The sequence below is a fragment of the Patagioenas fasciata genome, chromosome 2, assembly GCF_037038585.1.
Source record: "Patagioenas fasciata isolate bPatFas1 chromosome 2, bPatFas1.hap1, whole genome shotgun sequence".
NCBI classification, from domain to species: Eukaryota; Metazoa; Chordata; class Aves; order Columbiformes; family Columbidae; genus Patagioenas; species Patagioenas fasciata.
The window spans coordinates 38515731-38587819 of record NC_092521.1 but is presented as its reverse complement, the minus strand read 5'-3'; the positions used below and the strand labels follow the sequence as shown (position 1 = coordinate 38587819).

At 38.6% G+C, this 72089-nt stretch overlaps 1 long non-coding RNA gene across 1 annotated transcript; it reads right to left on the bottom strand.

The window, feature by feature from the left end:
- Positions 1-21465: 21465 nt before the first annotated feature.
- On the bottom strand, positions 21466-63480 carry LOC139827362 (uncharacterized). The gene is made up of 4 exons (XR_011737890.1): positions 63422-63480; positions 61488-61700; positions 24276-24421; positions 21466-21662 (listed from the first exon to the last, which is right to left on the bottom strand). It is a non-coding gene; the product is annotated as an uncharacterized lncRNA (long non-coding RNA).
- Positions 63481-72089: the final 8609 nt, after the last annotated feature.

Here is a 72089-nt window from a genome sequence, read left to right as displayed (position 1 = left end):
CTACAGTTTTGTGAGATATCCAAAATGCTATATTTTGTTTTTCCTTGACTTTTTTTCCTTGTGTCAGTAGGGACAATTTCTCTCACATGCTTAATCTCAGTCTTCTAAACAGAAGGCAGATAATTTATCTAAAAGGCTAAAAAGTCTTTGATTAATAACCATGGGAATTGCAGGTATTAAAATCACCCCCAAGTGACCCCATATTGTTCCATGAATCCATTAGAAACTTATTCTGAATTACAAAGAAAAATTAATTAAAAAGTATAAGGACTACAGAGCTCAAATAAAGTATGTTCCCCTGAGTTCATATGAAGTTCTATATGCATACAAAATGTCATAAAATCAGATTTAATTTACAGTATAATTTTCTTCTTCAACAACAAGAGGAATACAAGAACAGCATATTATTATTATTACTATTAAATTCTCCATAACAAACCTACCTATTACAATGATTCTTGCATTGATGTCAGAGAAAGAGGGATTAGAGTGAAGAGCCAAATGTTGTTTCAGTAGTTGGAACTGTAGTAATGGGTGAATTCCATCTGGTTTGATTCAATATGACCGTAGACTGTAATGTTCTTGCCTTGACCTGAATGGATGAGCAAACCATTGAATGTGTTTTCAGGAGGTTTACAAAGATTTTTTGCAAATTTTGCTAATATACGTCTTGTCCTAATTTTATCAATATTTTCCTTATATTTGTTCTTCTCTGTTCACTTTTCTTAGTAGGTCATCACCACATTTTCATATGTTTTCGGATGCTCAGCAGATTAGCTAGGTGCCAGAACTGGGCTTGTAATCCCCAGCTCCCTTGTCTCATGCTTCAGTGTTAGCCAGATAGGGTTCTCAGCCCTTCTTGTTTTCGAGAGTGTGTGATCAAGACAACTGTGATGTCTACTTTGGGCTTTATAAACTTGTTTACTTAGGGTCTTGTAAAAAAATTGCAGACTAAGGGTAATGTCTGTCTTGTGAACACCTTTGAAAATCCTGGACAGACACTCATCAGCCAAATCACTTTAGATTGTGAGTTGCTGTGATGATCTTACTGAGTAAAGATCTTATTTAAACCCACCCTGCTGAGGCATTTCCAAATGTGAGTCTTTCAGTGCTGTCCTGTGCAAAAGGTGACATCTTGATTCTGGGTCATTAAAACCGAAGAGTTTTAATGTCTAAATGTGGTTAAAGTTACCCATGTCTTCGAGAGTGCTAGCTAATTATGAACTTGAATAATACAAGCAATAAATGTGCCTGCTATTTGCAGGTGTCAGAAATGCAAATAGAAACCAGCTGAAAGAATACTGATGTAATATTGCTGAGGTAGTGTAAAAATATCACACATCACAAAAGAGCTGAGGTTGAAAGGGACCTCTGGAAACTGTCCAGTGCAACTGCTCTTTGCAAGCAGGGTCAGCTGTAGCAGGTTGCTCAGGACTGTGTCTGTTGGAGAATGGCTTGGAAATGGGGGATGTGGGTCTGCGGAGCAGTTGTGTGAGCAGAGCCTATTCTGAAGGCCTTAGCATAAGTAGCAAGACTAGGCCACAGTGGGAACCGCTGACTGTTTCAGTAAAATCTGCAAGGTCACTGAGACCTTGGCAAAGTTTCACAAACAGCCTTCAAGAGCACAAGAATGTAGAATAAGCATAGCTAGCAGCTGCAAGTAGGAGGACCATGCAAATGTACTGTTAGAGCTTAAGCCAATTAGTAGGTGACAGGTATGCATAATTATCGTGAACTGTATAAGTATATGCTATTCGGGCTAATAAATCGAACTATGCTTTATCACTCATATTGAGTCGACCTGCGTGTTCCTCCACCGTTCAAACGTGTCCAGTTAGGTTTTGGATAGCCCCAAGGATGAAGACTCCACAGCCTCTCTGTGCCAGTGTTCAACCATCCCCGCAGTAAAAAAGAGTTTTTTTCATATGTTTACATGAAATTTCCTGTATTTCAGTTTGTGTTCATTGCTTCTTGTCCTGTCACTGAGCACTCATGAGAAGAGTCTTTCTCACTGTTATTCATTCCCTCCCACTGGGTATTTATGCATGTTGATAAGATCTCCCTGAGCCTTCTCTTCTTCAGGCTGAACAGTCCCAACTCTTTCAGCCTGGCCTTACATGACAGATACTGCAGCCCCTTTAATCATTTTTGGGTCCTTTACTGGAGTCTTTCCAGTATGTCCATGTGTCCCAGGATACCACTCACCTTCTTTGCAGCAAGGGCATACTGATACTCCATACTCATGTTCAACTTCATGTTCACCAGGACCTCCAGGGCCTTGTCTGTCAATCTGCTTTCCAGCTGGGTGGCACCCAGCCTGTACTGGTACGTGGGGTTGTTCCTCCCCAGGGGCAGGACTTTGCACTTCCCCTTGTTGAATTTCATGAGGTTGCTATCAGCCCAGTTCTCTGGACTGTCGAGGTCCCTCTGGATGACAGTATGATTTTCTGGCATACCAACCACTCCTCTCTGTTTTGTATTGTCTACAAACGTGCTGAAGGTGCACTCTGTGCTGATGACCAGGTCATTAATTAAGATCTTACAGTACTGGACTCAGTATCAACCTCTGGAATACATCACTAGTGCTGTTAATCATGTCCATTTGAGCCTCAATAAGCAGATATTTCTGTCTTGTACTATTGCTGAAGGAGTTAATTATTGGAGCTAAGACCAAGAAAGTTTGCTTATGTTAAGAAATACTGGATGAATTCAACCATTCTGTGCTTGCAAAGCTTAAAGATTATAAACGTATATAGTAACAGCCTGTATTATTTTTTTGTCAATGCTGTCATTTATGTTCTGTGAAAAGTGGTACTTTGGAAGCATGCTAATTCAGAAAATATAGGCATACAAAATTTGTCAAAACAGGTGCTATTTATATAAGCAAGAACTGTGATTTCATTCTCTTTTTTTTCATTTTTGTTTGCCAGCCCAGTATGAACCCAGATCAAGTTTATTTTCGTTCTTCTGCTGTTTATTATAATTCTTATCTGGATCTATCTGAACCATGGCTAGAGTTAGGAATGGTTACCCTCATTTTCATCCTTATACTGAAGTTTGCAGATGCAGCCACACTAAAATTAAAACAAAAACAAAAACAAAAACAAAACCTGTTTGCAGAGTAAGATGTTAATCAGGAGAAGCCAGGATGGCAGAATCTGGTTCATAGTAATTTAGGATTAGACTGTGCCACAGGGATGCAGCCCACAGGAGTCAGCAGCATGTTGTACCATCCCAGAACAGGAAGGCATGTGCACCTTAATGAATTTGCTACTTACCGCTGTGGTCAGCAGTTGTTTGTGGATGTGTCATTCCAGCAACATAGTGCTGGTTGGCTTCAGTAGACAGAAAAATGGAGGACACATTGTAAATTTTACCCAGGCCACAACTTCATTTTTTTTTTTTTTCTCCAGGGGTTGAAGCAGTAGTTCCAAAACCCTTTGATTTGGAGCCATGTGCTAGATGCCCTCAGGATATGCCACCTCAAGATGCAACAAGGCTTCTAACTCACTAGTGTGAGAAACATCAGAAATATCCTATGTCCTGAAGTCCACCACATCATGCAAATAAATGGATGAAAAAGCTAACTGTACATGAGTTATCTAGCTAGGGACATGATGCTAGATTGTCATCTGTCCTAGAATTTATCAGGTTACACAGTCCACATATCTGACATCCAGGGGGACATAGGATTTTTCACCTACATTCTCCTTGCAGGTTTTTTCTAACAAGTTCGCATCTGTTCCAGTGAAGGAAATGCTTCCTTTGTTTTCCTCAGCATCAACTCATGGCAGTGTTTGATTGTGGTAAGAATCCAAAATGTACCTCGAATGACACTGTGTCCCAGACAGCTGTGTGTGTGACACTATCCTCAACAGCTTTTGTCATCTATGGCCTGCTCCAAAATCAGCTGACTCATTTTATATTATTTAGAATAGGCGAAAGAAGCAGAGAATGAATGTGAACAACATACAAATCAGCCATGTTTCCTTTTCTTCCACTGTTACATTAAGGGGCAAATAAACTACTGAATCCTCAAAAGGCTGTAGCTGTTAGCACTGAGCAGGTCTCAGTGTGGTAAGAAGGATGCAAACAAAATTAAAATTCAATGCGTGATCTACTGTCTTCTCTCCCTGTCTTTTTTCCTCCTGTGAGGAATACTTGGATCCAGCAGGAAAATCCAACTCAGCTTTCAGAGAATCAGTTGCATCAAACTTTGGGCCATCTCAAAGAGGAACCTTTGAATTGGGAAATGGTTCATGGACAACTTTAGGCTCCAAGAAGCTGAGAAAGTACAAGGACAGGGAACAGGAAGAGGAAATGAGGAAAAAGTTCTACAATTTGAGGATCCGACATCAAACTGACAAAAACAAATGTTTACTCAAGACAGAAGAGAGATCAGCTACCTGGAGCATTTTTCTTGGGTTTTCTAAGTGCTAAAAGTAGTACTGTGTGTTTGAATTTATCATGAAGTTTCAGGTCCTTCCTTTCACTGTCACAAAATTGCTCTTCATATTCATTTTTAGTTACCTGCAGACTCTGCTCTGGAGTAGACTCTGCTTCTCCTCCTCCCAGTTGTGTTTCTTATGAAACTCTGGAGTTGTTCTGTGTCTTTGCAGCACCACAGCCCTTTGCCTGCCCCCAGAAGAGGCTGTGAGGACAGGCAGCATTTCGAGCCATCTGGAAAAGTAAATTCCAATAGAGTAAAGCCTGAGGCTTTGCTGCACAGTATAAAAAGCTTTACCTAACTCAAAATACAGTTTCAGCTTCCATAGAAAGTTCTTTCCTCTGCAGTCAATTATTATTATATAACAATCGGTCGAGTGTTTCTTCTGTATATCAAACTCAGTTTTTAGAGATCCTGGTTAGATGACTCTGAACAATAGTAATTTACTGGATGTGCCTTGGCTGCCTCCCTCTAAATCAGCACAAAGAAACAGTCTCTCTCTTTTCTCAGTATGAACACCACTGTGCTTTGGTACCACATAGTCATTTTCCCTATTTACTTTATATTGCTTTTGAATGAGTCCATGAATCCAGAACCTTCTACCCTTATTTCTTTCTGCAGCATCAGCATTTTAATACATTGCACTGACAGTAATATTTTGGCTTTCATTCCAGGACCCTGATTGTGAAAACCCTGGCTGTACGTATGAGGGCAGTCACCTTGAGAAGTTCCTCTGAAGTCTGGCAAGGAGAGGCTGCACAATCTGTGCTGTACCACAGTGGCTGAAGATTTTGGCTGCCATCCTCTGTGGGAAAACAGAGGCGCAGAAATGCTAAATGACACACCTTGGTTTTATTATTTGCTGCATGCTGAAAGTAGGACAGGCAAGGACTCATTTTAAAATGGGTTCAATTTTGGCACTTATCTGTTTGAATCCTCAATAGTTTTAATCCTCAGCATCTCATAAATCCTTTGTGTAGGATTCCACCCTAGGAGACATTTTATCTGAAGCCAAATGAATCCAGGCTGGTGACTAGCACCTTTTTAGAAGCAGTAATAGCTTTCTATTCTGTGTCAGCTAGAAACAACTTGCAAACTTTTAGCAGCAAAGTAATTGAGATATTGAATACCTGGGTATTGAATGGGATGGATTCATCCTACAGTAGGAGCTGCAGACTTTGAATCACCTCTTCCTTAAAAAATGTCCTAGCCCTGGCCTACATGCCAAGAGACAGGCGTCATGATGCCCCAAAAAACTTGTGTTTTAAAAAGATCTGTTCTGCCTAGTTTGATGTTTGGCATCAGAAGACAAGCGAAAAGTCTGTGTCCCAACTGGATGGAAGTGATTTAACTTTGAGTAGTAGGCAGGAGTTTCAGATGTACCCCCGTGTCTACTGTTGTCTATTCACTGGTGAACAGGTGTCTGCCTGGTGGAATGTGGTGAAGGGTTGTGGATGACAGTGAAGATGCATCTGACTGTACCATGACAACCCACAGGGAGACCATCACCCAAGCTTCGTCTTTTTTGGAATTCCTTGTTGGGGCCAGGAGTTTATTCTTTGAGTGCTTCATGTGGAAGGCATCTGAATAATCTCTCTGGGTTTGCTAAACTGTATTAAACATAGAAAAGCACGCAAATGCACTTATAAACAAACTAGGCAGCCAGACTTATTGCATGCTTTAAAAAAAACCATACAACTGTAGCCTGATGCTGCTATGGAAATGGAAAGGACTTATATTTTTTCTCTGTTTTCTCTTGTCCATATGCTTCACTGATTTTAGTAATACAGTGGAAAGAAAATTGGCTTTACATCTGTCTGGTACATCCTGTTGGCTGTCTGTGATTTATGCATATATAGGCAGCATTAAAAATGAGCATGAGCAGGGCAAAATTCAGTATTGCCCTGAGCTTTGTTATGACGCAGGTTTTACAACTATTCAATTCTCTTAGACAATTATCAAATGTTTTGGTAAACTGTGTATCATGTTCATACACAGGAAATGACCAGGCATAAAAGAAAGGGGGAGGGGGGAACTAATTACATATAAAATAGACTATGAATTGCTGCTGTGGAATTTTCCAATGCAGCATGAAAATCCTATTTGGATATTTATAGGAGCTGAAATAAAAAAAACTTTGAATTTTTTTCCACTGGGCAGAACAATCATTAGTCTTGTTTCCTCTTTTTCATGTACTTTCAGCAATCCCATTTCTGTTCTTCAAAGTAGGTGTTTAACTAGAAGGGTGTGAACAAGAACACTCGCACAACAAGGATGTAGTTTTTTTAAGATTTGGTGTTGTCTTTCTGTTTGTTTTTGAAATGTTCTTATTGCTTTGCTGACTTAGAAAATCATTCAAGGGACTAACAAAACTTAATAGCTTTGTGCAATGAGCCAGACTTGCATAAACTCATTTCGTACAGGAAAAACTTGAAGACTGTACAGTACAGTATGTAGATATCCTAGATCTTTGTTTAAATATACTCTATGTAAACTATAGACTTTGATTTCCTAGATTTGAACCCATGCTAGATGATTGGACAAAGCAAATTGCTTTGTTTTGTGTTAGTCCAAAGACAATTTTCAAAGCTATCAGAGGTTAATAGCAAACAAGTTTTACTCAGGCAAGGGGTTCTGAAAGGTAAGAAACAACCAGGGGGAAAAAAAAGGGTGATTAGTAATTGAGCTTGTAATGTTTCATGTCATGTTGGTATTGTAATACATTGCAACAAAGTAAACAGTTACTTTTTTTTTTTTAAATTTCTGGACAAAATTATATGTAATAAAGGGTGGCAGAAAGAGTTTTTAGGAGAAAGAAATATTTGACCATAAGTTTTAGGCTGCTGTTGACTAACTTTTCCTACCTGGTGCTTTTTTATAATACTTACTTACATCTGAATTCTACTGATATTACATTTTCTATTACTGCTCGTGGGAAGCAGTTATACAAACTAATAAGCAATTCAAGATAATTCTTCTTATTTTCCTCCCATAAATCTGAATGTTCTCAGATACAGGCCAGAACTGCAGCATCCCCAGGCATCAGAAGTCAAACTACACCTCAGCAATGCCAACCACAAAGCAGAGTGCAAGAGGTGTTTTTACCAGGCTTTCATTTTTTATTTATTTTTTTTTTTTTTTAAAAGGACAAATACTATGAAATGCCCAACATCACTTTTCTTTGAAACAAAAGTGGAATTCAGGAAGGTGTATCAGAACGGTGCTTTCCTGCCTTGGATCTATGTATTGTGGCATCTATATAACTGGGGGAGAATGCGATATCTGCATTATAACAGTGACAGACAGAGTGTAAAAGCCAAGATTCTTCTGCAATTCCTTCTCATGGGATTTTAGTGGACACTGAGTCTGGCCTCAGTTTCAAGCCCAAACTGATGTGGACTCCTCTGAGTGAAGTACTGTTTAATTAGTCAGATGATATATTGCAATAGATGTTTTCAATGTAGAGAGGGACAGGAGCACTCATCCCCTCATCAGTCTCTCTCCACATTAGTGGAGCATGTGCCTATCCATCCTTTCTGCTCCCACCCCTGCCTTTGGACTTCTGCCATTAATACTTGTCCTCAGTTCCAGCTGAGCTTCCTTGAAACCTATTGCTTAGAGTAAATGTTGCACCTGGAGATAGAAATCAAAAATCAGGATCAGCTCTTTGCTCTCTCAAATCATCTATGCATTGGTATATTTCTAAAACTAGATTTACGAGAGTGAATTCTACAAATTACACTGTGATATTTTTGAAGGCTGCTAAAGGATTTTACAAAAATATTTGGGGATTTATGCCTCATGAACTATGTAATCTCAAATTAAATAGATACTGTATTAAGGCATCAAAGCAACAGCTTTAATCTGTTTTCCCTGTTTCAATAGTTTAAGAGCTGAGCCTTATCAGAAACAGCTGCTGCTAATGACAGCCTAACATTCACTATATATTTTCCATTATTTTTTTCTCCTGTATTTATCTCCAATAACCTATTTAACCTACTTGTAAAGTGTGACAGTTTGACTGATGTCTGATGGGGAGGGAGTGCAAATTCACTTGTTTTGTACAGCCATCTTACATATTTAAATATCTATATTGTGGAACTGGTACCTGGTGATACTGCAGAAAAAAAAAATGATATTTACCTGCAATATGAATTAGATGAGACTTTAAAATTTGCTCTTGTAAGTGCATTCCAGTGATTAAATGGTTATGTAGTTAATTTGTAGGTCTTTTTATCTAGGTTTCAGACAGGCAGTATTGAAATTCATATGGTTGCAGCTATCTGTAAAAGTGATCTTTATAACAGTATGATTTGCCACTGCCCAAAGACCTGGCGAGTATGGAACTTTACTCCACAGCCCTCATTTGCAAGGGTGGGAAAAGCACAGTTACTTGCTTTGTAACTTCTCCCAGTACATATTGGGTCTCAGTTGAAACATTTACTGCACAGCTCCTGAAACATCTGGGTTTATGCCTACGTATTTGGGGAAGGCTGTGTGGGACACCGTGCAGAGCCTTAGCAGGGCAGAATATCTTACAGGTTTGGTGGTTTATGCTCAATGTCTGAAATAGGTGAGCTAGAAAAACGTATGAAGAAATAAGATATTAAAACAAGTTTATGAAAGAACAAAGGAACTTCACCCTTATTTGTACATGATTTGAGGCTTATGCTGATGTATTTCAACCCCCAGTATCATTTTAAAAATATACACGTCAAGACTGCATGATTAGAGAAGCAGATCTTGTTATCTTGTCTGCAATTTTTCTTGTGTTTGGCTCGACTCTAATGAGGGTGAACTTTTGTTCATTTTGCTTTGATGATATTGTATAGTACCCCAAGCACCTCAGTCATGCCGATGGGGCTTTATAAATAAGTTATTAATTATTATTTATGTACATTAAAAAGCAGAACAACTTCAGAAGCAAAAAATATCTTCCCACTTAGAATTGCTTTCCTAGAAGAAGTCTGATTAGTAAAATGTTTCATTAATTTTTAACTGCTTTTAAGATGATTTAACAGTAGGAATCAAGCAGAGAAGCCATCATCATGGGATATGTCTCCTCCTGAAAGACTCTAGTAGCAAACCCTCTGCAGGACACAGATGGGCTGTGGGCCAAAGTTGCAGAACCAAAGCTCTAATCAATCAAGAGAAGTAAGACAGCACCATCAGTCATTTTGGAGAGCTCATTCTTTCATTCACAGAACTCTGACATACGTTTCTCTTTAGAAAGAACAGACCCTTTAAGAAACAATTTAAAAAGTAATTGTCATTTCTCAGTGGAACAAACTTTTATATATCTTAAATTTTCTCTGTAGCAAAATTACTTTTTTTTTGTCAAATACAGACCAGAAATAAATGAGTGGAAATTCTGTTTTATAACATGCAACCTTGACATTGTATGACAGCAGAATAAGGTGTTAATCAGCTCAAGCCACCTATTTTGGTATGTTCCTGTGCAAGTCACTGTCTGACGCTTGAATAAATAAAAGCAAAATTTAAGAAAAAAAATAGCTTATTCATTTTGAACTATCCCACCACAAGCTGGCCTATCACAATTATAAGGCACGTAGAAAATAAAAGATTAGAAAAGAAAGGAGTAAGTGTCAGAAAAAAAAAAAAAAGGATAGAGAAATAATAAACAATTATTCAAAAAAATAGCAGTAAAAGTATTCATAGAAGAAAAGCTGCAAGTAATTGTTTTCAACACTTTACTTTCAATGATTTATTTCTGTTTGGCCTTCAGTTTGGTCCTGTATGTGTCCCAAGATAACTGGCAAACACTTACTCCTCCATCTGCAAAGGAAGAGGAATAAACTGATCTGACCTGATAACATGGTAAGTCCCGGCATAGGTTAATATCCATGCTACTGTTGCTTCTACTTCTTGTATGTGTACTTGGTTTCCTGCTGATGGTGCTTTTACCCAAATGAGAGTGGAATTGAATCCAACAGAATATTTTGAAGGTTGGGACACTTGCCATATTATTTTAATTTTAAATGACTCTTGCCATCAGAGTGTATAACGGGCACAGATCTTTTAACACTGTGTTTTGTCATGGCATAGCCTAACCTGAGAGACTGGATTCAGAGCAGAGCATTTATTTCCAAGACTGTCTTAAAACAAGAATGCCTGCCTCAGGCTGGCCATGGAAATCTCTGAGGCAGGAGAGTGACTGCCTGTAGTTTCTTGTTGCACATGGACACACGTGGTCCCTGGGAGGGAAATTTCACTAGTTGTCCTGCCAGGGTCTCCTTTCTGCATTGTACTGTGAACTCTGACAGTCAACAGGAGTAGGAAATACACAGGCCATGAGCAGTTTTATACAGGAAGGGCAGAGTTTCTCAATCATCTTTTTTTCCTTTCTTTCCTTGGAGGAGCAGCACTCATCTTCCTTCAACCAAATAAGAGAAAGTAGTTAAGTCTGAGTGTCCATACTAGGATACAGTATTCAGGCTATCTGATTAGGTGATCTGTAAAAATTAACTCAAAAATTAACTAAATATTCCCTGAAAAAGCAGTATCACCTGATTTCCCTCCTCCTCTCTCCCTTTCTCTCACAATTCATAACGTTAAAGTTTTAGAGAGCCTAACAGGCCAGACCCATTTCTGAAATGAATATTTATGTTGCTTTAACAAAAAAAACCCTACACCAATGGTGTGTACATCTGTTTTGACAATCAATTATGCTTTACAGCTTGCTTTTGTAATGAACTTATTTTTCTTGGGATACTGAAGACGTTCCTCAATTTAATTTTTAAATTTACTTCTATCTTTTTCACTGGCAAGATCTCAGGGACTAGGATGACCTCTCTAGAAGAAATAGTGGTGATTGCCTTTAAAGTTTCATTGGGATTATGGTCCCAATCCCACATCAGCTCTGAATCAACCACCAAAGGTCAGGAACAGGGAGTACGCAATAAAATTATGGATATAAAAAATTTTCATTGGCTTTGGTTTCAGAAAGATTTTGTGTTCTGAAAACTAAATGCTGAGTCACTTTGACCTGACGGGATTCTGCTACGCCAAGAAAACTTTCCCCGAATTTGTTCTCCTGAAAGCTTATTTTCCAGGAGGAATTAGTAATCCAAATATTTTGCTTTTAGTTTTTTCACCTGCCTAACCTTAATTACCCATAGCAGATATCCAGACTGTAGAAGAAAACCTTTGGTAACGTTCCTAGGAGAGCCTCAAGAAGAGAGAGCTGAGCTTTGCCCTGCAGCCATTGCCCACTTCTGTTCATTTCCAGATCAATAACCAAAAGGGTGCAAAGCCAGATGACCGCCAGGGCAGTAGCAAATCTCCCCACTAATGAGAGTGACCTTTCCACCCAACACTTCACCAGGCTGAAATCAGGGGAAATTAGTTTACTCAACTCAGAGCTTATGCAACTGGTGATGCTATGGCTGAAATTCTTACTCATGGTGTGGTGTGGATCTATTTGAAAAAATTGTAGAAATCAGACTGAAGATAAAAGGACTTTAACTGAACCAGCTAGATCCTCTGTAGTTTCTGACCGACAGGTGAAGAATAATGATGTCTCCAAGGTGTCTGTCCTTCCGTTTGGTGAATTACACATTTAACTGGAAAAATCACTGCTGCTGAACCAAAGGTCCTGCTGCTTACACCGTTTACAAAGGCCCTTAAAATTATGGACAAGAACATAGTTTTGTGAAGAAAGGGAGACTGCTGTGTGGGTTGAAGGGTAATCTTTAAAAGCTTTGCTCATCCCAAAGCAGCCTCATCACTTCTCATTGGCTGTTACATTCAAGCTTAAAAAGAGACCTTGAGATGTTAATTATATATCTAGCTAGCTTGCTAGCTAATCAATTCATTCAACACTAAACACTTAGAAAGTAGTTGACATATTTATGGAGTATTGTAAATATTTTAAATATAAGCCAAAGGGAAATTTTATGCAACTTATATATTGTCTCATGTAATAAAATTTTGTTTCCAAAGAAAGAAAATCAGCTAAAAGAGATAAAATTAAATTCTGAGGTAAAATTAAATTCCAAGCTAAAATATACTCTTTTCTTACATTAGGTTAATGCAGGTCTCACTTGAAACATAAACAAGCAGATTATTTATTATAAAGTTATAATACAACAAATTAAATTAACTAAAATCTTCCTTTGTTCTGTATGATCCATGCAATCAACATTGTTTAAGGCTAAGTTTTAACAAGAATTTTTCCACAGCTTGCTTTCCAGGAGTTGTATTCTTCAATTTGCCAGAGGTAGAAAATAGACTTAGTGTGTGTGTGGTAAAACACATCTTGATGATTTTCACCTGGCTAGTTTTTTCTTTTTTTCCCCCCTCAAACGCTTATTATACAATGTAAAGTACCTAAACTTCTGTAAACTCGTGTAGTAAGCTTCCAAATCCTTTAGTTATTTCTGGGGTTATACAATCAATAAACGGCTTGTTGGTAACAGCAAGGAAATTTCACATTGCTTGTCATACAGTACTAAATTCCCAAAAATAATAATTCAGAAAAAAAAAAAAAAGAAATTTAAAGAGGTGCTATACTTGTTTAGCAGCTGTGCCCTTATTTGGTACCCTTGGGATCTATCAAATCCCAATGGCCTTATATTCTTGAGGTTTTCTAAACTCTACAAATGGTAAAACTGTGTCTGACCTTATTGGTTCATGAATAATCAGGATACATAGCATTTTTCCCTTTTAAAATTTAAATCTGCTATGAGTTCAACTTAACTATCTGTTCAGGGCACTAGAATACATTGAGGGTTATCTTTAGATGAATGTGTAAAAATACATCCTTATTGTAGTTAAGTACAAAATCTATTGTTCAGTGAAAGTATCTCTCAAAGCTCACTTTTAAAAAGCAGCCCTAAATGAACAATTCAGAGCAGAAAATTTTCTTGGGTCAAGAAGGAATAGGAATAGGATTTTAAATTAGATGTTGGCATTTGGTGTGTGTTTCTCAGAGTGACAATCTGGAGGAGCCCCAAGCTGGTTCTACTTTAACCCACTATTGCACAGCCAGAAGTTCCTTTCGAATCTTCATGCTGAGAAAGAAACCACCACTCTCTACATCTGATTTAGAGTCCTGTCTCCTCTTAGAAAGGAAAAAAGTAAAAATTGGACAGCCTATTTATGGATTTTTTTTTTTAATTAATCTCCTGTCCATTTTGCTAAACATCATTGACATTTTCAGAACTAAATCTTAAAAACTACAATAGATATCCACACACCTATATTTATGGGTGCTAGACTGCCACATCCAAGTTTATCTCGTGTCCTCTGTGATCTTTTGGGAGGGCAGGATAAATTTATATTCGTACCTAATCTCTAAATGAGTGTCTGATCTGTGTATGTGCAGAAAATATTTGGCCTTTGGTGCTTCAACATGAATCACTTTTCTCATTGACTTGGTCACCAATTTATCTGTCCTTCACTGTGAATGAATGGGCATATTTTCAGCTGGAATTAAATGAGCATAGGTACTATGAACCAAGAGAAAGATGTTTTAAAATGTGTTACTAATTATTTATACTCTTCATCAAAGGCTCAGTGCTCTTGCTGTGCAACTCATAATCCTTGTCTAGCCATGGTCCTATCCATTTTTAACTTTTCCTTATTTTCTGTAATAGTCTTTTAGATAAAAATAATTGGGTACTTAAATATTTCTAAAGCTAGCAATTAAAAAATACTTTATTGCATAACCGATATATCTTGCAATGAATATATCATGGGTAAAGGAGACTGTCAAGCAGTCCACAAATTAGAATGCAAATACAAGTGCCATGTCTTCTGCATACTCCTTATAAGCAGCAGGAAACAATATTATTAAAGCCACTGATGACACAGGAGCAACATGGTTATTTACTGTGAATTCTGTGTTCTGAATCCTGAGCAGAGGGAAAAATGGGTTTAAATTGGATGAGTCTCTGCCATTAAAATCTACAATTAAGTACTTACCAAGAAAACAAATTTTGTGTCACAACTGAGAAGTAAGGAACTATTGTACTCTATATGAAGTGCATTTATTTCTTAGTTTTTGAGTCCACCAGTTGTATCATTATATATGCACAGTTATATTCAGCATAAGCTCCTGACCTGTAATGACTGGGTTATTTCAAACTGTTAAGGAAGAAAACTTATCCATCAGTGGTCTAAATTGCTATTATAATGAAAGAGTAATTTGTGATGGAAAAGGATTTTGAAACAAGGTGAACTCACTCTCTCACCTTCTGTAAATTGCTGTGGAACAATTACAGTAGACCCAGGTATCTGAGGACATGGTAAGGATTTGTTGGAGATAATTAGTAATATGAAATATTCACACTACATAATTCCCACTTAAAACACCTCAGGTGGTCTACAAAACTTTTTGGAAAGGCTAACAGCTGAGGACAGTTTTCATTTAGCTAAGGTTGCACTGCTCAGAGGTCTGTAAAGAGGCCTTGCTATGTAAAAGAATAGTGATATTTAGGCTTATGATAAAAACATTCAAATGCACTGCAAAGATGGGAGATGACTCTGTATCATAGTTGCAAGAGCACCTAGCAGGTCAAAACTTGAGTGTGACAACTGCTTTCAGGATTACTAATGCATTTTACCATCTGTTGCACATAATATATAGGAACTGTCTTTGAAGCATGGGCTAGACTTCTGTTCCCAGGCCTTGTACTTTCTGGCCCTATGACTCTTATTTTCTATGGAGTAGGTTAGGTTGAATAGAAAGGAAAGAGTGCATTCCCCTCCAGTATCTCTTCTCCCTTCACCATTGCCCCAGCAGCAGCTCTATTTAGCCTGATAATAGAGAAGCCCTGTTGGCTGATCCTTCTTCAGGCAAAGAAGGGAATCAAGCCTGATGTCTTTCCATTCACTTGGGTATGAACCATAAGGCTGGACTCTGGAAGAATAGCTAAAAACAACCCTACCTCCTCCTTTTGCAATTGCAAAAGTCAGTTTTTGGATGAAAACAGGTATATCTCCCTACCTTCAAGAGGATAGACAGAGGCACCTCTCCACAGTCCTGAATAACTGGAAAATTTGAAGACATATCCTTATGCTCAGAATTTTGAACTGTCAGACTTCAAGCATCACATATTACTTCACCTTCACATGTATCTGTTACTCTGAATTTTCTGCCTACCTTCCTGAGATTGTTTGTGTTCTGTCCTAATAGTCTATGTCCTCCAATGCATTGTCTAGAGACCTTGAATGCCTAACTGTTGAGTCCTGCCTACCTCATAAAAAGCTAGATATCTGAAAGATAGATACTACGCCATCCTAGTTAGCAGCTGGATGGAGCCATTTTTATGCCATGTACCCAAGACACAGCAAAATCCGAAACCCTCTAAATTCACTAGGATCAACTTCAAGCATCAGGCATGGTGATGTCCTGCACACCCAAACTGTTCGACTAAGCTGACACAGTTGGTACTTTAAGAAAAACTGAGAATTTGGGGATAATATCTAGGTTTTACTTAAAACTGAAAAATATCTGCCTACCATCTAAAAAGGCTAACTTCAGGAAAACTTGCTTTTTCTTACATAAACCATTGAAAGGCTATTAGATTATTCTTTCTTTTTCTTTTTTTTTTTTTTTCTTTTACTGTCTTCCACATGAAAGGAGAGGATTCCTTGGGTAGCCAAACAACCTGGAATGGCTAGATTTGGCCTGTGGAGGTGGCAACCAATTTTAAGAGCTAGACTTATGAGGGCACAAATTTATGCAAAAAGGGAGCACGTATTAATACAAATATATCAGGACTTAACTATTTCACCAGATAAAATTTTTCTGGGTTCATTAGAGGTTTTCATGATGGTTTCAGCTTATCTTCCAAAGGATAAGCACAGAATCAAGTGCTGTTTTGGAGGAAAGGCAGAGCAATGCTATCAGAAGGACTTCCAGTGTGATGAACAAGCAGATTTTGTCAGTGTATACAATGACGCCAAGGACTGCCTCACCAAACATCCTGATACAAAAACAGTATCTTTCTCATTTAGATGTTTGGTTTCCTCAGGTATTACTCATCACTGTTTAATGTATGTAGTGATCTTATTTGAAATGATAACATTTACTATAATACATTATTTCATCTCATGAAAAGATATGTCGATAAACTCTTCACATTCAACCATATGAAGGATTATGATTATAAATTCAAACACATATTTTCATGATTAGAAGCTACTTATCTCTTGAGTGGCTCACTGGCTCTGTGACATTTTTTTATAAAACTGGGGAAAATAGCTTGCCACTGAAAAACAGAAAAGGGCTCTAAGGAATCTTCTGGGTGTCTTTTTTTTTTTTTCACAGTTTTATAGTCAAATTATTTAGTGTCTTTGATACATTTAATTAAGTTAGTACTCCTGACCATCCACTTACATTTTTAAAGATTAAAAGATCTGGTAGAAGTTAATATAAGTAGAAGACTTTGCATGAATTGTTTTGACTCGAGTCAGTAATTGGTATGAATTCATGGACTGAATTTGGTATAATGGTGTCTACTCATCAATACCCTCTGGACCTGCTTGGCATGTTCCAATATAATTTCCTGATGAGTGTTAGAAAATAAGAACTACTGCTACAGTTAGGTGTACACTCAGATTTGGGAAAAAATTATTGTGCAAATTGTGTACTTCACTGAATTGTTTAACCAAAACCCTCTAGAGAAACTAAAAAAATTTCCATGGCAACAAAAATCTGATGATGTGAATGAAATCGTACAGATTTAAGAACATGGAGATCTATCTGGACTACTATTAACACAGCATACTCCTGGAACAGAATGTGTAATTGCATAGTTTCTATGTGCAGATGTGTGTTCTGGTTTGGAATTTCTTGTTTGTTTTTTTATATAACAGAACTGTTCACATTTTATGACTAAAATTTCTTGGATTTCCTTGATCTTTAGATAACTTTGTGGGTTTGAGATTGGAAACAATTTCCAACTAACTGTAAGAGGTGAGTTACAAATTAGTAAAGATCCAGTAATTTATTGCATTAAACACTCACATATTGGTAGGTCCAGTGGAAAAATGCAAGCTTGAAATGAAATATTTAGCTATAAACTATTTTTTATGCTTCTAATACTTTGTATACAATAGCGGATTAAGATTCTTGTCTGTATTCTAATGCTCTAATATTGAATGCCTGCGTATTACCTTGCTTCCAGATGACTAAAAGTGAATTTTCAAAGTGGTGCATGAGACATAGGGGTTCAAATCCTGTTAGTAGCTAATGGGATTTTTTTTGCACCTCCTGTGCACCACAGTGAGAGACTCGGCCTTGAAATTTTCATTATCTATATTTGTTCAAAGATGATGCTTGTAAATACAGGCCCTTCTGAATTCACCAAATGACCTGTGTTTGACAAGTTAAACCCATAATTACTAAACTGATTTTACAGATATCTAGTGCTGTTTCCTATTCTTTTTCCTGTTTCCTACTCTTATTCCTCTCCCACAAGTAGAACACAAGATACCTCCACCCATCACCATCAGCATGTTCAAAGAGAGTGTGACACATGACATGTCAACTTGATTACTTTCTCTAGGAAAAGAAATTCTGGCTTTTCATAGAAGCGCTTGGATACATGGTTCCTTTCAGGAATACGAGTAGTCCTATTTGACTAGGGGTGACAGGGGGATGAGACTAAATGTGTAGAAAGGAATAGACAGAATTTCAAACCCTTGAAATATTTACTGCCATGGTAGACCTGACACGCTTTATTAATCTGATTGTTTACCATAGGTATTTTCATTCTGTATTAAATCTGCCCACTCACGTGGCTCCTGCAGATGCTACAGAAAATCATAGGCATCAGTCGTATATTGGCTGAGGCAATTCAGTTTTAGCATTTATGTCTTTGATGTCATCCTTAGAGCTTTTTGGCATCTTTTTTTTTTTTTTTTTTTTTATTCTTGATATTTTCTTTGTAATATGAATGTCTGTTCTCTTTTATTTCTTGAAAAACTATCACATCACTATAATATCTTGATGAAATTGGCTAATTCAGATATTGGAATGAAATGGGCTAATTCAGATATTGGAAAAAAAATCCAGACTAATCGTTGTAAAATTTTTATTACAAAGTCATGTTGGGAACATACAGTAACACATACTGGTCACAGTAGTACCTTAAGAAATGTGTAAGCAGTCTTGCTTCATAACTCCTGATGAAGGACTTAAATTTTCATGTGAGAACTAAAAAATTCCGCATGACCAAGGTTCTTGCTCTTAAAATAAAGATCAGTTTAGTTGATGCATCCAGAAATTCCTTATACTTTTCTACAGAGCAGAATATCTTTCTTTGAAGTGTTTGCATAATTATACATATTTATAATTGCTTCTTTTAAGGAAAATGCAGGTTCTTTGTTTTTAATAAAATAGTGATTTTTTTTTACAGAAGATTAATTATTTATAATTTCATGTGCACCTCTGTACACAATTTATAGCCAACTTCTGTAAATGTTTTGCTTGTGCTTTAGAAAATACATTTATTAGTAAAAATTAAGTAAATACTATTCCTTAACAGCAATCAAAAAACGAAAAAGATAATATTATATATAAAATTTGTAACCAGAGTACCTCAAATAATGAAGTACTTCTTATGGCCAAATCAGTGTGCAGTTGTCACAACTCCCTATTTTTCAGGTTAATAAATACTAGGTTTCTATTTCTCACAGTTTTGCTGTGAGACAAGTTTTGCTTTCGACAAAAAGATTATTCCTGAATGATGCAGCAAATCAGTGGTACTACCACTTGAGATCTCCTGATCCTTAAACCATAGCTCACCCTGACTCTAAACCAAACTTTCTTAAGAAAAAAAAGTGTTTTTTTTTTTTTTAAACAACTTTGACATTCTTTCTGAGTATCTTCATAGAAAACTAATGAAATAAGATACCTATTGTGAATATTATTCTTCATAGTTTCAGGCAGTTCTTCATGGAAATATGATAATTGCTGGTAGCTTTATCTCCAGTGATTTTCCCCAGAGGTTTGAGGTGGTGGTGAAGACATAAGAGAAGAAGGAGCAGATGGCAAGGAGCTTAGAGCACTTTCTTGAACCTGTGCTAATAATTACATTGCCAAAAAAGAAAGCTTCAATAATTCTGACCCATTTGTCACGTGATGAAATGCTTTGGAATAACAAATGGCTGAAGATGTTGGTCCTGATTACTTAAGAGGAAACAAACAAACAAACAAACAAACAAACAGGGTTTTTTTTAATTTAAATAATTATTGGGCATTTTCTTAGAAATTTCTACTTAAGAATTTGAGTTCATATAAACTCTTTCAAAGACTGAGCAGAAGAAAAGGTAAATCATTGGGGAAAGTGAATTCAAAACAGTATGCAAGATTTCTGATCAGTCCCGTTCTGTTCTGGTGTTTCAATCAAATATCCAGACACTATTTCATGTATTAAAAAGAGAGACATCCGGTTATTATTGAATATCTTCTCAGAGTTGCCCTTGATATTGGTAGTTCAAAGCTTCAGGCTGAACTCTGCCACTTTAGGCACAAATTTATGGTGATCACAGGTAGTTCCTCTGAACAGTGATTAAGGAGTTATAACGGTTTAAAAATCATGTTATTCGAAAGAAGAACCAAGGTCTTTGAATAATAATCTCAGTGAAAATTAGAAGCACATTGTGCACCTAAATTCCACAGTATATACCAGAAGAGGTGTAATTTGAGGCATTGTTTGAATTGTGGATTATCTCCTGTGTACCATTGACAATTTTTGTTATTCAAAAGGCTTCAGAGGGGCCTAAAAATTACTTTTTCTGTGTGTGTTTGGGTGATAAGTTTCAGATCTTCAGTGAGAAATAAGAAATTAATAAGAAGAATTTATGTGAGAGGATAATTCTTGTCTCGCTGGGTGTGTTGGTTAGTCTACAAAGACCTGGGATAGCTTTGATAAAGAATATATGAAAAAATTTCCCATTGCTTCAGAGTTTATAAAACTTAATGTGTGACATTCTGTACATGAATAAGTTAAGGAATTTAAGTTTTAAATGAAGTTACTTTGGGAAAAAGGAAATGTAGTGGTTGTTCTACAAAAGCATCGCTTTGTTGAAAACACTAAGTTTTTAATATAATATGAGTGCTTTTTCTATAGAGGTCAGTGGCAGTGTCATGGAAATTCATATTATGTCAATATGTTAATTGCAATCTACAAATGGATAGAAACATTTCTTATTTAGCTCAAAATCATAGTGGTTAAAATGTAAAGTCTTCAAACAGTTTAAAGGTCTTGGATTTTCCTTGATTGTTTTATAATTAATGAAATATTAAAGTACATCTGTGCATTCAATACACTTAGACAATTTTACTCACATAATATGAATCTGCTTCTTGGTACTTGGAGTACCTCAAAGGAGAAACTCTCAATGAACATGTTTGTTATCCTGAGGTAGCTGATCTCCCAAGACAGATATACATATGCACTAATAGAAAATAATTCACTATTTTTAAAGTATTTTAAAAGAATAATGTTATGAGATATTGTCATGCAGGAATGCCAAATCATGCAAAAAAAAATAATCTGAGAAAAAAAAAAACCTGGAAATAAGATACAAATAAAAACATGAGGGCAAAAAATGGAAATAAGTTTTCAAAAATGCCCTGTGTTGGGAAAAACTCTCTTCTCCCTAGAACAACTGGCAATTTGACCGCTGATTGAAAAGATTACAGAGTACACAGTAGAGATTGGTGTTTTGGTAATGTACCTTTATCTGTCTATGTCTACCCAAGTTCAATTCTCATTTGGAGAAGAAGGGAGGCCATGGTAAAAAATTAGAAACAACGAAAAAAGTTGATGACAAAAAAGAGTGTTTTTATGGAAAACTAAAAGAAGAAATAGACCAAATTATTACAAATTCTTAATAGAAAATTTGAATATTTTTCCAACTGAGAATAAAGCCTTAGCATATCTTATAAAAAAATAAATTGAATGTCACTACAAGTGGAGGTTTTTTTTTTTTTTAAGACTAAATACTGATTTGGAAGCTACAGAATAACAGATACACGGGTGTTCACGGGTTGTTTTGAAAGCCTGCATTTTTGGTGCTTCCTGAAGTATCCATGTTTTCAGCATGTTCTTAATTTCGACATGCAAGGCAAGCCCTCCTTTCAGGAGCTGCACTGTGGCTGCTGTGATTTGGGACACACCACTGCAAGGTGAGTCAGAACGTTCAGAAGTGTTGCATGAAGCGCAGGCACCACTGCAACCTGAATAAAAAGCAGACTCAGTTATTGTTGACAGATGATTTTATGATGCAGACAATGGATTCAATTAATAAGGAACAGTTATAACAGAAAGTGACTGCCATTTCATTAAGCAGGACAAGTCCAGAAGCAGCAAATACTCTGGCTGTAGCTCCTGCCTGAATCTTCTGAAGTCTGAAACCTCCCTGTTCTTGCACAAAGGACTTGCCTTCTCCTAAACTGTGTTTTATCCAGAAGTCTCGGATAGATTTTATGGTCTGTCAGAGCACCTCTCCTCTTATTATTCTATTTTCATCTCTTTCATCATATTCCAAATGCACTTAGGATGTTAACCTGCTATTAATATATTATTAGCTTAAGAGAGTTGAAATGAAAAAGTTCTACTGTTCTAGTGATAATTAGAGCAAACCAAAATGTCAATATTTTTTTGTGTATTGGTACCTGTTACAATACCTGACCTGTTATGTCATATTTGTAGAAACCAGTCCTGCAAAGGACTCACAAGTCATTGACCTCCAGGTATGTTTCAAAGGAGGATCCTCTCTTTCCCAAGGGCACACAGATATCAGATGCTAGCTATGTGATGAACTCTTAGGAAAAGCGGAAGAGTGATCCCTGACCAAATTGTCATTAAACTACTCTTGCATTAAAATAGAATGAAGGTTATAGTGCATCTGTGATCACATTTTCTGTGTTTTCTGTGATCTCACAGTGAAAACAACAAAATAAGCATTTTAGGAAAGTGCATCTTTATCCAGATCTTTTCAGCACTGTATACTTGAACCCCTTCTTGTCTCAATATTTCTTGGGAAGATCAGTTGGCCTAGACCTCTCATTTTATTCAATATATTCCTCACAGCCTAAAAAGGTGGTCTTAGAAAGCTGCTTTAGCTTTTTAGGTTGCAGAGGTCTTGATGTCTGATATTATACATACAAGCAGATACATTCAATTCACCTAGAACTGGTGATATGTAAGAATGTGAATCACCAAGTAGTTTGAACAGATGTTCTGGGGAATTAAAGATTACAAGCTTGGTGTCAGAAATTAAAAGCAAATTGTTTATCTATGCCTTACAAACTGATGGCTAGGGAGCCACTATCTGCTCACGGACAGTTAGTTCTCTCTGTGTTTGCAGACCGAGGAAGATAGAGAAGGAGACATGCCTGGACCACTACAAAAGAGCCAAAGCGATATCTAGAACTCATAAGTCTCAAAAGAACAAATTTATTCAGGTTAATGCTGTACAGTTTACACAGAAGGAATTATCATATTTTTTTAGAGCTTCAAGATGTCCCTCAGAGAAACAGATATTTTCTTGTGTGCCCTGAAATGATGCTTAGATGAGATTCTCCAGTCTGCATGGAAAGCGCTCATCTATGATGGTGGCAAGCAGCAACTTGTGCAAGCACTTTACACTCTGGAAGTTCAAGTAGGTTGTTGGAGGGGAGGCTGTGATGGAGGAAGTTATTTATAAGCTTTATTTTAAACCTCTTATGTGCTGACCGTTACTTTAACCCCCACTCACAAGGCTGGATAGAAAAAAAATTGATGATATTTTTCTGCAGATCACGTTTAAAAAAGAAAGAATGAAATTCCCAACTAAGTTCTACTTTGTTTATTATCGTTGTAGAAATATCCGTCTTATCCTATGATATGGCTCATTTCAAATAATAAATAGATGCTTTTCTCTGGAGATCGAGTCAATACACCATTTTCTTTAGCCGTACAAAAAAAAAAATGTCATGCTATGAGAGTTGTAGCTTTCCTAATTTTCTGCAGCCCTTGCAGATATAGATTGTGTACATATCAGTATTTACATGAATGTAATCCAGGAAATGTAGTATCTGACTAGTGTTTCTTCCTGAATATGTCCCATGTACATACTATTTAAATATGTGACTTGTTTCTAGGATTAATCTGATCCTAACAATATTTGTTTGTGTAGTTCTGTGAAGGAGTAAAACATGGCTTGAGAGGTGAAAAAGAATATATCCAGAATTAAAAATCGAGGAGGGCTCCATGAGAAACCTCCATCCTCACCCAGACAGCAGTAAGGCCTTCAGTCATCTCCCAATTGAAGGAAGCGTGTGTGCAGAGTGTTTCTGGGAAAGGTGATACATGCTGCTGAGTAATTTTGCTGCAGACCATTAACACCTCCAAAGTAGGAGTCCTCTGAGATAGTCTCTGGTCCTGTTCTTGCTCACTGTTCTGCCTGTGATAGACTATCTACTAATGAAAGGAAAAAACACCATTTGAGTTTTCTTCCTGAGTAACAGCCTCATGTTCTGGGTCTCAGCTTGGTATTTTTGGTAGTCAGTGGGTCTTTTTCGGAACTACTGTTCCTAGATTCAGGTGGTTTCACAGACAGCTAAAATTTCATTTTATAGGTTACTAGCTTTTCTGGTTCTAAAAAGAACAAACTGAATCTAGAAGTTAAAAAATACCACAAGGCAAGAAATCCTTCATTTAAACAATTTTTACTGCTTGCAATGTTGTATGCTAGAAATCCTCTTTTATTCAGAAAAATTCATATCCGGCATAGCTGTGGCTGTAGCTAAGATTATAAAAACTCACAAATAATTTTGAACATCAGTCTAACTCCCTTTCATACAAACCTGTCAGTTAATGGACTGTAAAGATGCACAGTTGTTTCATGAAGAATATGTCAAATGCAACTTAAATCTTCTGCAGAAATGAGAACATCTCCAATTACTTTTCATGTAGCTTCTCTGTGATGATCAGTAAACACCCCTTAAGAAAGCTGCAAACAAAAATAAAGATTATTTTTTGCCACAAACTGTAATTACTTTAATTATAGGATAATTATATAAATAATGCATTTGAACGCAGCTTTCATTTTTTTCTTTGTTTTCTAAATATTATCATCTTTCCATATTCTGTGATGTGTAAACAGGAAATATTTAAGTTTAGATGAAGAGCAGGTGAACCGCCTGAAATACAAACTGAGACAATCAAATAATGATTAAGCTATTGAAAACTACCCAACTAACAGAGAATTTTGAAGTGGGCAGGTGTGCTTAGTCATTATAACTTAAAAAATTGAAAATATATCTGAATTAAGTTCCAAAACTCCCGTATATTAACAGAACTGGTCTATCATTTACAACCACACCAGAAAGTTCTGTACAGAGTTAGAAATTCAGATTTTACTTCCGAAATGTCAACCGAATGGTAAAAAACTTCCGGAGATGTTCCTTAGAGAAATGGTTTGGGATTGTATTACTATAAATACACATTTCTATAAATGAACTGCTTCTTTATCCAAAGGACAAGGAAAAACCAAATATCAATGCCCACCTAATAAAAGTGGATACAGATTTTTGTGTGTCTGTGTTTATATACTCCATTCTTGACCTTGACTATTACAGGTCTGTTTACCACCTAGTATGTTAGATGTGCAAGTGTCACATCTGAAAGTCATGGTCCTTTACATCATTATAACAGGTAAATTCACTTGCATGGCACTTCAGTGGATAAATCCACAGGTTTAGTTTCGCAGGCCTAATAGTGATTGATAGGTGAATTCCATACCATCTAAATAAGAAACAGAAAAACTTTGCTTGCCTGCATCTAGCTGCAACTATCCTACAAGCTCAATGTACAACAAAAATGCCATTTACTCCTGTTTCAGTCTCTCTTGTATAACACAGTAAATCCTCAGATGCCTCTAATGCAGTGATGCCAAAATTCCCTGTAATCAGTTCCCATCACTACTTAAACTGCTGATATTCTTCAAGATTTTGAGATGAGTTCTCATCAACAGTTCTGAAAAATCAAGTTGCTTGTGTAGTTTACTAAATATTATTTCCTAACAAGTTAGAAAATTCTGATCAGTGCTAAACCATATGAAAAATTAACATAATGACTGAATTAATTTAGCTAGTGAGTAGAAGTTAACATCACTAGAATTGTTACAGGACAGTCCTCATGTTATTTTGTCCTTTAATGGCATAAGAAATATTTTCTAGTGTAACTGTAAATGTTGCATATATGTATCTGTTGATCACAATTTCTAAACTGAGAAAACTCAGTTTTATTACTGTTCTCAGTATCTGTATGAGCTATAGGTATATATGCTTTTGGATCCATTTTTTGTGAGCTCAATCCTATCCTAGAGGCAAAGTTTACACTGAGGTAATATCACTTGAAGTCCTGTATGCATGTTTTACAGAGCAATTGGCAGAAAAATCACTTTCAAAGTGATAAACTCACAAGTCACATGCAAAAGGAAAAGATTCCAGCTCCAATTCTGAGCCATAAATAATGACTTATTATTTATTACCAATATTTGGAAATCTGAACACCAAAATGTATTCCTTGCTGTTATCTGTTTTGTTAGTGCTCCTTTGGATTCACAGGCATCAGTTTCTCTGCAAATCTCTGCAGAGGTCACAGTTAGATCCCACAGTGACAAATCTTTAACGTACGCTTTAGAACTGACAGCAGACCTCAAGCAGGTCTTCCTTCACTGCACAAATGAGAGGGATTTCTTTACATGCAGATGGAAGCCGTTCACTCATGTTTTTATGGGGAAAAGTCTGTCATATGCCAGACGTGCCTTTGCGGTTCATTTAATGTGACCTGTTGCTAAGACCTTTAAAATTTGAGTGTAATGAGAGTGATTTTATTTGCTTCTTGTTTTATGGAAACATGGTTCCTTGTATGTGTGTCTCATGTTAAAATGCAGAATGGGCCAAGCATCAGACTTGGCCTTTTGGAACGTGCTCAATTACTGAAGGCACTGGTTTATACTTTGTGGCATAGCTGGAACAAACAAACATTACTATTCGTCTAGCAGAGGAGTCAACCACCTGTCATCGCCCTCTACTGCTCTGAGTACACAGTTACCCACACTTCAGTACTTGTACACTGCAATATTACCACCAACATACAACACAAACAGCAGAACCATTGCAACAGTAACAAGAATCTCTTCAGTGGCCGAATGATTCTGAGTCAAAAACACAGAGCAACAAGTATCATAAAGACAGAACTAAGGGCAAGAGAGACCTATCTACATTTAATAGGACTTCGTAGACTTCCTTGGCCTGATGTCAGTGACACAGTGTGCTAATGATGTCATGTCACTGATTTTAAAGGAGTTTCGCTTTTATCTAGAGCTAGCCAGCACAAGCTCTGAAATCACCAGATTATACCACTATTTATCAGGAAAATTCTTTTCCTAAATGTCTGAGTTTGTCTCTTCAGGCATAGTAAACCCATATGTAGTCACAGCATTTCAGATTTTCCTGGAAGCACAAATATGAGGTTAAAGAACTGAGGAGAGTTTTTATACCTTCTTAAAATTTATGTTTTAGCATGTAACGAGGAAGTGTCCCCATGTATGAACGTTAGGCAGTTATTTCCTCTGCAAGCCCATGGTCATGGCTTTTCTCATCATAAACAGTGTACTTTCATTTCCACTCTTGCTGTTTTTATTAACCTCTCCATTGTTAGACAATTAAGTGCTAGAAGCTGTTAATATGTTAAAAAATTCATCCTATTTCACGGCTTTCTTTCCAGTCTTGTTCCACTATTTTAATGTGAAAACATGGATAGAAACACTTAGTAAAACAAAAGGCAAATAAAATATCAGAAGTAGGACATTTGTAGACAATCTTCAAAATTAATTGCCATATGAATTAAAGAATTCAAACCACTAACATGCTGTAACTTCTAAGGGCTTTTCTTGTATATATAGGAATATTTGTGTTACTTTAAAAGATGTATGTGTATGAAGCATTTCCAATAAAAGGCATCAAAATCATGCTCTAAATGTCTTTTTGATCTCTCTTACATGCACGGTATCATCTGCTACATGAAATTAGGAAAGCTATGAGAATAAGCAGTTTCCTTTAACGGGAAAAGATGGCGATTTCTCCAACAAATGGCTCTGTGTGGTTGGCAATACAGCTCAGAGAGATGGAAAAATTGAAGAGAATTATACTGCAGAATCAACATCTTCTCCAACCTCTATGGGAAATACTTGTCCATTAGACCAGTTATTCTGACTGGATTTGACAAATGCAGTATATGTCCATGTCAAGGATTTTATTTTTTCTTTAAGATTTAGGTAACAGGTGCATTAAGTTTGTGATTTGCATAACTTTACTTAGTGTTACTGTCCTTGTTCTTTAAAGGGCACTTATTACATTGTAAATGTAGTGTAACATGCACTATATATGGATTATAGCTATAAGTAAATATGCTGCTGTTTGTTTTTTCTTTGAATTTCCAAGAAGTTATGTAAAGTCATCAGCATTGTACTGCAAAAATGTCTAATGAATTACTGTGGAAAATGCGTGTTCACATAAATATTACAATAATACTGTATATTCACATGGAAAAGCAGGATATTAGTAGGCATCATGCAATGATAACAGCAGGTATTCTCCTCCTCTGACTCTAAATTTTATTATGTTTATGCTTTCTTATTCCTACAGGTCTCTATATATGACCTAAAAATAAGAATGTTCTCTCTAACAACAGCACAATCTGTTTGGACAATCCTAAAAGCTCTTGGTTTTTCCTACTCCAGTAATTCTGAGTTAACTAGACCTGGCTGATTCAGAGTCATCTCTGAATTTACCAGTTGGAATTAGAATCTCAGGACATCTCAGTGTAGTTACTACAGAAAAGGAGCAACATGATGAGCCATGATCAGCTTCCTCAATAAAAAAAATTAAATTTAATTGGTTGAAACCTTATCTTCCCGCTGTCATTTTTAATAAATTGAATTACTTCAAATTTAAATTGGGACTACAAAAGTCATGTAATTTAGAGATTGTGGTAGTGTTCCAGAGAGTTCCAAAGTAAACCCTGTGTCTTTGTATTTTCCTCATTCTTTTCAGAACATTTTTAAATTTAACCCCTTTGGTCATGTCTTACTGGAGGCTAATTTGGAAAAAATAGTCCATTTGATACCTTAATTCATCATATAATGGATCTCCATCAGATCTGGGAATTTTGCTCTTTCACTGAGACATACAGTTTTGAAATATAGTTAGAGGTTAATAAAATTATTATTTACTTTGAATTCATACAAAAATTGACAATTTAAAAGTGTAACTGGAACTATGATATAGGGTCAGATTCTTGGTCCTAACCATGTCTGTTTGCATAGTTCCATCAACAAAACAGAGTTTCTGCTAAAATAGTATGAAAATTTCAAAAGGTGAGACCCAGAATGAGATCCATGGGAACAAGAAGGTACAAAGAAAGCAAGCTGAGGAAACATTAACTAACAAGTGGTCTTAATAAAACACATATAGAAGCTAATCCTTCTCCCGCTAAAGACACTGGCAATTCTACAGACAACTGCGGTTGCCCAGTTCACTCTGATAACACACACGAAAATAGTGTTTAAAGAAAGGGGAATGTGACACTTAAGCTTAGTATTTTATGTCAAAACAGTCATTTACCAGTGCTATTAGGACCCTTAAATTAAATTGGCTTTTGGTTGATGACTCATTCACAAACCTCTCTTGATTTGTGTCAATACATTAGTATTGTATGTCTTTCATGGCTTGTTCAGCTGAATGATTTTTAGCGACTATGCTGTTCATGAAATGCTCATTTTGATTAATCATTATTTGTGGAATGTTATTGGTCATACAGTATATTTTCTGCCTCTTGATTAGCTGACTGAAACTTTAACAAAAGATAATGAGTTATGATTAACAAATAATGAACAGTGAGTAATGAACAATGTATTTCAGGTGCAAATTTGGAGAATACTGGTGATTCATAGACACTGTTTTGAATACTGGGCCACAAATATTTGGAAATATCTTCTGTCATGGTGGCAAGAACAACAAAAAAATTATGGTCATTCATTTGTGACTCTATTGTAAATATATTTCTTCCATCATTCCACCAGCTCTAACTCTGAAGTAGACACATAAAAAGTAATGCAATCTCTTTAAAAGAGGTACAGGAGCTTAAATTGAGAAGTGATTCCAGATGAACTGCTGAATTAATCAAACTGTAGAATCACAGAATCATAGAATACCAGGTTAGAAGGGACCACAAGAATCATCTGGTCCAACATTTCTTGGTAAAAGCACAGTCTAGACAAGATGGCCCAGTACCATGTCCAGCTGAATCTTAAGAGTGTCCCATGTTGGGGAATCCACCACTTCCCTGGGGAGATTATTCCCGTGTCTGATTGTTCTCATTGTGAAAAATTTCCCAGTTGTGTCCAGTCGGAATGTCCTCAGGAGTAACTTGTACCCATTACTCCTCATCTTTAACATGTGACTCCTTGTAAAAAGGGGATGTCCACCTTCTTTGCAGCCACCCCTTTAAATACCAGGACACGGTGATAGGGTGTCCCCTAGACCACATTTTCTCAAGGCTGAACAAAGCCAGCCTTTCCTCATGTAGTGGCTTCCCAGTCCTTTGGTCATCTTTGTGACCCTTCTCTGGACCCTCTCCAGCCTGTTCACATCATTTTTGTATAGCGGGGAGCAAACCTGAACACAGTATTCCAGGTGTAGCCTGACAAGCACTGGGATGACTTCTTTGTCTCTGCTGGTGATGCCCTTGTTGATGCAGCCCAGCATCCCAATCCCTTTATTTGACGCAGCATCACACTTGTCACTCATTTTGTGTTTGTTGCCCAACAGGACCCCAGGTCCTTTTCCACAAAGCTGCTCCCCAGATGGGTAGATCCCAACCTGTGCTGCACTTCTGGACTATGTTTTCCTGGGTGCAAGATCTTACGCTTGTACTTGTTGAACTTCATGAGGTTTTTGTTAGGCCAGTCTTCCAACCTATTCAGGTTCCTGCAGGATGGGTCTCTCTTCTGAAATATCCACTTCCCCGTTTAGTTTGGTGTCATCAGCAAACTTCATCAGAATACACTTGATCTCATCATCCAGATCACTTATGAAGCTGTTAAACAGTGTTTGGCCCAATATTGAGCCCTGGGAGGCCCTTCTTGTGGCAGGTTGCCCATTTGAAAAGGAGCCATTTAGCACCACTGTCTAGGTACAGCCCATCAACCAGTTCCCCACCCACGACACAGACCACTTGTCTAGACCGTAACACATCTGCTTCCCTAGGAGGAGGCTGTGGGAAAATGTGCTGATAGCCTCAGAGAAATACAGGTGGACAATGTCCACCACTCGCACACCATTGATGGAACAGGTTACTTTGTCTTAGAAGGCGATCAGGTTTGTCAAGTACAACTTGCACTGGTGAATCCATACTGGCTTTTACCAGTCACGTATTTCAACTGACTTGTGATAGCTCCCAGGAAGATCTGTTCCATAACCTTCCCAGCGACTGAAGTATGTGTGGTGTGCCTATAATTTCCTGGACTGACTAAATTGTTTAGTTTGGAGAAGACCTTTAATATCATCAAATCCAACCGTTAACCTAGTACTGCCAAGTCTACGATTAAACCATGTCCCTAAGTGTCACATCTACACATCTTTTAAATACCTCCAGAAATAGTGATTCAAACCACTTCCCTGGGCAGCCTCTTCCAAAGAGTGACAATCCTTTCTGTGAGGAAATTTTTCCTAATATCCAATCTAAACCTCCCCTGGTGCAACCTGTGGTTATTTTCTCTTGTCTTGTCACTTGTTACTCGGGAGAACAGACCTACATCCACTTTGCTACAACCTCCTTTCAGGTAGTTGTAGAGAGTGATAAAGTCTTCCCTCAGTCTCCTTTTCTCCAGGCTAAACAACCACAGTTCCCTCAGACGCTCCTCCAGACCCCTCACCAGGTTTATTGCTCTTCTTCGAACTTTCGCTCGCACTTTGATGTCTTTCTTGTTGTGAGGGGCCCAAAACTGAACACAGTACTCAAGGTGCAGCCTCACCAGTGCCGAGTGTAGGAGGACAATCACTTCCCTAGTCCTGCTGGCCACACAATTTCTGATACAAGTCAGAATGCTGTTTGCCTTCTTGGCCACCTGGGCACACTGCTGGCTCATGTTCAGCTGGCTGTTGATCAGCATCTCCAGGTCTTTTTCCACCAGGCATCTTTCCAGCCACTTTTCTCCAAGCCCGTAACATTGTATGGGGTTGTTGTGATCTAAGTGCAGGACCTGGCACTTAGCCTTGAACCTTATACAATTGGCCTCAGCCCATTGATCCAACCAGTCCAGATCCCCTTGTAGAGCTTTCCAACCCTTGAGCAGATCAACACTCAAACTTACTGAGGGTGCCTGCAATTGCCTCGTCCAGATCGCTGTTAAAGATGTTAAACAGAACTGGTCCCAACACTGAGCCCTGGTGAGCAACACTTGTGACTGGTGCCGACTGGATTTAACTTCATTCACCACAGCTCTTTGGCCCCAACCATCCAGCCAGTTTTTTACCCAAAGAAATACACTCCCATCCAAGCCATGAGCAGACAGATTCTACAGGAGAATGCTGTGGGAAACAGTGTCAAAGGCTTTACTAAAGTCTAGGTAGACAACATCCACAGCCTTTCCCTCATCTACTAAGCAGGTCACCTGGTCATGGAAGGTGATCAAGTTAGTAAAGCAGGACTAGCCTTTCATAAACCTATGGTGACTGGGCCTGATCATCTGGTTGTCCTGTACATGCCACATGATGTCACTCAGGACTATCTGTTCCATAACATTCTCCAGCACTGAGATCAGACTGACAGACCTGTGGTTCCCTGGATTATTCTTCTGGCCCTTCTTGCAGAAAAGTGTCACATTTGCTAACCTCCAGTCAACTGGGACCTCCCTGGTTCACCAGGATTGCTGGTAAATAACTGAAAGTGGCTTGCTGAGCACCTCCACCAGCTCCCTCAGTACTCTTGGCTGGATCTCACCCAGCCCCATACACTTTTGTGTGTCTAAGTTGTGTAGCAGGTTGTTAGCCATTTCCCCTTGGATTATTGGGGCTTCACTGTGTTCCCCATCCCTGTCTTCTGGCTCAGGGGGCTGGGTATCTGGATGACAACTGGTCTTACTCTTAAAGACCGACGCAAAGAAGGCATTTAGTACCTCAGGCTTTTTCTCATCCTTTGTCACTATGGTTCCCCCTGCATCCACTAAAGGATGGCAATTCTCTGTAGCCCTCCTTTTGTTGCTAATGTATTGATAGAAATATTTTTGATTGCCTTTTATGGTGGTAGCCAGATTAAGTTCTAGTTGGGCTTTGGTGTCTCTTTTTCTCCCTGCATAACTTCACAACATCCCTGTAGTCCTCCTGAGTTGCCTGCCTCTTCTTCCAAAGGTCATAAACTCTCTTTTTTTTTTTCCCTCGAGTTCCAGCCACGACAGTCTTCTTCCACACCGGCTTCTCTTTTGGCACATGAGGACAACCTGTTCCTGCGCCACTAAGATTTCCTTCTTGAAAAATGTCCAGCCTTCCTGGACTCCTTTGCCCTTCAGGACTGCCTCCCAAGGGACTCTGTCAACCAGTCTCCTGATTTAATTGATCCTGAGTATCCCTCTTAATTGATTTTTTTCCATCTGAAGTCTCCATAATTATTCATTTCTGAGTTTCAATAAAAAATAAACTTCCACTTGGGAATAAAATCAAATATCAAATTTTTAAATGTCATAGAACAGGTTAGTTTTTAACAACTGGTTTCAGCTGCTGGATTGACTTTAGTCTTCTCAAATCATATTGGTGACATCCTGATATGTTTGCAGTAAATACAGAATAAAGGCCTCTCTTTGCTACAGTAGTTAGCTGCTTGCAAAATCTAATTAAGGTTTCATACTCCTTAAGCATTAACATTATTCCTTTAATAAGCATTAAATTAAGCAGACATATGTGTCATATATCATCAGGAAATCAAGCACAGAAGGTCAGGACTTCTATGACTTTCTGTGATATTTGAATTACAAATACTATAGCCCGCACATGAAATTATTCTACCTGGTTTTTAGGAACAAACAAATCCAAGAAATCCAAAAATAAACTTGATAGGTTGTCTTCTATTAAGGATGAAATAAGAGAGGGATTAACTTCTACTGAAAATAACCCTAACTTGAACACTATGTTCCCGTACAGGACCAACAGGAGGAACAGATGCAGAACTTGCTTCGGTTTCATCAAATCCATTAGTGAGCAGTGAAGTTTCTTCTGTTTCTAAGCAGCCATCATGAAAGATGCTATAAATAGTGTTCTTACCTATATTTTCTGTTTGTTTGTTTGTTTATTTATTTATTTTACCCTGTGGCTGCTACTCTGAAATCTCTTGGTTATAAGGCAAAACAAACCTTGAAGCATACAGAGAGAAATCTCACTCACTGGAGTGGGAGCAGTGTTCTCTTATTTAGGAGCTGAATTTGGATAGCTCTGTTGCAGAAGTCAAGTCAGCATTTAAAACAAACCCTTATAATGGCTGCACTTTCTGTGCTGGGCTTTGTTTAGTCAGGTAGATTTCATTCCAGCTCTTCACTTTCTCTGATATTTAAAATGGCTCCTAGGAGGATGAAACAGTTTTTCTTTTCATATAGAAAGTTAATACAAACACTAGATAACTTTCAGAGACTTCAAAGGAAAATGACAAAAATGCTTTGCAGACATAGACTGCATTTCTTCATCTCTACGATGAACAGACAGGCTTAAGAAATTTTGGCTGAAAAAGGCCAACTGAATTTTCAGAAAGCATTTTGTGTTCAGTTCAGTGCTGGAAAAAATGAGAATGGACATTTTTCTAAACTTAGAATCGAAGTGAATATCCTACTGTTTCTGAAATTTAACCCTGGAATTCAATGAATATAAATTCAAGTGGTGAAATACTGAAATTTCAAAGCAAAATGGAATGGGACTTTCTTTATCTAATTTAAAAATAAAAATTTTATATATATATATAAAAATATAAATATATATATTTGGCACAATCATGCAGTTCCCAAACAAGGAAAATGAAAATCCAGCATGATCCATTCTTTTGGCGTTTAACCAAAGCACCTGCTTCACTTGTATCTCTCATTATAGAATTTATTATTCAGTTTCTTAGACCCACTGTCATATCATGGCAACTATTTTGCATTTATCAGCAAGGTACATTTAATAGTATTTTTCTAAAACTGTCAGAGATTAACACTCTTCAGCCAGCATAAAGGAATCAACTCTTAGGATGAGTCAATACAAAGAATTGATTATAATTATTTGATGACTCAATATGTGACTTGGGTTAACCTGCTTTTTTTAACACAGAAGTTTCTGTGGCAAGCAGGAGCAAAGAAATTTAGAAAGCAAAGTGAGACACCTAATGTAGCTCTTCAGTACCTGGAAATCACGACGATTTTGGAGCCACATTACAGTTTGAGGGCCATCCATTTGCCACATGCAGCCTGAGTGCAGAAGAGACCATGCCAGAAGGTCTTTGCTCTGAATAGCCTTATGGTCAAGGACCTGTAGATGGGGACAAAGTAAATCCTGACACTTCTTTTTCCTTATAGCTTTCAATTAATCTGAAATTGCAAATTATGCTTATTTGGACTCATTTTCATTTTCTGAACTGTGCTCCTCTTTTCTTAGGCCTTCACACAGATCCAGGCACCCAAGAGGAGGAGAAATGTCTAGGAAGAAACCTTGAGAAAACACAAACCACTATTGTTTCCTTCACTCTGCAAAAAGATGCTCTTTTCTGGCAAACTCCAGGAACAGTCGAGACATGTCTGCGTTTAGGTCTGTGTGTTATTTATGCAAAAAAGATGCTGCTGAATAGCTGTAAAATAGATAAATCCTAACCATTTTTACAGCTCTACCCGGTGTCCCACACAGAAGGGAAGGTGCAAATCGCTCAGACAGAGGTGCTCGCTGCTGCAATATACTTTGCAAAGAGGAGATGTAAAAGAAAGGTGGTATAGTTGAAACTCGCATCCCTTTGTATCTAAAAAAACAGCAGACAAAACCAGTGAAAAAGCAATTCTACTGTGATTTTTGCTACCGTGAGGGAGGACACATGAGCAGTCCTTGCAGTTGGGCTTTCACTATGAGTTTTACCATCTACAGAGGTGAGAAAAACTCTCTATCACTTGTATTTCTCCCTTCTCTCTCCAGGCATTTTTTTTTTTTTTCAGTTTTAATATTTTGACACTAATTTTCTCATTAAGAAAAGTTATTATACCCCATTTTATTAATACCATTAATTACTTCATTAAATTAAGGTGTGATTCTTATATATGCAAATAAAGTGTATTTTATGGTACAAGCTCCCACAGTCACACAGGCCCCAACATACATAGCTTATGTTAACAGCCATGGTCATTACCTGCTCAACCATCTCACAAATTAAGGGAAAGTAGATTCCTGAATGTCACAGAAAAATCCTCCAAAATTCTGGTTTGCAGTGACATAAGAATCCTTGGAGCTCTGACCACTCATGGAGTAGTTTTTACTGTGAGGCCAGCAGTGGTGACCCTTCTGACACACAGAAAGCTGTGAATGAAGATGTCAAAGTAATTTCAGCTGCTTTGTTTCTCTTCCATCAGCTTTCCATGTATGTATTTGTAAATACACATATACATATTTACATGCATATTTCTCATCATACATATCTGTGTATTCATGCATGGGTATGTGTTTATGTTTATATGTATCTAAACCCTCACATCATGTATTCATAATCACTGTGACCATTAGGCTAATTCAAAGAACAAAACTTTCACTCACATTCTGGTTTAACAACTCCTAATGATATATTCATGCATAAATCATTAGATAAAGTAATAACTAAATCTTATGTTAAAATACATGTCTCTCTGCATTGTCTTTTAAAAAGTTTTATTTTTAAAACTTTGGTATAAGTATTATCTTCTTATACTACCTTGGTTGGCAGTGTGTGTGAAACCTACTGAATATAAGCCACGTTGGTGGTATTGAGTGCATTTGCTCCCATATATTTCAGATGTTACAGGGTCCTGCGCCTGACAAATATTTGAGCTGGAGGCCATGTAGCAATTTCAGATACTAAGACTCAAGGCAAATAATTAGGAAAATATACTAGACTGAGGAAACAGAGTTGAAAAACTTGATTTGAGTGATAGTGGATGAAGAATAAACAAACAAGAGGCTGAAGAGCTCTGAGGTCTAATTATGAAGGATAATTCATACAGACTTCCTGCCTCTGGCTAAATTGTAGTATCAGGGAACAACTCCCAGCTCACAGGTCCTGCTCTGTACTTCAACTGCATCTCAGATCCAGCTCAGGATGAGTCTAATTTGTGCCTGTGCTGCTCTTCTGTAGGAGGAATACAGAAAAATGTAAAATGATCACAGAAAAATCTGGCTTTTTCCTCAGTGTTGCCAAGCTACGCCAGCCATGCAACTAATTGTTACTTTCGCTTCTTATGTATTTTGGGACAGATTCCTTTATACACAGAGAACCACATAACTGAAGAATTAATCTGAGATTCACACAGGGACATCCTTCCATTTCCATGGTAGCTCTCTGTTTGAGGGTGTTATGGTCTTTTGCTATATTTAAAAAACAAACAAACAAACTGATGTTTTTCACAACAAATCCGTGCCCCCACCTGCCTTCCCCTTGTTTCTTGTGGATTTTTTTGACAAATAAGTTAGATAAAAACGTATGTGCCATTCCAAGAATGAGATTAAGGAAAGGGATACTGTTATGTCCATTTTCACAGATATGTTGTAAGAATTGTTAACACTTTCATTCTCTGGTGTAAAGTTGTGTCACCTGGCAAGATAGCAATTCATTGAAAAGATGTACTTTTTATAGATCTGAAAAAAAAAAAAAAAAGTCCAGCAAAATAAGCTCAAAATTTGTTGAATTATATGCCTTTGAAAAACATACTGTAGGGTGTCTACAGAGGTCCATTTTCTGAAGATTTCCCCTTTAATAAGGTTTAGTGTAGCTGTAAAAAAACTACATACAATCCAAACTGTGTATGTTTCATCACCTCAAACCATCTGAATTTTGAAGACAGAAATCCGTAAGACAAAGACTGGGACTGTCTGTAAAGACCAGCTAAAGTGGGTGAAGAACTTGTAAAGCACAAAAGAGAGTGCAGATCAGTAAATAAGCTATTCGGTTCCTGATCAAGCTCACACCATTAACTGACAGATGGTGTCAAGTTCTCAAGTCTTCATACCTTACTTTGCACAGACTGTGTTCCTGAAATATATACTAAGAATTGCATATGGGGGTTTTTTGATGAAAAAGTCTTCAGTTAAAAGAAAAGCTATAGTACCTCAGTTTTGTTCAACAACTGGACTCTACCTGTTATGAGGAATAAACTTTTAGCAACAAAACATTTCCATATTATTGTTATGAAATCAAACTGTAACTGCATGGAATCATGTGTCTTCCATAAATAGTATGTTACATCATCTGAGATTAAAGGGCATAAAAGTCCTAGATAAAATAAATTCTAAGTGCTATTTCAACATTCATCAAAGACGGAAATGATATTGGGGTTTGGTCGATGAATTCTTGCTGTTCAGAATCTTTGCCCAGCAAATCATAAAATAATTCTTTCAAGGTTGTGTTGTAGTTAAAAAGAAGTTGCAGCTTACTGAAAAACATATGCCAATACTTAAACTTCATGAAAAATGCTTTCAGAAAAATCTGGCATTTCTGACGTGATGTAATCTGTTCAGTGGCAACACTTGCACAAAGGCAGACAAAATGTACCACAGGCATTTTTGTGCTATGCAAAAATAACAAACAAGGTATGTGACTCAACATACTGAATATGAGCTTCCCGTGAGTGTTACTAACAGGTCAGTAAAGCCTTTGTGGTATTGTGGTATCAGCGAGAATTCAAGAGATAAAAAGCATGAGATAATATCAGTCTATCATGTTTTTCCAACTCTTGGGTGAAAAAAGTCCTGGCCTACTCATGCCCCCAGAGCTGAAGTTATCAGCATTCTGCTTCTCACCTCCAAGGTCAGGATTAATTTCCTTTTTTCAATACTTTTACCTATGAAGAATGAACTAAATAAATAGAATCGACAGATAAAGTATTTTATGAATAAATTAGGAAGTCTTTCCCTCCTGTCATTGTCACCCCTTGAAGTGACAGATTAGCAGCTGATCTGAAATCTATCAAGTGAATTCTTGAGCTAATGCTCTCCTGGCCTCCCTGGAGAAACCCCTAGATAAATAAAAAACAGCTATAAAAAGATTTTTCCCACAGAAAGCTAAAGATGCTGAATCTTGGAGCTGTAGGTCTCACTCCACTGCACAGACTCAAGCCTTATATAGGCATTTTCTGCTAGGAGCATTAATACCTTTCCTTTCAAAAAAGCAGAAATTGCAAAGTCTGACAGACTCCACAGACCTCCTTATTAGTTGGCACTCACTAAGTTTTAGCTAAGATCTAAATCTATGTTGTTTATTCACACAGAATGTGCCTTTGGTCTTTATTGCTAATTAATTCATTTTACAAAGTCATCTGCCTAATGTTTAAAGTTGTTTTACAAACAAGAGGTTCAAAGTTGAGGCTGTGCCTTCATCTTCAGTGTACCTAGCTAGGTCTATGTGTTGTGGCACATGTGGAATGTAGCATTGTTCACTGATCTAACACACTCAAAATGTGTAGACACCAGGGAACAAATTAAGGGCAAAATCCTCCTCTCAGATCTGTTGTGCATGGATCAGAGATAAGCAGTATAAATTAGAGCTTTTCTCAGCTGCAGTACAGCAATGTTGCTTCATGAGTTCCCTCTATGCTTCAAAAAGAGGTTGTGCCAGTTGTGTAATAACATCCTTTTTGGACCAGGCAAATCTCCAAGGGTGTGTGGTCTGGCCAAAAAAGGATCATTTTATCTTTCAAGTCTATGCTCCCATTAGACATTTGCACATACACACTTCACTGAACATGAGATCGAATCAATACATGCAAGTCTGCTTGGGAATGAAACATGAGCACTCAATAAGATAAATGAATAAATAAGCAAATAAGCAACTAAATAAATAAATAAATAGATGAATAGATAAATAAATAAATATGTGTGCTGTCACCAGTCTGATGAAGATTCAAATTGCCTCAGAGTGGTTTTACAGGTTTGTACATAGAGCTTGTTTAATTTTCTGTTAATTCCCTGTTTCGTGTGCTTATAGCAATTTACTTTTACTCTAATTAAGATAAAATATTAGTCAAGATTGTTGTGTTTATCCTTCATCAATACAGCCAGGAGAAAGCCAGTGCATGGCTTAATGATGGATTTTCACCTTCTTATAATGTTCACAGTGGCTGTGAATTTAGATTTCCATGTGATTCAAAGGAACATTGTTCTGCATGCTGAACTACACAGCAAGCGTGTCTGCTGTGGGTCAAAATGTTGTTATCATTCTTCACTAGTCACTGAGGTAGGTTCTCATCAGGGTATTGCTACCTGGGAGCCAAGGGACAACTATCGCTAGTGAGACAAATGCTGTGAGCTTTGCACCTGTGATATGTGCAATATGTTTATTTTTGTCATCCGGAATATTGTTTCTCGTGTACAATATTGGGAGGGAGCAGTCTTGTGTTTTTTCTTTGAAATTAGGTGCTCTGAAACAATTGATTATATTGAATTAATTTCTAGATACGGCATCAGTGATTGGTACTCTACTAGATAGGTGTTCATGGCATATGTGCTCTAGTAATTTGCTCCATCCTCCAAAAATGGATTTGATTGATTTAGTGCCTAGGTTGTGGGAACAGTGACCACTCCAGTTTCTAAAGAAAATTCTCTAGCTCCTGTGAATGTTATGAATAGCTGAAAATCAGATTATAAATCCAAGGTCATGTACAAAGTCCAAACAAGGCTCAAAGCTAGTGCCTGCTCTAAGTAAAAAAATCTTTCTGCTTGCTCCATTGAATATTCCTCTTCGAAATCATTGCAAATAGTCTGGATCCCTCCTGGTTTGTAGCTATAGCCATAATAAATTTGCATACTAAGACATATATTCTTTGTATTCATTAAAAAAAAAAAAAAAAGACAAAACAAAACAAAAAACTCAAATGCAGTATTTACTGTCACTATTGTCCTGTTTTGTCAGTAGAAGACTTTTGAATACTGGGGTTGTTGCATTTTTCTCTTTCAGCTTTCAAAAAGCTTTTTTTCTCACTGGGACAAGTGCAGGACTAGATAATAGTTCGATACCTTTTCATGATAAAATACTCCTTAGCTGAGGACAGAAATATGCCCTTATCTACTGTCGTTGTTTATGAAAGAAATACAACCATCCGGAAAGATAATGTCCTTTGTTTTTCTAAATTGTTTAGTTGAAAAAGAAACTTAGATCCACTGATATGCAAATAAATGTCCCATGTTGGCATCTCTCTGCCTAGCTGTCATGCCAAGTTCCTGAAATTACTGAGCCAAAAAAATAAAGGTGGGAGGCAGAGTTTCTGTGAGCGAAGCACAGCACCTCAGATATCATCGCAGAGCCTATTCACCAAATTACTGCAGACAAGAGACTTTTCTTTGTATAAAGGGCATTTGTGCTCCTCTCAGAATTGTATTTTTATCCCCAAAGACTGAAAAATAAGATTAGGAGCTCAGTATCTGGTGTAGTGAGGAAGGCGACATGGCCTCATTTCACATGCACTTGCTTCTAGAAATTTAAAACTCTCTGTGTTTTTGCAAACATGCACATAGACATGAGGCAGAAGACTATGGATTTGTCTTTGTCTGCAAACTACCTGGAAGATGGTGATCTTATCTAGCCCAGACTTATAAATACAAAAGTCATTTCACTTAAAATACAATTTGTAAACGAGTTCTGTAAAGTCAAGCCAGGTGCCGGTGTCTGAATACTCAGTTCCTCTACCTTATTTTTGTAACTGGAAACCGACAGAGATTTCTGTAATTTGATATACTAACATTTTCATAAAAAAACCAAAACATTTTGAAAATAAGATCTTAACATTGACAAAAATTGCTTATCTAGCCATTGTTGAAATAACAAAAACTCACCAAATCCCTTTCAGTTTGAATGCCAATAGGTGAAGAAGACAAATTCTAAGTATTTTAACCAGTTTTTAGAGTGTAGAAAACATTTCTAAGGTGTTAGAGGTACAAATATACAAGTTTCTAAAAAGTAAAATGAGTGAAATCAAAGGGTCTTACTCCTGTACTCTCCAGAGTAGCTGCCTTTGTAAGGCAAGTAGGATGTGGATCGAAGTTGACTGAAGGAATTAAATATCAATAAATGAAAAACATTTGAGACTGCAAGGAAAACTAGCATAAGAAGGATTGCTCCAAGTCTTTCCCAGTCCCATCGGTTTCAACACAATTAAGGTCTCTGCATTCAGCCTGAGGTCCACCAGGGTCTGCCACAGAAGATGATCTCTACTCCTGAAGATCAGTTTTGAGGCTTGAGAATAAAGTCAGCTCCAAATTTTGTTCTTCCCATTTACAGGAACAGGCTTCCAAAGACAAGAAGCATGCTGATAGATGGTGATCAAGTTTTGGACCAGTGTACAGAAGGAGCATAAAAAGTGAGCAACCATCAACACTAGCAAAATAGGACCCTTAGGAATTTTCTAAAGGTCATAGAAAATGAATAAACATTAATGCACTTATCATGCAGAATCTGAGAAATGTGCTGTTATAACCGAAATATTATTCAAAGACGAGTATTGTAATTAAGGTTTTTCTTTTCCCTAGGCAGTGATAAAGAAATGCTGGGTTTATCCTCAGCCTTAGCCAGAAAGTGCCTTTTTTTCCCCCTTAATTCTAATGTGAGTTCTTAATGCAATAACCCTTTCAGATTGAATGAATAGCTAGTTAATTCTTCAAAAGTGTGGCATTCCTGTTGCTAAGCATTTAATTTTCCCCCCTCCTTTTCTGTTACTTCCAGGCGCATTCCTGGGCTACAGCGCTTGCTAGTTTGTGTAACCCCATGAAGTCAGAAGGCTTAAGAGCCCCTAGAGTTAATACAAAATGTATGAGCGTGCTGTATCTTGAAATTCCTGCTGTCGGAAGTACCGTCTTGGAGAGGAGACAGGAAGCCTGAAGGGGAGAGGCAGAGAGAAGTGCCAAAGGAAAAAGAAATGGGGAGAGGCAGGGAAAGAAAAAAGAAAGACAAGACAGTTGAGAGCATAAGGAGCACAGGGGATGGGGAAGACCAAAGACGACTGGAGCAAAGGGCTCAGCCAAGCACAGAGGTGCTGGCTGTAGGGAGGTGAACCTCACTGAGTGATGCTGACAGCATTCAAAAGGGGCACTCGTAGCCCAGCACTGATATTAATCAGGTGCCGGTCCCGCTTTTCTTTCAGGGCATAGACTTGTCTCAGAGAAGGAGGCTGGAGACCACCAGGGGATGGTGCAAAACAACCGCAGGCATCACATAACATCGTGCTCAAGGGCCAGGCTGGCACCAAATGGCACACAGGAGTCTGTCCATCCTGCACCCAGCCTGTGCTCAGAGGCAGCAGTCATGCACATGAGACAGGCTGTAGGCCATATACAGGAGACATACCTACTGACACAAAAAACATCAGCATCACAGCTGTATCGAACTGTCCCATTTTGAATGGCAATGAGGACAGATAGGTGTTTATGGCTCTCTGCTTTAAGTCTGGACAAAATCATGTAGCACATGGTTGGGCTTGCAAGCCTCCAGCATAGGTCTGGCCACCCTCTTAGCAGAGGGGAACCCAAGAGGTTAAATAAAATAGAGGGTTGCAGCTAGCAGGCTGTAATGCTACCTTCCATAATTTCTGCTGTTTTCTTCAGCGCTAGCTTTGCCTGTTATAATGAGCCAATTAATACTGGCTACATATATGATGTTGGCTGCAAGAATGTTGAGGGAGAATGAAACTATCAGCTAGGTGTAGAGGCAACTTCAAAAACAGGGTGTTTTTGAAGGTTTGCAGCATTCCACTTTCTGAAGTTTTAACTGAGATAAAACTCCGAAAAGTGCTGGTTTAACCCAAATCTTCCAGTGATCAACCAGGGCACAAACACAAAAGTAGATGAAGACACTCTAAGCATAAATACGTATGGGCAGGAGCAATCTCTGTATGGGTTGTGGATGTCTTTTACCATGTTACTGGAAAAACTTGAAAATTGATGGCTTGAAAAGGAGAGAAAAAGCGAGACAAAGAGCAAAATCTATTAAATTGCTGAGGTTCTTTTGCGGGGCTGACACATTACAGAAGGATCCCCAAAGGTCCTGCTTAGCTGTATAAGCATGCTGTTGTCATCAGGTCCCAGGAAATGGATTTACTTCATCACCTTTCTACTTATTGTTCTCTTCATCCACCTTCCTGGTTGCTTTCTCCTCTGATAGTTAGACGTGCTTCCAGGGGCTGGGCTCAGACAATAGTAGTAGAAACTCCCGTATATTCAGGTAAATCCTTTTTTCTTGCTCTGTTTTCTCCTGATTTCTGATAAAAACCAGAATATTGTAGGGTGGATGGACACTCCCATGCGCACTCTTCCACACACAGTGGGACACCTGCCATCAGCTCCGCTGAACAATGAGAAAACTGGGGCCCATGGGATGGCAGCATGTCTGTCTCACAGGCTTGCTGCAGAAGAGCCCAGGGCTGTAAGGCTTTTCAGGGCCCTGCAGAGATGTGTGGGACCCAGTCCTGGAGCAAAGGAATGTCTGTGTGTTCAGACTCCTCCTCATCTGGGTTGTGCTGGAGGGAAAGGATGCTGGAGGAGAATGCTCTTTATCCAGCCTGACCTGGACCATTTGTAACTTTGTGAATTCTGATCCCCTAGGTGACCTCCAAACTCAAAGGTGATGAGAGAACTGAATCTTATTATAGATCTTGCCACCAAACAACCAAAAAGCAAGGCCTCCCTCTTGTTTCAGTGGGCTCTAATGAGGACCTGAGCTACGCCATGCTTGCATGGAGGAGCAGAATTGTGCAGAAATATACAGCACATTTTGCTTTAGATGGTAACACTTCAGCTATTGCATTGCAACAGGCCAGAAAGAGTCATTTACTTTTACAGCAGGAGTGATGTGATGCATATAAACAGAAAACTCTTCCCTTTTGCCAGAACACATGGACGAAACCCAAACTCTAAAAATGATAAACACACTTTTTCATTCAAGTCTTCTGTGTCCCAGATTTGCTCAGCTGCTGTCTTTGGGATATATGATGCATGCCCTGTTACTCCCTAAGCATCTGCTATGGGCCACTATGAGAGGCAGAGAGATGGGCTAAAGGGACCTCTAGCTTGAGCCAATATGTGCTTATGAGGCAGCTCCTGCTTGCACTGCAGGCAATCCAACATTTGTGCTGTCTGTGCAGCAAAATGAGGGCTCAATTAGAGCATGAGCTAGTATAATTCTACTAGGTCGTCGAGACTGGTATAGGTACAAAAAGCACTAAGAGTGCAACAGCACTGTCTCTGCAAAATGCAAATCAGAACATATTGTTGCTGAGGATCCTCTGTGTCTCCTCTAGCTATTAGCAAAGCTCATGCGCATGCCACTATAAGCCACTGCTACCTTTCCTCATATGAGCTCTGTAGCAGATGTGTGTCTGCATTTTCACATAGACATGTAATCTTTGCTCAGGATCCATGTGTTTCTCTCTCTTGCTGGCCTCCTGATATGTGCATATCTTGAGATCATCAGTCCCTGGCTCTATCAGGCTATATCTGTACTGATAAAAGAGACAGATGCAGAGCATGACCCTGAGCCTGGCACATGGGTGCCCATACGGTCTGGTTGCTGGTACAACTCCTGCTGTGGTTTTTGGTCCAGGCCAACTGATCCTCTCACACACGATGCCTAGGCACAGCTGGGAGTTAGCATGGGCCAAAAATCATTTCCGGTTGACAGTCTGAGGCTATTTTGGAGGGTAAGAATATAGTTACATAGGTATGTTTTTGCCTGGCTACTCAGGGAAAGGGAAAATGCCCTGGCCCTGTTTAGTTTATCAGCAAGAACATAGCCTGGGCCTGGATCTGAAAGAACAGTCAGGTTCATGAGGAAAAAAGGCAACCTGACCTCTCTGAATGTTAGTACTTATTACCATGTAATGGCACATACATTTTTCTTGCTCTCTAACCTTGCATTAGAGAATACATCAATGTTCAGTCCAGACATTAGCATAAAAATGTATGTTTTTCATAACTATGTTGTTACCAAAACACCAAGGAGGGAAAAGGGGGTGGGAAGGAGTGATTCTGTGGAATCTAGAAATGGCCACCTAGTCCACTTTCATAAATTTTAGGCAAAATCTAAGGTCCATAAAAAACATTCATGTCTCTAGCTGTCCCAGACTGCTAAACCCTTCCAAGCAGCCTGCAGAATTTCATGTAATTTAGTACAGAAGACCAAAACCTTAAAACCCACAACATGATGTAGAAAGAGAGAACATGGACACTGCCATGACTGAAGGCAGTGAAGAGAAAATGCCCGAGCCATCTGAGGAAGTGCAGCTTAGTGCAAAGAAGCTGAAGCAGAGAGTGGGAAACTCAGAGATGTCAGACATAGTGAACCTAATGTGAAAAAGCCAAACCCTCCCTCTGCCTGCATAGTTGTAAAGTTATCCAGCCCTGGACAGCCCCTCTAGTCATTGAAGCTGTCAGGCTGGATTTTAGTTCATTCAGTAATTTTATTTGATGCAAGGGGAAAGATTGGGTATGAGACTGTACATGAAGCCCTGTAGCTTGTTTTACAGTCCCAAACAATCTTGTCTAAGCTTAGAAATGCTCACCTGCTTCTGAATTCTGTGTCTTCAGCAGTGTTCAGAGACCAAGAGAAGTACTTTTCAAAATCATATTAAAATACACTTTACAAGCAGTAGTGGGGTTAAGGACAGAGAAATAGGACTCCAGGAGGTGTCCATGCAACCAATCTGTGATGGGATATCCTTGCAGCAGAGCAGCTGGCTGCTACTGAATGCAGCACAGCAGGATGGCTGCAGCTACAGAGTTAAGGGGCATGATCCCACAAACCTACTGCAGGCAGAACTGCTGAATCACAGACCAGCTGCACCCTAAGATCTTAAAGGGCTGGATGCAGAGCTGATGATTACAGCCTGAAGCTGAATATAGGACTGACTGCTCAAGTAGAAAAGCAAGGAAGCAAACAATGAAAGCCTGAGGAGTGAGACTACGTGACTTCATCTCATTCAGCCCATGCGAGATGGGAGCCATTTCTCAGTGGAGTGCAGCAACGTACCGGTTTGGTAAAACAGAGCTGCAAACTCCTCAAAAGAGAGAAAAAGGAGAAACATTGTTTTCCTTTGCAAAAGGCGTTATCACACAGAAAAGAGCTGCTCTTCACAATGAAATAGAAAGGAGCTAATAAGCTGCCACTGGTTTTGCAGTCCTGACACCATATATGAAACTTATATAGTGGAGAACTTGTTTCTTCTGCATCTTTACCTTGGTAGGACTGGGGTGAAATTGTTTTTGCAGTTTAGTTGCTGAATTGTACCAGTTGTAATCAAGGTCATGACATTTATCCCAAACACCCTCAGTATCGATTCTTCATTCTGTTTTGTTTTGAAAATGTTAACAGCACACACTGGCTACATATCAATATAGTGAAAAACTGGGGGATGTCAGGCAAAGCTGTTTGCAGCACTCAGTACTGCTGCTTTAAGAGCAGGCTGTGCAGCACAGAAAATAAGCAGTGTGCACTAGTCTGGAATGAAATAAGCTACAAATAAATTATTAAGCTTTTCTAGGAGGCAGGCGGGACATTTTCACCTAGGCTGCAGTACGTGTCATCACATACAGAAAAAGGATAAACAGGCTTGGGCCAACTTGATGACGATAGTAACTTACACATGCCCATTCAAAACAGTCATATCCAGATTAAGGCAGCGTCCGACAGCAATTTCAAGAATAAGCTTACATAACACTTTCCAGGCCTTCCTAATCATTAGTATGTGTTGATTTGAAAAGAGCTTTAATGTGCTGATTCACAGATTCCATGTTCGTTTGCTGAATAACTAGAGGGGAAACACTTTCAAATTTGTCTTTTCATATTCACTTGGTCCTCTGGCCAAGATGTTCTTGTGGAAGATCCCTGCTATAGAAAGTTCTCCTGCAAATTTTAAATGGCTGGTTTCACCTGAGTAGATACATCTTGGTGTGATGTGATTTCATCTCAGGGCAAGATTTTCAAATCAAATAAAACCATTAGAACTTTTCAGAAAAATAAAAAAATTGATCAGGTTCAGCCCACAGTCTGATAGTGCAGTTTAGGCAGGCAGTCTTCCCTGTACCTCTCACAGAGAATGGACACTATTTTATTTTTTTTTCCCAACGAGACGAGTAAAGGAAACATCATAGCATCAGGATATGTTTCTAAAAAACGTTTCAGATGGACATTAGGCAACCAAGAGGAATCAGAACTCTCAAATTGTAAGCATATGGATTATAAATCTCTTCCAGCTCCTAGCTTTGCAGTGTTTGCTGCCCTGGGTCAAGATTTCTTGTCTGCTTCTGTGATGCCATGATATGGACAGCAGGTTTGGAGCACACATGTCAAAAGACTATTACTTTTAAGGTTAAATAACTGTCTTTACTTATTATCTCACTCTACACATTTGCACAGAGAAGGAGGAGTGTGAAATTCACCCTTTTGAAATTCCCCAGAGTTGGAAGGGGCCTTGAGAGGTCATCTTCTTCATACCTCTTTGCAGAACATAAACATAAAAATCTTCACTAGTTTTAATTTGACTTGCACCTTGTTACCTTGCTTTAATGTTTTCATAAATTTTGTGACTAGATTTTCTCAATTTTATAAAATTTAAATGTAATTTGTTCCATGCAAGCTTTTTTTTTTTCTGGCTCTTCCTCTCTTGGACTCAGGGAATAACTGACCACCTTCTTTTCACAATGAACTTTTACAAATTGGAACGTCACTATGACCCTTCTTTCTTCTTTTCTTTTTTACTAAATGAAATATGGTTGTTTCATTCAGCCTTTCCTCCTTGGCCACATTTGCTAGAAACTGATCGTTCCTTATGGTTCCTTCTGGATTATCTCCAGTTGGTATAAATCTGCCTGTAAGTTCAATGCCCCAAATTGGATACAGTACTTCCACTGAGGCTTCTCCAGTGGCAAGTAGAGCAGAATAATTTAATTCCTCTGTCTTATACCCAACCGCACTCTTAAAAACATCCCAGAATGAGACTTGTTCTTTTGCAGCAGCATCATATGCTTTTATGGCACATTGTAAACTTTAAATACATTTTCTGCCCTGTTGCTGCCTTGCCCATTTTAGATCCTTAGTTTCAAGTTCCAGAGCTTCACTTGTCTGTTGCAAATCTCCATTTTTCTTCTTTCAAACTGAAAATGCTCACTTTGCTTTGGAATCCTATATAGTCTTCCAAATGTTGCACATCTTCTTAAGCAAGTATCCCTGCTTGAAGTGCACTCCCAGGTTGACCACAAACCATTATAAACTACAGTTACCAGAAGGGAAGGAAACTCGTTTGACAAGAATAAATAAATTATAACTTCAGTTTCAGTATGACTCAGCTTGGTATCCCTACAGATGGGAGGAACTTTCACCCAGGCAGTTGTATCTCACATTGTCCTAACACAAGTGTTATTTTAAATAAATCTGCTGCTTCAACTTAACAGATGGAACATACTACCTTTAGCCTGGATAAACTGCTTTGCTTTCAGAAGACATAAATGCTCTGAAAACTGTAAGTGTTGGAAAAAACTATGGATTAATTTCGTCTGTCAGTGATCTTGAAAATCTGGATCTGGAAGTGCACTGAGAGGCAGTGAGTGTACAATGCAGATATATTTAACGTAGCCTATCCCAGATAGAGAGTGAGCAGCTTTCCTCTTTCTTGAGAAGCACTTTCCAGAACTTCTGTGAGGCTTCTACCCTCAGTTAATTATATATATTTTTTTTTTTCAAATTAAAATGTTGGTCACTGTTGGTGAATCCTTGACTAAGAATAAAGGATCAGAGCATGATATACTGCTGCATATATTGCTCCTTTCCTAATACAACATTAGAACTCAACCTCTGTCAACGTTGAGAAATTAATACTTGGTGTTCAGGGTTAAGGGGCAGTATTAGGACACCTCAAAAGGTTTTCCCTCCTTGGTCAGTTGTTCCTTGGTTCAGCAAGAGCAACCCTTCTCAGTCCTGCTTTCTCCTAGACATCTTTCTAAAGGCTTAGTTCCAATCTGTGAAAGTGGAAACACACTGTAAGTGGTATCATTGCTTCATGTTCTAGTGTGCTTTTTGATTTACTCTGGAGAGGGCTCTGGAAATGCCTATGCAAATGTAAGAGAGGGTATGCTTACAGAGAGGTAGTCTTTAAGCAGTAGATTAAAGCACTACTTTATGTGATTTTGTTTTTTGTGGCGGCAGCAAATTCGACGAATCCAGACGCCGGCATAAGCTCTTTGATCGAACGGGCGGGCCGGGCGAGAGTAAGGAGTCTAATTCAATGTGAATTTACCATCCGTACTCTTTAATGAACTCTTAAACAACACTGAATATCAATGTCCCCGAGACCACGTTTTTCCAAGCCTTATATACTCTATACCAAAAGGCCATGCGGCAAGTGCAGGCTACAATTGGTTACACTCACAGTCACTCATCCCCCCCCACTATGGTGATTGGCTGCAGGGCACTGTTCACAGACTGTTCATGCGCAGCGGCAACGCCCCTCCTGCAGCCTGGGTCGAGGGCAGACCAGCTTCTGTTTACTTTCCTTTTGTCTCTGGTGTCTCAGGGAAATCCTTCCGTGTAGCACAGCCGCATCAAGCCCTGGCTTGTTCACAGCACACAGCCAGTAACTCTCCACAATTCCTCCTTTTTTTTTTCTTTTTGGACAAGCCAGGATTGATTAGCTGTGTGTTCTAATCCTTTTTTGATATGTGATAAAAACAACTTATACATAACATATAAATAACAACAACAATCAACGTAAACAGTGCACTTTGCAATAAACCTGAGGTATTCCATTGCCGTTTAAATATCGCAATGGATTGATTAAACAAATTCCAAGAACTTTGGTTTAAAGATACTCAACTTATAACAAACGATGTGCTGGGTGTTGATAAACTTACTCAAGAGGTAGTGGTGTTTAAAGATCTACTTATATAACTATAGTACGCATACATGTCACAGCTAAATCAATGCAAAGGTTACACCTCACTCTGTGACCTCCGAGGGTTCTGCTGCAGGGAGTTGACTTGGTTGAGTTTGTTTCAACTCCGGCTTTACTGCTCGGCTTGGAACCCACAATGGACCTTGATCTGTGGAGAGACACATATACCCTCTACCATTAAAAATAACAGGTACTGGTCCCTTCCACAATCCAGTGGTGGGATCACGATATCTCACCATGAATTCCGGTAAAGTGTTTTTCCTTCCTAGTCTGATCTGATAATGATGAATGATCACAGGAGGCTCCTCATGATCTCCAGTTAGACATAAATAATTCAAGGTAAACAACACCTTTGCTAAATGCTGTTGACAATCTAACTCTTCCTGCTTCTGTTTGCTCAAATACCCTTTAATCATTTGATGTGCTCTCTCGATGATTCCTTGGCCTGTTAGGGAATGAGGTATACCTGTAATGTGTTTCACTCCCCATTTCATTAGAAAAGTTCTAACTTTCTGGCTAACATAGGCAGGGCCATTGTCTGTCTTAATCTTTTCTGGGACACCCATTACAGCAAAACAAGCTGTAAGATGTTTACATACATATAGTGCTTTTTCTCCTGGTAAAGCAGTAGCCCATATCATTTTTGAAAAAGTATCAATTGTGACATGCACATATTTAAGTCTTCCAAATTCTGGCACATGTGTCACATCCATTTGCCATACTTCTAAGGCTTTTAAACCTCGAGGATTGACACCGATTCCTATACCTAACATCTGGCTTCCACACTGAGGACATGCCTGTACAATACTTCTTGCTTCATTTAAAGTTAAATCAAATTGTCCTTGGAGACCTCTGGCATTCTGATGAAAGCTCTCATGACTTTGTCTCGCTTGTTGGAATTTATCTGTTGGAGGCATGTGCTGTACTGAACTTACTAAACTATCTGCAATTTGATTTCCTTCACCTAGACCAAGATTCCATTGATGACTGCGGATGTGAATCACACAACAGGGTTCTTTTCTTTGATTTAAAATAGCTCTCAATTGTACAAACAATTTTCCTAATCGAGGATTATTCGATTGTCTTAAGAGGGCATTTTCCATTCTGGGTATTACACCTGCTACATACAAAGAATCTGTGACAACATTTAAAGCAGATTTCAGCCAATTATTTAAGGCCCATATTACTGCCATGAGCTCTAAAGTCTGCAATGAATCCTCTTTTGAACCTTCAATTAAATGCTGTTTCCATTGACTATTCTCTTGCCAGACACATGCTGCCTGGTGTCTTTGTTTTCCTGCATCTGTATATACTGTAAGGCCTTCAACAGGTTTTGCTTTTACTTTGCTTCTCTCTAACCACTGATTTGTTCTAAGGAATTGCCATAGTTTACCTTTTGGTTGTCGTGAATGTACCTTGCCTATAAATCCTAATAATGCATTCTGTATAGGCATTGAATGTCTCAGCCACCATTCTAAATCGGCTCCATTTATCGGAATACTGATGTCATCTGGTTCCTGACCGCTAATTTCTAATATTCGAGATCTTCCTTTTCGAATCAATTCTCCAATTGCTTCTGGTCTCGTTTGAATACTGAATTTTGGTTGGACACTGAGAAAAATCCACTCTAATAATCGCAAATCATTTTCTGTTTTCAATCTGACAGTGGCACAAAAGGAAGAATCTGTAGCAACATCTATGGGGAATTCCCCGTTTTTGTTTTGCCACTGGCAGATGATTGCACACGGATGTTCTAGATTGCTAATAAGGAGGGAAATTGGTCGATCAGAAAGTCTTCGGCTAGACCAATTTGTCTGTACTTTTTGTATAATATCAGAAAGACATTTGAGATGCATGGACTCTAAGCTTATTTTCTTAGCTGGATCACCTCCTTTTAGAAGTGAAGTAAGAGGTGCTATATCATTGTTAGTAATACCTACGCAATTTCTAATCCATTGTATGTCCCCTAACAATTTTTGGACATCATTTAATGTCTGTAAATCAGTATGTAATTCAATTTTTTGTGGACGAATCTGTGCATCACAAATGGACCAATCAAGGTATTTCCAAGGTGCAGACTTTTGAACTTTCTCTGGAGCTATAACCAACCCCTTTTCTTTGAGTTTGATTGTAATTTGGACTATGGAACTTTCTGTGAACTCAGCTTGTTGACAGAACAGAATATCATCCATATAATGATAAATAATTGTTTGTTTCCATGATGCACGAATAGGTTGAAGTGCCCATGCAACATACATTTGGCACAGTGTAGGAGAATTTTTCATACCTTGCGGTAGCACTACCCACTCATACCTTTTAGCTGGTTCCGCTTTGTTTACTGAAGGCAGTGTAAATGCAAAACGCTGTGTATCTTGCACATGTAAAGGAATGGTAAAGAAACAATCCTTTAAATCTATAATTAGAATATGCCAATTTTCTGGTAACATTACAGGTGATGGTAATCCAGGCTGTAAAGCACCCATGGCTTGCATTTGATCATTTACCTTTCGCAAGTCATGTAATAATCGCCATTTTCCACTCTTTTTTGGTATTACAAAAATTGGGGTATTCCATGGACTAGTAGAAGGCTTGATATGGCCTGCAACTAATTGCTCTTCTACTAATTCACGTGCCTTTTGCAGTCGCTCTTCTGTTAATGGCCACTGGTCAACCCAAACTGGGCTATCTGTTAGCCAGGTCAATGGAGGGTTGGGCAACTGCTTTCCAGTGACCACTAAGGAAAAGGTGAAGTAGTTAACACAGCACCAAGTTGCCCCAAGACGTCACGGCCAATAAGCGCCTCAAGGCTGCTTGGCAATTCCATTACATACACCCTAAGGGTAACACATTGACCTTCAGGGAAACTAATCGAAATGGGATCAACACTTATATTTGGAGTAGTTTGACCCCCTACTCCAGCAACAGTGGAAGAGATTGATTTTTGAAGTTTCCAATTTCGTGGCCATTTGAATTGACTAATGATGGAGACATCAGCTCCAGTATCAAGCATTGCATTTACCTCTACAACAACAGTAGAATCAGACTGAAATAGTTGCACACGTAACATGGGACGCTGAGTCATTGATGAGGTGAAGCAAACTGCAGGACCTGTCGATCCAAATCCTTTATCATGCCTTTGTGTTGAGGATGCTGGAGGAACTCCTGGAAGCATTGGTAGGCAGTTTTCCAGTGCTACTACCTGAGCTATTCTACTCCCAGAAGGAATAAAAATTGGCGGATGCAGAGTGTAGGCCAGGATTTGAACAGTTCCTGTGAAATCTGCATCAATTATACCTGGTATTACTATAAGACCTTTGATACTAGCAGAAGAACGGCCAATCAATAGGCCTCCAATGAGACTATCTTGTCTAAATAAAGGTCCTTTAGCATTCGTTGGTATTCTATGAATTGCAGTATTGGTCAATGTTATATCTACTGCTGTCTCCACATCAACTCCGAGGCTTCCTGCGGTACTTGGCTTGTTGAGGTGAAAGAAGCCTGGTTCACAGTTGGTCGCTGATTGGGATACAGGTTCGGAGATGCTCTTTGTGTCTGGTAGCTGCTGAACGTATACCATAGTTGGTGATTGTTTGTTTTGCTTGCTGCAAAATTTTCCAATCGTGTGGTTCCCATACCGCTGTCTGAGTGTTCATATTTTGAATTACCGGTAGGGCTAATTTTGCTGGAGACCAATCACCTTCTAGAATGGCATCTTTGATGACCCCTGACCATCTGCTACGTCGGGGCTGCGGCTGGTCAGTAGAGTCTATAGGCACCTTTGATGGCATTGTTTGTGAAAGGCAAGCTGGTTTTTGAAACTCAATTTGTTCCTTATTTTTCTCTACATTTAACACTCTTAAGTTGTTCAAGCTTGTTGGTAATGACTTACAGTAACTGCTCTACTGCTTGGGGTGAGCCCAATGATGTAGGAGGAGGCTCACAAAAAACTTCCGCGGGTGCTTGCGGAGGCAAAGTTTGAGGCGGCCCCGGCCCCGGCGGCTGCGCCGCGGCCGGTCCGGCGCTTTTCTCGGAGGCAGGGGGGGCGTCCGGCTCGGGGCAGGGCAGAGGCGGAGCGGTAGGAGGAGGGCGGCACTCAGGGCCTCCCACATCCGGACAGTCGACTAGTTGCACTTCCGCCTTCTTGGCACATTGCCCCAGAGACTCGGAGGGGGAAACTTCCGGTTCTTTGTTTACGAGCCGCGCGGTTTCTAATCCGCGTTGCAGATCGGATTGTGAAAGTATTGGCTGAGCCGGGACCCCGCGACCACCCCGAACGGCAGGCAGACCCCACAGAGTAGCCCACAGGCCCCTCTTTTCTTTTGGACAAGTTTTATCAGTCCAGGTTTGTTCTGGGACAAGCGCCTCCGCGGCTCTTAGGGCGGCACGTTGTTCCGATTTCAAAACTTCTAATGATTCTAATACGGTTTTCCACAATTCTCTCACAGCTTTAATTTCTTTCTCTTCTTCCCCTCTGATAGTTTTGTCCCACATAGTGTCCCCCACTGATCGCCATTCCGTTGGGGAAAACAAAAGTGGAACTTCCCCAAAGTGTCCCCACTTCTGAGCTAAAAAAATCAATGTGATTAGCTTTTCCTGTGACGATTCAATACCTCTCTTAGAGAGAATAGTCGTCAGCAGTGCCGCGGCTGTTTCAATATCCATTATCTTATCAGCGCGGTCTTAACGTAGGATGCGAGTGGCCAGCTCGACTGGTGCCCGTCTTTTGATACCGGACTAAGCACACTATCCCACACCCCGGCTTGGCTCCGTTTTTATGAACGCTGCTCACCGCAGTAATTTCGATCCGGAGCGATATGCTTTGCTAACGATCCATCCTTCTGCTACCATATGTAGATCCGAAGCGTTATGCTCTGCTAACGAACCATCCTCTGCTACCAAGTGTGGCGGCAGCAAATTCGACGAATCCAGACGCCGGCATAAGCTCTTTGATCGAACGGGCGGGCCGGGCGAGAGTAAGGAGTCTAATTCAATGTGAATTTACCATCCGTACTCTTTAATGAACTCTTAAACAACACTGAATATCAATGTCCCCGAGACCACGTTTTTCCAAGCCTTATATACTCTATACCAAAAGGCCATGCGGCAAGTGCAGGCTACAATTGGTTACACTCACAGTCACTCATCCCCCCCCACTATGGTGATTGGCTGCAGGGCACTGTTCACAGACTGTTCATGCGCAGCGGCAACGCCCCTCCTGCAGCCTGGGTCGAGGGCAGACCAGCTTCTGTTTACTTTCCTTTTGTCTCTGGTGTCTCAGGGAAATCCTTCCGTGTAGCACAGCCGCATCAAGCCCTGGCTTGTTCACAGCACACAGCCAGTAACTCTCCACAGTTTTTAGTATTGCTGTTACACAAATCTGCAGATATTTCTGTCAACCCCTCTACCCTCTGAATCGTATTGTGAATGAAAGTGACCCTGGCTCTTCAATTGTTGTGAATCTGAGACTACCTTGGTTCCCACAACATATTATAAAAGCACTCAGAGAGTCACACACAACAGAAACTACTCCCCAGGCTTTTAAATGTCCACTCCTTAATCAGTTCCAGGTTTGGAGTGCTCATTTTCAGGGAGCTGCTGGCGCTCTCAGTTACCATTCAGTCCAATTGGCATCGAAGCTTTTCAGTACATTACAAAATCAGGTTGAAAGTACTTACTTAATCTGAGTACATAAAATCAGTGACCACTTCTGGCCTCGGTACAAATATGGAGTTGTTTTATTATGAACCATTGTGCTTGCAGTTAAAGGCAAGAGGAGCAATTTATTAACACAAACCAGCCAATTCCTCAGTGGCACTTGTAGGAGCTGAAGTACTGTCCTTCCCTAGAACAAGATAAGACTAATATTCACACTGTATTAGCCAAAGAAGATGGGTAAGTTGTGAGCACACGCTTTCTCACTTTAAAAAGGGGGCTCACACTTAGATCAGGTAGCCACATCAACACAAAGTATTTAATAGCTACTCTGGGCTGAACAATGCTTACTCTCTAATACCAGGCACTGACAAAAATAATCCAGAGAGAAAATATACCTTCTTTTCACATACCTATTATGTAGACCAATTATTATCTCTCAGTTTTGCCTTTTTAAATGTGATGCAACCTGCTGTTTAAAAAAAATCTGCACAGAAAAAAAAAAAAAAAAGAACTTCTCGCCAACAATAAAATGCAACAAAAAGTAGATCAAGGGGAGCCCAGAGCTCTCCACAGCAAAGCAGAGGAGAATGAAGCCAGGTTAGTACCTTGGGGCTGGCAGATCTGGAATTCCCTTCATCATAAGCACTGTTTCACTTCACCTCAATGTGCCATGCTGGTGAATCCTGAGGTTAATTATTAGATTATTCTAATACACATCAAAGGCTTTTGTAGGCTCCTGAGTCTTCACAGTTTAATATGTTCATTTATCAGGTGCAAGTAGGAGAAATGAAAACTAATTAAATGATTTTTTAAGACTTTAAAAATTATCTATTATTTTTGAACTCCACTCAGTGGACTCTGTCTGTGATATTGCAGAGGCTGCAAAGTATCGCTAAAAGGGACACCTGGGTTCTAATAGTTTGCATACTTTGAAATCATGAATCAGCTCACATTTGAGTTTTTTATTTAAAATGTGATAGTATCAAAACTTATTATATATATTATTTTATATCTTATTCCTCAGGCCAGAGCAAGAACATGCTGAGGTAAATGGATATCTTTCCAGATAGTTTTAGAAAAAATACTTCTTAATTTCCAGCAGGTCAGCAATCCTCACCATTATTTAGATAAAGAAGTTTTTGGCTTTCTATTCTAACACCATTTCAAAGGCACAGACTTCCGCTTTGAACTTCAAGATGCCTTGCTAACCACTATCTACTGACAGTATGACAGGGACAGAATTTGACAGTACAAAGAAATTAAGTGCAGTAATAGGAACTGAATTTCTCTTCATTGTTCTTTTATTACCTCATATCAAGGGCAGCAGGAGGAAGGGCTGCACCCCATCATTCCAAGAAGAGCATGCAGCTAAAAGAATGAATAAGATCAAAATTATCTTCTACAGGAATGCAAAACACAGGTGTATTCCTGAATACATGTGGTCCAAAATATAGCAGAGGTTTATTTGATCAATGGTGAGAGCTGAACAAGAGGAAATTTGCCTAGTACCTTTGCAGAGTGACACAAGACTATACAAAGCAACAGGCTGTAAAAAAACATCTAAGGGAAACAGAGAAGCTACATTCACCTTAGAGTCCATACTTCCACTGAAAAATTTGGTCCAGTTGGATTTTTCCTGAAATAACAAGGAACAGATAGAGGAGCACAGTGGTCCAATCACAGCTTAGAGTTGCTTATTACTCAGGAGCACAGGCGTCTCTGAAAAAAATGCAGGAATTGCAGTGGAATACTGAATCTTGCTGCAGTCCATGGAAGACCACTGAATTATGCTGGTTTCTGAATAAAAGGGGCTAAACAAACAAAAAATAATCCTCAAGGAAATGCAATATAATTACATCTCTTTTTTGATTAGTGCAAAATCAATTCTGCAGCGTTTTACCTGCAATTTGCACTATTGTTTAAAACAACAGCAAAAGGTTTTGTTACTCTTTATTATGAGTTACAGAGGAGGGAGTTCATTCTCTAAATCTGGTAAAGAAACCATACAGCCTAATTCTTCATGAGAATTTTTTAAAATTTTATTTCCTGCATCAGGGCAACTGTATGGACATGATAAGATATTGTGGTAGCTCTGAGGGACCTGTTTTAAGCTATTGCACCAGGAGTCTGTGAACCTAAGTGTCTCCTCAGGTACAGGTGGGTGTAAAGGGAGGCCTTTACAGGCAGTGAGAGAGGCATGAGAAGGAAATATGAACTTGTTTAAAAAAGAAATCCGAAAAATGGCTGGAGCAATGAGAGTGGGGAGAAGGGTATCTACTCAGCATTTCTGGACACAAAGTAATTACAGTATTTCATCTTGTATATCCAAAATCAGTACTCAACATTGAACCTGCTGGATTAAAATAGAAGTAAAATCACAAAAAGACCAGAATTATATATTATTTACTGCATTACTCCTTGGCCTGCAAGCATCATATATATTGTGTATTTCTTCGTCTTGATAATGGATCTGAATTTTGGAAACAAACAAATAAACAAAAACAAAACCAAAAAACATCTTTCAAATACTTCTCGCTTTCTTCTTTTAGACATTCGCAAATGATACTCTTTTTTTTATGAAAGTCTATTTCTTTCCAAGAATCCATCACCATTCACTCTGTAGCAAAGCCCTTTCCACATCATGTCTCTATATAACATCAATATATTTCTTTTTAACCCCCAACAACTTGAGGCTTACCTAGTCCAAATGTGGTTTCCCTACCTGAAACAGATATTCTGAATCTTGACCGTATTTCCTGTTAATTTTGAAATGTTCTCTATTATCAGTAGGTTAAGAAATAATTATTTTAAAAATCCGCTTTGAAATGTAAATTCACTCTTTATCTTTTTTTGGAGAAGTTTCATTTTTCTTCTTTTGACTACAAAATTTGAAATTGTTTACTTGTGCTCCCTGATTGCAAACTGATATATCTGGAGGTCGGCTAACAGTCAAGGTTTAATTTTAGTTTGAATGTTAGAACAGACTTTTGATTTCCTAAACAGCTTATGAAAGAATGTCGTTCACAATTATGAGGGAAAGTGTGAGGATTTGAATGCAAAGGCTGTAGCACCCTATATGTAGATATAGCACCCCATATATACGTATAGCACTCCATATATATGTATACGTATATATCTCAGAGGACTATAAACCTCAGTGTTACAATACACAACAACAACATTTTTTCCTTTAGCTTGGGTTTCAGGAACCTACACTTGTAGGGCTGGAAATACTTGGGTCTATCCCTTGGACCAGACACAGGTGACTATTAGGTAGCTGTAGAGACCCAGTTTTGTGGTCACAGTTTTATTGTGTGTAGTGAGTGTGCTCAAGCTTGTGGTGAGACCCTAGAACCTCAACCCTCTGCGGTGCCTTTGTAAATGTATTAGGACAAATGATAGTAGCTTGGTTAGTACAATCTGTCCTCTATCTCTGCTGTACTCCATTGTCAGTAATGCTGCCTGTTTTCTTTCATGCAGAAGGACTCTCCCCATCCTGGCATGCCTCTGGAAGGAGCATCTGCCCATACCTTCCATACCGTTCATTCCCAGAACAAGCAGCAAGTGTTTGTGATACTCAGGAATGACTCTGTGGTCCAAAAACTCCAATATCACTCAAAAGCGACAGAAATTTCCACTAGTTACAAAACATATCAGATTCCCAGATCACCAAGGTCTTTTCAAATGACACTCAACATGTTTCTTATATTGCACAAGCGCACCAAAAATGTCCTACAGAAATAAGCAGAGGACTCATTTCCTCAGCTGAACAAACATAAATATCCATCAATATCTCAAACACTTTTCGACCATTATGCTTCTAAACAACTTTAAACTTCTGGATAGTGAACAGATAGGCTCTTTACAGACAGGTAGGCAGCTGGAAATTACTAATGTGTAATTTCTACTGATCACACCAGCAAACAAAATATGCTTCTACTCAGCTGGCAATCTACTGCCTGAAAGAAGAATTAAACTCAGTTTCTGATTCAGTTCCTCAGTGGGTGTATCTCCAGGTGGAATTCCCATCTCTCTCTCCTTTATCCTGCCAGATATGGCAATATACTCTATTTTTACTTTTAAATCTCACATGATTTGAAAAGTGGTTTAGTTATGCTGAAAAAATAGATCTTTTTTCTTTTTTTTCTGGAAAATGCTCTCCATTTTTATTTTGTGCTGTAATCTTTGAACTGTAGAAGAAGAAGTCCCTGTTACTGCCCTAACTAATTACCTAAAGGCTTAGCCTGAAAAGCACATTGGCAACCAGGTTTGTGCCCTTCTTCTCTTGCTGTAATAATTGTGAAGGAACATCTTGTGCAAAGGTCCACAGTGTCCCAGGGCTCTATATTCCTGTACACAAAATGGAAAAATTCTGGGGAAAATACTATATCTCAAAAGTAAGTATCATATAAGTGATCAGTTACTAGGAACAATAACTTGGTCCTCACCTGGCATCTTTGTGATCATGTGGAAAGTGAACTCCAGAAAGTACCTGAACCTCTCATAACTGCTATGAACTTATATTGGGCAATGGTGATTTGAATGACATGTCAAATGATCTACAGCACGGGGAAGCAGACCGAATGCAAAAGTGTCTGTACCATCAGAAATTGATTTGACGACTATGTCAATTACTTTTGGCACTAAGCTTCCTGTAGATTATTTTCTGATAGATCTTTTGGTCATTTGTGGCTGTTTTCCTATCTATGCTTATTTGGGGAGAGATGTAAGGAACACTTTGGCTATCATAAATCATTGACTTTTTGCCCCATGTGGAATATATGCTTATATTGTGTGGGTCAGCTTTGATTACTCCTTCTCAGGCAGTAAATGTGGTTGCTGAGCAATAACGTTAGCCACAAAAGAGCTGCCCCAAACCAATCTTGATTTGTGAGATACCAGATGAGAATTTAATTTAGCAGAAAAACCCAGCCCTTTAGTTTGTATACATTTTTGTGCAGTGTCCTTTCTTTTTTTCTGCAGCGTGTTTTTGATCTCCAAGTTTAAATTCTGTTGAGTTACTCAAGCTAAATAGGCTGCTACAGCAACTTTTGCATGCTAATGTGTCAGATATTGATGCTATTTACACGAGATCTCATTTAAGAGCTTAAACACACATCTTTTAATGTTGCAGCACTTACAGATTTGAAGACAGCAGAGAGAATGGCATTATGTCACTTACCATCATTCCTTGTTTTGCTGTGTGACAACACAGAGTGGCAGCTTCACACTTCCTTTATACTCTTTTTTTGACTAAACATACTGGTAATATCAGGTTTAGTTTTATTTTCTGGGAGATGTCTGTGGAATACCCAAATAAGTGGATTTAGTATTTTTTTCTGCATTTGATTTTAGGACTGGAAGTATTGAATCTTGAAAGAGATGACAGTAAAGCCTAGAAGAAAGAAGTTTGGAATTAACTAGCTGCTACAAAAATACGCATTAAAAACTATAAAATAGTTCAGTGGTTCTAACAAACAAACAAACACAAACACAAACAAACAAAAACCACAGCCCTTTTCTTTCCTCAGTCAGAATTACTTCCATGATATAATGTAGAGTCATAATTATACTTTCCCTCTAGTTTGTCGTAGAATCATCTAGGAATAAAGATCAGATAAGATGTGAAATGTGAGGCAGGGGGCAGGGAGAAGCTTTCAAGCCTTCTTTGGTCATTACAGAGGAGTGAAAATGGTACGACCTCCTTTTTTTCTGCCCTTGCAGATCACCTCTAAAGGTTCCTGTTGTCATCCATTCACATCAACTGTGAGCAAGCTATTATCTTTATGGACTCAGGACGCTGGTTTCAGACTTGCAGACCCTAAGCAGTGATGTACATCAAGTAATCTTTTATTTATTTATTTGAAAGCTTCAGCTCCTGAGAATCAGGCCTGCACAGCATTCTGACAATCAGGGTTAATTACTGTAATGCTTCTCTGGCAGGTCCTCCTTAGAAGATCTTACCAATATTGTAGTGCATGCAGGATGATGCTGATTGATACTTGTACCAGACTTTGTCAGCATATTACTTCCACTTTATGCAGATTGGGCATTTGCAATTTGAAGTGCTCAAACCAATTTTTAGCACAGATAGGCAGCCTGAATGACAGATTCTCTGACAACAATCAAACCTCTGATCCGTGGCTTTCTCAGGTACTTTCTTGTTGGTTGGATACTTTAAGATGCACCTCACTGAATACCTTATTGCTTCATCATCCTCAAGGCAGCACAACACAACATCTTCTTTCTCACTTTTGAATACTAATGTGAAGTAAGTCTCAGTTTGACTGAGTTTGTCTAATTTTAAACTCCCTAATAAACAAGTTTTGGTCTGCTGACAGGAAGGGTCTTCCTGTCCTCACTCATTGTTTTCCATAAGGGTGATTTACTTTTGCTGTGCCCATTTTGCAGAACTCTGCTACAGAAGAAATATGACCATTCCCTTGCTATCTCCGTCTCTTGGTTTGCCCATGCAACATCTCAGAACTAAAGACCAGACCCTTAGACTAAAACAAATCCTGACAGTAGACAAAACAGGTAAGATAGATTTACTAAGCACTGACCTACTGAGGCATGCAGTTAAAGAATGTGGGAGTCCACCTGCCTGCAAACTGACCCACTGAGAAGCACCTAGAGGATGTACTCAGCTGACCCTGACACAGGGCAATAGTCTGCAGCTGAAAACAGAGTGGCAAGGCTATTTCAGCTGGACACATCACAAGACCTCTAGTCACAGGCTTAGCAAAGGAAATGTTTTAGGTTTCATGCATCTTGACCAGCATTTTGACATCAACAGCCTCAGATTAGATACCTTGTGCCTTTGTACATAGGAATAATGTGGGTTTTCAGAATAGGATCTCTGCAAGTCCATGAAGCAAGTGAGGGTCTGCCTGAGCTAATCAATGGGGAGGGCTGAGCAGAAGCCAAAGTGGGTCAGGCAAGTACAGGTTAGAACAGCCAAGGGCTGAATTTAGGTCTGTAAAAGTAAGCAGTTAGGAAACTCTTCCAACAGCTGGTAAGAGCTTAAATTTATCACTGATTGAGAGTAAAATGAAGTCATTTTTTATTGCTTTAACCGTTTCTAAGGTAGTCCCTTCTATTTATGGAAATACCCACCTATTTACTTGCCTTCTTGAGTGCTTTATACCACCAGTGCTCAAACAAGGACTGGAGATGTGATCCGGAAGTAGTACCACTGTACACCTCCATTCTTATACCCGCGTTTTGAAGGTATTCACATAGTTACATACAATATAACGCAAACAATGCTATCAAATACTAAGTTGCAGCCCAGGTGACCTCTTTATGCTAAGATTTTCCACAAGTGACCTGTAAAGAGTCTTCGTAGTTAATTTCCTGCTTATAAAACTGAGTTCACTGCATTCAAATCAAAGGACAAGAAATAACAGAGGATATCATTCGGCCATCTGACTAAACAGTTAGCATTACATAGCCTTTCAGTTACACTGTTATACTAGATCAAGACATTCGGTCAACTGATAATTCTACTTCAGCGACATTTAGTGAGTTAGCTAAAGCCATAGGAGTGACCAATAAGGAAGATGGATGAGAAGTAACTAAACATACTTGTGCAGGCAGAATAATATACACTAACATCTCAGTCTAAAAACAAATGGATTTTGGCTGTACTTTTGGGCCTAACTGAGAACAAAAGAGAAGTTCATTTCATAGTGCATGTCCATTTACTAGGAATTAAATGAAACGATGACTCATTTTTATGTAACAAAACAAAACCAAACAAACAAAAGCTGTTTTATTTTTGAGCACAGCTGTAGAATTCAGGTTAAAATTCTCAATAGAAACCCCTCCCACAAACCCTGCACTGTTATTCCCGGTAAAAGTCCAGGGGTTATAGATGCTTAAGTCCTTGAAAATACCAGTTTCCAGGTTTGGAGACAGTTTTGATTTATATGGAAAAAGTGATGTGACCAAGATCTATTTTTGGACAACTGCAGATGACCAGAACTGTGCTGGAGAGGTACTTAAATATATTTTAGACAGCTCGAGAAAAAAACTTTATAGTAAACTTATGGAAAAAAGGATGGCCAGGGGAAGCATCTGTAAGTTTTTTCCAGTGTTATACTGAGAGAGACTCATTACTTATTTTTTAATACAGTGCACAGCTTCTCCTAGCATTTATCAAGTCAGTTCCCCCGTCCCCACCCCGGATCAGACTGCCTTTTTCTTTCTTTAATTATTCACAGTTTTAACACAGTTGAATGTTCAAAATAGCTTGTACATGGAATACTCAAAGATTTGACACACAGCTTATTCTGATGTTGTACAATACACATGAGAGTATTATGCATGAAAGTAGCATACCATGATAAATGAAGTTAGCTACATTGTGAGTATATAAGTATTCCAATTAATAAGGCTATTTTTAACTGTATTTCGTGCTCAAGAAGACACTAAGGTCAGGAGAAAGTGTCTTCCTTGATTCCCAGTTGAAAATATGTATCATATTGGCCTGTTTTGAGGTATTCTACAGTAACCTAAGAGAAAAAGAGCCCAGAAACACAAAGCAAGTAGTTTTGCCCTATAGCATTAATCTACTGAACACCAGTGCATACTCTCTTGTTCATGGAAAGGGTGAAGCAAGACTTCTGTTTACACACTAATGCAAGAAACATAAGTTTATAGGATTCTTACAAAGTTTGCAATGGGCTAAGAGTATGTAATCAGTTGCTCAGAGCAGCTGGCATTTGCTTATCCACCCAGTTCCTGTCCTTGTGTGTATTTTTTAATTAAAGTGTACTATAAAGAATTTCTGTAAAATGAGTTATATCTACATGTAATGGGAGCTTGGGTACACAAGAAAAAAACTGAGAAGAGAAGGAAAATGCATTTGGGGAACTAAGCAGTGATGAAAGACTGAGAGAAAAGACACCTGTTGTGGAAGAAAAAATGAAATTAATCCAAAGATCTAGCGTTACCTCACATTAAACCCTGAATGTAACGGTTTGATTTTTTGGCTAATACTTTTATCAAAATATGTCTGTTTACAGTTGCTTGCCTTTAGGAGCAGCCTAAGCTGTGTAAGTGCTTGATGAAATAACCTGTAACCTCCACAAAAATTTTTTTTAAGAAATAGGATCACAGAATTGTTGAGATAGGAAGGAATCTCTGGAGGTCTTTAGTCCAACCTCCTGCTCAGAGCAGGCTCCGCTATGAGATGAAGAGCTCCAAATGTGGAGGTTGCATGAGTCCCTAGACTGCCTCTTCCACTGCTGGGCTGTCCTCAGGGTGAAAAATATTTTCCTTATATCTAGTCTAAACCCCTCTTATTTAAATGTATGCTCATTGACATCCTTCCTCCTGCTGTACGCTGCTGTGAGCAGCCTGGCTCTGTCTTCCTGGTGACCTCCTCCACAGTAACTAGAAGGCCCTGTTCAGGTCCCCCTGGGTTTACTCTTCTTCAAGACAAAAAAGTCAAGGTCTCTTGGCCTCTAGTCCATGGGACAAGTGCTCCAGCCCCTGACATCATGGTGGGCCTCCACTGAACTTACCCCATTTGATCAATGTCCTTCTTGTGCCAGATGACCCAAAACTGGAGGCAGTACTCTAGGTGCCATCTCAGGAGGGCCAAGAAATGGCAAAATGATCACTCCCCTTGATGTACTGGCCATGATACTCTTGATAAAGCCCAGGATGTCATTTGCCTTGCTGGCTCTATGGACACACAGCGGGCTCACAGCAGAGATGCTTCCCCACCCCAAGCATCCACAAGTATCCACAAGCAGCCTGTATCTCCACAAAGAGTAAATAAAGCACCTTACTGCTGTACTGGCGACCCTGCTTCTGAATGAGGAATCCTGAGCTCAGCCCTGAATTCAGCTGACAGATCCAGGCATGCGACGTGGTGGCTGAAAAAATTATGCTTCTCAGCTTCTGAAGTGCTTAGTCTTCTTTAACTTAATGCTAGGGACAATAAAGTGCCACTTTCTTTTCTCTGACCATATGTTATACTTTCTTCTAGGTCATCCCACTCCTACAGGTTTTGATCTGTTTTTTTAATTTTGTTTCTTTCCTGACCTGGCAGACTGTGAACAAGCCACTTTTAAGAAGTTATATGACATGAATTTCATACCTAGGAAATTGTCAGAGGTATCTGAGGCTAAAATAGAGCTTATTGAGCTCAGAAATAAAAAAAATATGCATGCTACCCTGATATTACTGACTTTTTTTGAACTGGACTCTTTTCATAGGTTCAACCACAGGAGTTACAGCTAAACCAGCTTTAACTCAGTAACAGTCTGCCTGGGTTGTGAGGTATAATACCTCACTCTGAGCTGTCACAGCTCCTGGTGCCTGAGCTGTCCCTACAGCACACTGCAGTCACTTCTGTGCAGTGTGGGCATAGCAGTAGTTTGTATGAGAAATATCTCAAGTGTGTTGTAATGCCTTCTGGGTAGCCACTGGAACTAAGAATGAGCTAATATACTCTCTCCCTCTGCCAGACTTATTAGTTTAGAATGAGTGCTGTGAGGACTAGAGCTACATGTCTGCCAATACAGAGATTTGAGGTTTGCAGTTGGCTCAGGGAATGAGTAGGATGAGATCAAATCTGCCTGAAAAAATACTCTGTAGATGTACCCTGCCACAATCTCACAGCTAAGTTAAGCAATGCTGCCTGTACTGATTTTTTTCTTTCCCAATTATTTGTAAGGTTTTGCTTATCTTAGTGGAACAAAGCAAGTTTTCACACTGAGAAGTGTACTCCTTTAAACCAGAAGCTTATCCTATATCATAGTTTCCCTTTCTTTCTTTTGCCTTATCTTTAGAGAGATAAATCCCTGAGCCAAAAATCACAAATTCCCCTGTTGATTTGAACAAACCTACATCAGAATTTAAACAAGTTGCCCTCAGAAGACTGAACTCTTCCCGCACTTATAACTGTGAAAGTAATCTCTCCATCTCCCAAAATCCAAAAATACCCACCCAGTTGATCTGAACTGCGGCTTTCTCTTCCTCACATGCACAGGGACATGTCTAGCCCTTGGAAGCTGTTAGGCAGATTGAAGGGAGGTGAGAGAACTAAAAAAGGATCTGGGTGTAAGTTAGATTATTACAGTAGGTCACACCACATGACGAGGTAACTCACGAGTAAGCAACTGCTTCATATATGAGTAATTCTTAGGAGTATTTTATAGAAATCTTTCCTGTCATTCTAATGATGGGGCAGCTCCTCATAGCTTACACCACAACCATGTCCATGCAGAACTATTTAAACTTCAGAGTGTTCTGTTAAAAAACACAAGCCTGATGTCATTTAAGCATTTGCTAGAAATTGCATAAATCTTCTGGTACATAGTCCCAGCCTTATGTGAAAATAATGCAATGTATCTCTGTTTTTGGGAAGAAAGTCTGACGTAAATCTTAACTTAAAAAAAAATAAAAATCTTAATTATAAACACAAAACTCAAAGCTAACACCCAAAATTAGTCAGAAAATTCATTTCCCTTCAGGGAATACAGTTGCTATCAAAAAAACTACTGTTTTCATTGGATTTCATTCACAGAATATTTACTGCAAATTTAATGAACTCTTCTGTCACTGGAGAGGAAGAAGGTTCAAGTTTGTTAATGAAACAAGACATGTACTGAATAAATGCTGAATATTCAGCTGAATACATGTTATTCCATGACTGTAAGATCTAATTATGTCAACACAAATATTTTAACACCAAGAAACTTCAATAAAATTCAAGTAGCTCAATGAAAAGAAAGTGATATTGAAGCTAGAGGACATGGAAGTAGAAATAAACAAATGTAAAAAAAGCTACATATTTCAATGAAGTTTTGTTACCTTTTTAAACTACCTATCATTATGTGTAAGATAAGTGCAATTTCAGAAAATAAAATTGATATTTGCCTTTCTTACTGTGCAGAATACTGCATACAATAACAGTTTCGTAAGGTATTTTGAAAGCTGCCACTTGTTAAATCTTTCTTCCTCTTTCTAAATAAATTCAGTGATTCTGGAAAGTATTTGGCAGTGTTTAAGATCCCACTCCCACTGACTCCAAGCAGATTTTTTTCATAGACTTTAATGGATGAAAGCTTTACTTTGCTTCTGAAAATCTTACCCAGAGTAGCAAGCTCATTTTGTGACTATATGTCCATAATCAACTGCTCATTAAACTTTCTGAGTGGTATTTGAATTTTTTCAATAGTAGAAAGAGAAAAAACAAAACCAAACCAAAACAGAAAAACAGCAACAATAAAAACTAGCTCCTATACAGCCACAAACATTTCAAATTTGTAATTGCAGTTGTTAGCCCTGGGAAGAGGCTTTAATCAACCTCAACAATCTTCCTGGTTTACATCCAATCATAAGCTTGACTTTGAAACAAGAGATTAGTGAGAAATGATTGAAAGGCCAAGAACTCCGTATGGGGTGTTTTTCACAAAACTTTCAAATCAGTAAGAAATTTGAGAAAATCATGATGCATTTGATGAGCCACAGCAGACAGAGACTTATTTTATCAGATGATTTTTTTCTGAATTGTTTTATTAGCTCTAGACACAAACAGTATCAACCAGAGTCTGAAAAGTAGATGTTGTGGTTGGTGATAAGTTTTCAAAGATTTTGGATGGAAGGAGGTGATGTTTCCCATACTAATAGAGGTGTTAAAGTGTTTTAAAGCATTACTGGATAATAGAAATATAACCAGCAAGCAGGTCTTCAGAACTTGTCTTGACAATGAAAAGGGAAATAGAAAAAGCAGGATTGCAAGAATTTGTCGGCAAGTTTCCCTTAGGAATACATAAACGTTAGTTAAAGAAGGCCCTCTTCCCGTTATTGCCCTGCAGCTCGATTAAATTGCTCTCAGAGGGGCTGAAATAGGCTCTGCATGGCCTTCTCTTTCAGAAAAATCATCTTACTTCTTCATCTACACTGGAACCCACAGTTTCCATTTTTACTAAGATTGTTAGATAAATTATTTCTTTTTGGTAATTTTGGACTTGTACCTTGATATACAAAAAACCTTATTAAGATATTTAACTTTCATACTGAAATGTAAGTATAGAAGTTTGCTTTGCTAAAAGCAGCATGTGAAGAAGTCAGACAATCCAGGAAATCGCAAGCCTTTAAATGCCATCAGTACTCTCTTCTGTATTTAGAGTATTTCTAGTGGTAGTATATTTTGATCATAGTTGGATCTCTGTGGTTGACTAAACAACTGTTAGTCTGTCTTGTCAATTTTGCTGCCCTCATTCTCAGATTATTTTCCTTGACTCCTCAGAGCAGTATACTCACTGTAAGATAGTGAGCTATATACTATGTGTTTATATTCATCCTTCTTCCTTTTTGTGCCTGCTATGTAGGCTGTTTAGAATTTCAGTAGTTCACATTGAATTTAGTCTTGCTTCCAGATTTCATAGCCTCAGTAGGATCAGGTGTAGGACTGCAGTGAGCTAAAATTCATGTCTGAGTCAGCACATGGAAATTCCCTCTGAACTCTGGGATGCTTGCCAGCATTTTCAGTATTGCTTAGCAGCTTCCATCAAGCATCTTTGAACACAAACATCAGCTTCTACAGGCTCTACCTCTCTCAGTTTGTGCAGATTTTACAATTATTCAGCGAAGAAGCCCACAAGGTATAAGAGCTGATGAAACAAAACTCCGAAGCAGACATAAGGTCTATGTTTCTAACAATGTGAGATTTGCATTCCTGCATTTCCTCTAATGCTTCCATTCATCTTAGATAGCTGGCTTTGCTTTCTGTCTTATCCATTAGTCACACTGACTTGTCATTTCTAAAATGTTCATATATGGACTAACATTCCTACTACCTCCAGGGCTCATCCAGCCTCTTTGTATGCAATGATAACTGCTGGGGTTAGGCAACAAGGAGGATTCACCAAACACTTCCCTTCCAGAGAAAACTCTCTTGTGATTAAAACTTGCCAATTCCTTTAGTAAAGTTTTTCAGCTTTTTTTAAAGCACATCAGCTGAAACCATTGTCATTTGAAAAATATTCATAGAAAAGAAGATGCATCTACATTTAATGGGAATAAATACTCAGGAGACTATTCACTCTGTAGCAGTTTTATAAAGCCTTTTTATTATTCTCCAAATAAATTAGGGGTGCAAAAGGGAGGAAAAGAAAGATATGGTGTTCACAGATAACATGAATGTAGCTCAAATAACATCAAGTGATCACTCACATGATGAAGGAAAAAATAGCCACCACAGCTATGAATTTTCACATTTAGTACCACTCAGAATTTATTTTTGATGAGACAAATGTGTCTGATTGTGTCAGTCTAACATTGTCTGTTAAATAGCAGTTGTATCTAAATATGTGACCCAGGGAGCATTAACCCTGGAGTTGGCTTAATGCGTGTCCATTTGATCTATAGGGAGCCTTCATTTTTCATTCTGGTTCCAGAAAGAGACTTCCCAAAAGAAACCAACTTAAAACAGCACCATAGAGAAGTATTATACCCCACTGAGGTACTGATTCTCCTTCATCACAATAATCAAGCTAATCTCAGATGGTTCATCTAGCGAAGGTTGGAAATGAGATGTATATCCAGGATTCTATTCCTTTCTTTATTAAATGGGAATCAAACCCACCCCCCTCAGAAGCTACACCCTCACAGCAGGATCATGGGAGAGATACTTTCATAATTTTTATCCTTAGAAAGCCATAAATAAAGGTAGAAAGTAAGCCAGCAAGTATTACTTTCTAATCTAGTAATCAAGCCAGCCACTTCAGAAGAGTCTATGAAATATGGAGGGACGTAACCAAAGGTTTGCATATTCTATGAGAAATTGGTCATAAGGCAAAATGCAATAAGCAGCTCTTCTCCTTCATCAGCTTCATCTCCTTAGGCCATAGTGTCATGGGCCTCTTACTCTGCTCCTGTTAATTTTCAGTGCTTGTATGGACAATGCAAACAAAGAGGATTGGAGACAAAGAGAAGCAGTAGCTAATTGTTCATTTAATTGTTCAACAATATGTTATTAGATGTGGGAGGGAAGGAGGGAGCCCCAAACCAAAACACCCTACCTACCACTTCTGCTTTCAGAAGTGGCTTTAGATAAAAGTGGTTCAGCTGAAATTCTCTCAAAAAAATGCTGAGGCAGGCATGTAAAAGGCAAGATTTCAGAGGCTGGATTAGCAAAACTTTTCTCACAGACTGCTTTTTGTGGATCTCAGTCTGAAACATGTCACCACCCATGAACTAACTCTGTAGTCATTGCTGAACTCAAGGCAGGACAGACTGTTCCTGTGGCACATCCCCAACAAAATAATGTCTTTCTCCTGGAACTGAATGGGGAAAGTACAGTATCTGAACCCTAGAAAAGGTACAATACCTGAGTTCTATCAAATGGATGTATACCCACCTGCTCAGGTCTGCTAATAAGCGGGTATACACCATTTTTCTGTAGTAGGTCAAGGATTCAAGAGACAGAAAGCTGTGAGAAAGAATTTTTGCTTCTACTCAAGAAAATAAAGGTTAATTCATGCTGGGCTGGGATGCAGAAAAGGAGGAGTCTGTAGCATGAACCTGAACAGTGTAATGATGCTGCAGAATGAATCCTTCTCAGCAGGCTGCATGGCATGGCAAGGTTCTAACAGAGGTGCAGAACTGGATCTTTGAACAAAACAGCTCTCTAGAACTGCCTACCTTCCTGGCAACTCCTGCAATCATTTGTTTCCTTGTTTTGTCTTCATATCTCTATTACTAGATCATAATTATTTTTAGCTACCTCCTCTTCTCTCCTCTAGAGATGACCTCTTCTCTA